The 72089-nt window shown below is 37.5% G+C and overlaps 2 protein-coding genes and 1 long non-coding RNA gene across 11 annotated transcripts; 2 read left to right on the top strand and 1 right to left on the bottom strand.

The window, feature by feature from the left end:
• Positions 1-1256: 1256 nt before the first annotated feature.
• Positions 1257-8142, top strand: FAM217A (family with sequence similarity 217 member A). The gene is made up of 6 exons (XM_059401611.1): positions 1257-1319; positions 3400-3484; positions 3643-3656; positions 4279-4353; positions 4435-4502; positions 6715-8142. The coding sequence occupies exons 1-6, from the start codon at positions 1257-1259 to the stop codon at positions 7931-7933; spliced, it is 1524 nt and encodes a 507-aa protein (XP_059257594.1). The 3' UTR covers positions 7934-8142.
• A 4017-nt stretch (positions 8143-12159) lies between these two features.
• Positions 12160-50417, bottom strand: PRPF4B (pre-mRNA processing factor 4B). Of its 9 annotated transcripts, XR_009404336.1 has the most exons (19): positions 50204-50416; positions 40986-42185; positions 38656-38832; positions 34781-34936; positions 33077-33158; positions 31487-31697; positions 27642-27715; positions 25981-26071; positions 25176-25323; positions 24092-24229; positions 23324-23477; positions 20323-20437; positions 19594-19745; positions 18148-18234; positions 15523-16816; positions 14921-15006; positions 14590-14662; positions 14093-14138; positions 12160-12335 (listed from the first exon to the last, which is right to left on the bottom strand). XR_009404336.1 is itself a non-coding variant. In XM_059399359.1 (15 exons), the coding sequence occupies exons 1-15, from the start codon at positions 50338-50340 to the stop codon at positions 16613-16615; spliced, it is 3126 nt and encodes a 1041-aa protein (XP_059255342.1). In that variant the 5' UTR covers positions 50341-50416; the 3' UTR covers positions 15318-16612. The 9 variants fall into 9 exon arrangements, 2 of the variants coding, with proteins under 2 accessions (XP_059255342.1, XP_059255344.1); XR_009404334.1 differs by having other exon boundaries at positions 12160-14138; XR_009404335.1 differs by lacking the exon at positions 14590-14662.
• A 3-nt stretch (positions 50418-50420) lies between these two features.
• Positions 50421-54579, top strand: LOC132017574 (uncharacterized). Its single transcript, XR_009404340.1, has 2 exons — positions 50421-50498; positions 52892-54579. It is a non-coding gene; the product is annotated as an uncharacterized LOC132017574 (long non-coding RNA).
• Positions 54580-72089: the final 17510 nt, after the last annotated feature.

Raw genomic sequence — 72089 nt, 5'->3', positions numbered from 1 at the left:
GCAGGAAGGCTGAGTCCGAGGGGGCGCCCGTCAAGCCGTTCGCCCCGCACGCGGAGGTGCCCGGGCCTCGGGGCGGCAGCGCCCTCGGAGACGACGCCGAGGACGACACGTGGGCCTGCGGCGCGGTGGGGTAAGAGGCCGGGGCCGGGGCGCGCCCGCGAGCCCCACTTGCTGCCCCTTGCTCTGCGCTCGCGACCGAGCGGCCCTGGCCCGGGGGAGGCGGGGGGGGGGGGGCTTGGTACGAGAGGGAGGGGTTGCTCTCCTGCGGGCTTTGGGCCGCCCACCTGCACCTCCCTGCCCTCCGGCCCCGAGGCTCCTTTCCTGACCCCTGATCACGAAGGCCCCGTGTCCTCGGGCCCCGCCTCCAGGCGCCCGGCGCCCTCCTCCGTGGCACACACGTGGGTGTCCCCACGTAGAGCCACCTGTTCATCATACTCCCTCCTCTTCATTGTCACATCCCAGGCCTAGCATGGAGCAGGGGGAGCAATACTTACTGTATTCTCTGATTCTTCAGGATGCACCTTTCCCTCTAGGAGACAATAAATTGTAAACAATTCGCAAATACACTGATTACTGCGGTGGCTTTAATTTGTGATTCTTTCCGGATAGTCCTACCTTAACCCGGTGGTTGGTTGTTCTCCTGTTACCTGGTAGTTCTCGGATCCTTCTACCTTAAACAGCAGTGGGCTCACATACCGCGGTAGTTGGGCCTGGAGAGTGGTGCTTGGCCCTGTGGGCCTTTTAGGGACCCCGAAACCCACACGGGGTGCCTGTCCTGCCTGTAAGGTTAATCCTGCTTTCAAACGTAGCACCTGTTTTGAATAATTAAAAGCAGAGTTCATGGCCCTGTTATATAAGTTCCAGATAATTCACCATGTTCTTTCTAATTTGTATTTTATCTTTCTGTCTGATAATGTCTCTGTTCTCACCTAAGACCTTAATTTCCTCATCTTCCATCAGTTAGATCTCACAATTTGCTTTTCCCGGTGCCTTTTCTCTTCTTATTATTCTTTCTTTTCTTTTCTTTTCTTTTTTCTTTTTTTTTTTTTTTGGACTGGCTTGCCCCTTGTTTCTGGCTGATTTTGTACTGTTAGCCCTCATGTGCCCTCATTGTCCCATTCTGAATTTGAAGCACTGTTGGACCTCCTTTAGACTGGAACCAAAGCTCAAGGTTTTAAAACAAGCGTTGTGTACCTTACCCATAAATGTGCCTGTCCCACAACCTGTATAGGATTTTAAGGAAACAGAGGAGCAAAATGGGGAGAAGAAATGGTGAGAACAGTGGTACCAACCCGCGTGCAACCAACATCTCCCATGAGGTAAGGCTAATGGTGTTAACCTGAGCCTTTGGGCCCCTCCCCTGGTCAAGATCTCCCTCCCACTGAATCTGACTGCCTACATCCCTGCAGCTTTCTCTCTCTGTGAGCATTTTGCACTGAGTTGTCCTCTTGGCACTTTTTGGAATATCAAATGGGAATTTTTTTCTTTCTTTTAACAAAGGAAAAATTAACCAGCTTCTCTCCGAATTTGGAAACGGTTCTTATTGCACTGAATTTCCTGAAAGATGCTACCTTGCTTCCTCAGGCTGTGCTCACCTTTTTTTATTCTTTCATAGGTATTCTGTAAGAAATGTTGGTAAGGCTGGGGGGATGTCAGAAAGCGTTATCAATTCCCAACCTGTAAGAAGTTTGCAATCCAGCAGACCTCGTGTGTAGTTGATAGCCTCCCTTACCGGTTGACAGATTGGGTTATATTAATCTTATAAAAGATCTCACCTTGCAGTTTTTATCAGCTTCCCTTTTCGTGTCACTATAAGGGTATTTCTGCCACATGTTATTTTGTACATTAGTGAACCAGGATCAGAGAGCTGAAAGAAGTCTAATAATCTGTCAGGATGGTTTTAAAAATATAAATAATTGAGACTTACCTTAATCCTACTGAGTCAGACCTTACAGCAATTTTTTTTCAAGTAGTATCATTTTTTATTTTTTATTTTTTTAAAGAGTTTATCTATTTATTTGACAGATAGAGATCAGAAGTAGGCAGAGCGGCAGGCGGGGGTGGAGGGGGGAGCAGGCTCCCCACTGAGCAGAGAGCCTGATGCTGGGCTCAATCCCAGGACCCTGGGATCATGACCCAGGTAGAAGGCAGAAGCTTTAACCCACTGAGTCACCCAGGCGCCACATCAAGTAGTATCATTTTTTAATGGTGTATTTAATTTAGAGAGCGCAAGCAGGAGAAGGGGCAGAGAGAGCTAGAGCGAGAGAGAGAATCTCAAGCAGACTCCCCACTGCGTGCAGAACCCAACTGGGGTTTGATCCCATGACCCTGAGATCATGACCTGAGATGAAATCAAGAGTCAGATGCTTAACCAACTGAGCCACCCAGGTGCCCCTCAAGTATCATTTTTAAAATGCTCCCCAGGTGATTTTCACAGAGACTAGACCTATTTACGTGTCATCTTGGGGAACAGGGAATTAATCTCCAAAAATAATCTGCAGCCTACCTTCCAAGGTTCAGCTACCTTCTCAGCAGGACATAATTTTCTTGTGGGCCAATTAAATTCTTGTACTATATTTAAGCTGATTCTCCCTGTTCCTGCTTTAGTTTGGGGGTGATACTTAACATTTTATTTGTGTGTTGCTGAGTTTAATTTACAAAGGATTTTCTCCATTGAGATAGAAAACAACTGAGTTTGCTCTTTAAAAATTACTTTAAAAAAATCAATTCCTCATCTCTTCACTTTCCCTATTCTAGGATAAATTGTTATAATCCTCTTCTGCACACACCCTACATTTCCCCCCCACAGCATTCAGCACAATGTCTGGAACATAAATACTGGGACATATTAGTACCATTCCCTATTCAATTTTTCACTTGCTTTTGAATATTTCCTGAGTGTGTTTCAATGTCTGGAGTCTAGAATGAGTAGAAGACTGGTCAGTGTTGAGTACAATTTGAAGATTAGAGAATTTTCTTTGGTGGACGGAAAGATTTTATAGATCTGGTGTTCAGATACAGGAAATTGGGTGAATGTGCCATTGTGTACCAGGGACACACTGAACTAGGTATTTCATTATATTTTTAAAATTTAAAATATAAAATTTTTAAACTTTTAAACTTCTTAAATGAATTTTGAAAACCTGTGTGTCATTATTTTTAACAAAATAAGAATGAACCCATAAATTATTGTAAAAGTCTATCTCCTAATAGGTGTTATCAAGCTGATAATAATTTGCATGCTTCTCAAAAATACTGGTAGTGTCCTTATACAAAGGAGAATGGGTCACAAAATTTTATGCTTTTCTCATATTTTAGCCACAGACATGAAAAATTATGTACTTGAGCTTTTAAAGTGTTCTTAATATTAAGTTTATTCTAAAACAAATATTGTTTTAGAACTTGTCTCATTGGAATTTGGATTCAGAAGTACCTGCTCCTGAAAATAAAAATCTCCCACCTGGAAAGGACAGTGCAGCAGGTGGTAAGAAATCCTAGATGTGTGTATTTATACATACTGCAAATTTATGTTCATTCATATTTATAATATGAATAACCACTCATATTAAAGGGGGTTTGTTTTTCATACAACCAGTTTTATGTAACTATTAATTGTCATTTTTTCCATATACATTCTTTCAGGCAAAATTAACAAGGTAAGGATAAATGTTTGGCTTTAAATAATTCACAAAACACTTTTGAAATTATATGTATGTTCATTAAAAAATTTTCTTTAAAAATTTCAATTTCATTTCTGTAGAGTTCTTCAAACAAGTCAAAGCCTTTTCTGTTCTACAGGGCTGCAAACTGGTCATTAAGTTAATATTTTATTATATATTTTTTCAATATAGTAATGTCAGAAATGGAAATTAACATTGTAGTGACCATAGTGTTTCGTAGTCATTGCCAAAAGAAAAGTAGTCTCAGCTCTTAAGATATGATGAGGCAGTTAAAATGATTAATGTTTTGTTTTGAAGTGGTGAGTCAATTAATCTTTCATCTACTTTTTTTGAGCAAAATATAAAACACTTAACGGTTATTAAAATAAAGATAATCTTAATGATATTCGAGGCTCATTAGTTCACAGTGTTGGTATTTGTAACAGATTATGCTAATTCCTGCTGAAGTCAGTAAAAACAAGTGATATCTGCATGTATAAAAGGGAGTATTATATGACCTTACTATATATTTCTTGGTTAGAACAAGAACTATACATTCTTAGAACAATAACAGGGAATAGAGATGTATTGTGTTTAAAAGTCTTCTGCTGCTTTATAGAACCATTTGGAAATACCAATAGAGCAACTGGTGCTAGACCTAAATTTGTCAGAACATGCTCACAAAAGAACACAGGTGAGATTTATTCATCATACTCAAAGTATTTTTCTTTCAACACGTGCAGTTACTAAAATGTCCATGTTTTTCTGTTATCAGAATAGTAAACAAGGGATATTTCAGTTGTGGAGTTATCCTTTTAACGAAGGAAGTACCATGGAGAACAGGTGAGAGAATATTTATTTCCGTAAGCCCCTAAATTAGTGAGATACATTTAATTACAAGGAGAAAAAACATGTGGCGATTCCGTTTATTGAACACCGGGTCACTTTAACATACAGTGTGTGGTTTAATGGAGAGCCCAAGTTCTGGATCAGAACTAGAATTAGTTCCTCAGTTTTGTCCCTGCTTCTGAGGAGCAGTCTCCCAGAGGACTTTCCTTCCAGGAGGCTCAGGACAAAACTCAGCGTCATGCCAAAATTCGAGGCGTGAATCCAAGAAGTGCTAAAGGGACCACCGTGACTCATGTCCTAAGGGAACGTCAGTGTGAGGGGCATAGGAAAGGCTACTTTGACTAGAACGAACTCTGCTGGGAACAAGGGTTTCAAGGTCAGAGGTCAAATGAAACGAATTGAATGTTACCCTGCTAACACACAGCAAACGGAAACTGAGTCAGTGGAGGGCAGTGGCTAGGATTACCAGCGCGGGGCGCCGCCACTTGGGTTTAAATCCCACCTCCACCCCTTACTGCATGTGTGACCTTAGCCACGCTGTGCCTCAGTTCCCTTTCCCATAAAAGAAAATAATGCTTATCTTGTGGGGTTGTTGTGAGGACTAAACAGAATCCGGTGTTTGTTAGGTATTTGTTATTAATCCTGGGGAAGCCTGAGTATGTTGTTGAGTTGGAAGTCCCGTATCAGTGAAATATTCCCTTACCAAAATGTTTCTCCTCAGTATGCCATCAAGAATAAAATACCTTTCAAAAAAAAAAAAAAGAATAAAATACCTTTCCTTTAGCATTTAACGTTTTTGCAAAGTATGTTCATGTAATTGTTTTGCTTCTCAGACACCCCGAGTTTGGTACTATCATTACCTCTGGCGGCAAAGGGTTTCACACCTATGTCCTCACCCCCAGATTCCATGCTCTTTTCACTAAACAACAGGGATCGTGTCTCTTCTCAATTGTAGATTTAAAGTGACTTTTCTATTGCTTTACAAAGGCAAGTGAGTTTAACTAATATTTACCTGAATCAGTAATTTTTTTAGTATTTTCTATAGAAATAAAAGTGTTTTTCAAAATCCCTCAAGAATACTTTGCTGTCTTTATTGTAAACTGGCATTAAAGGAGCGAGAAGAGGGTGAGACTATATATATGTCAATTAATGCTTCAGCTCTTCCAATGTCGGTATTTCTAATAAGCTTTAAAAAAAAGAACTTGAGGGACGCCTGGGTGGCTCAGTTGGTTAAGCCGCTGCCTTCGGCTCGGGTCATGATCCCAGCGTCCTGGGATCGAGTCCCGCCTCGGGCTCCTTGCTCGGCGGGGAGCCTGCTTCTCCCTCTGCCTCTGCCTGCCATTCTGTCTGCCTGTGCTTGCTCGCGCTCCCTCTCTCTCTCTGATAAATAAATAGAATCTTTAAAAAAAAAAAAAAGAGGAAGGCTCTTAAAAAAAAAAAAAAGAACTCGAAACTCAATATTCTATGGCATCTCTCTTTCACAGTTTCATTCTAATAAACTACCTAGGAGCATTACTCATAAAAGAGCACCATCTAATGAAAATTACTATGAGATAATTTGTAATTGTGTAGTTAGTCTCTTTTCTCTCTCTCTTCCTCTCTCTCTCCCTTCTTTTCCTCCTTCCTCCCTCCTTCCCTTCCATTCTTCCTTCATTCCTTTTTCTACTAAGGGATAATTTTTGGTAAACATTGTTTTGCTTCCTTTTATGTTAGTATAATTTTTTAAAACCACAGTGGCTAAAGTAGACTTTATTGAGTAACCTAATTACATTCTTTGAGTTTCCTTTCATCTAATCCCAGGTCCCTAAATGGTTCACTGTAATTTCAGTTTGAGTTGGAGAGCCCCCGTCTCAGACCTCATCACTGCATGTACAATATATTCATGGGCAAATAGATATAATTACCACTTTTTACCCTAGTGGGCATTCATACAAACAGCTAGCCATTTGTGGGTAGAATGATCTAGTCACCTGGACATGTACAGAGGGTTGTCTAGTTAATATTGTAATCTATACTTTAAAAAACGTATGTAGTTTTATATAATTGAGCATATTTGAAATGAATATATCTCTCACAGATAGATACGCATAGGCCATTAGAAACCAAACATTACCCAGTCTTTGATGATTTTGCTTATTGATTATCATTTTAACAGCATTTGAATTCTAGTCAACAAACCATTCACTATTTAAATCATTTTTTAAAGGGATTTCAAGAAGTCTGCAGTGGAAACTGGCTTTAACGTAACCAATAACCCCATGAGGCTCTTCACACTGAACCACTCACTGACTACTGCTTCAGTAGATAAGCAAGTTGGTTCTTACCCTGGCCTACAGGTGCCATCGGGCCTTTGCTGGCCGTATGCTGATGGAGACTTTTTTAAGGACAGAAATGAGCCTTATATTAATTTATGTTCAGCTGTGGAAAACAATAATGGTGAAACTTTATCTGCCCCAAATTGGAGTTTGAAATACGGAAACAGCAGTATGGAAGAAAACTTAACAGATGAAAGTGATTTATCAGAAAGTGAAAAAGCAAATGATAGTTTGCTCAGCTATTTTAAAAAGATGGATCTGAACTTAAAGCCAGAAACAATAGAAAACGTTGAGGAATCTTTCACAGAGGAACCAACTGAAGTATTTCCATATCCTGATTTTCTCCCTTCTCCTTTCAATAGTCTGGACTTGCACAAATTAGCCCTCTCAAAATCTGAAAATTGGAAAGCATCGGTGGAACCTCCAGAAAGCTCTGTTGAACGTTTGATAACCCGTTTACTGGAAATGGAAAGATTACAACACACGACTATACAAAAAGAAAGGCCCAGACTACAAACTACTTTCTGTGCTCCAGCAGCTACTGAACGACCCTTTTCCTCCAAAGCTGTCCCCAAAATGAGACAGCCAAAACTTTCAGACTCTCTGAGTCTTCAGACAACTTGTGTAGATAAAAGTCGTGAAAAAAGAAAAAGCAGTTCTGGGTCTTGCAAACTTGAACAAAATGCTTCAAAATGGAATTGGAGCAATGCTGGCAACACATGCAAATGGACTTCTAGACCACCACCTCTAAAAAGTTCAGCCACCACCAAACAGTTGATTCCAACTTGTGATGACATTAGGAATCTCAAAAGCTCCATTTTAAATCAATGCCAAGAACTCTCAGCCAAGCCCACTAGTTCCCAAACAAGTCAATCGTTGGTTAAAATGGTCTCAACAAGATGTCTGCCACCAAGGTCTCCAATACCAGTTTCGCCTATACCTCTGTCTTTTCCCGAAAATCAGAGAGAAGACAATAAGGCACCAAGGACCAAAAAGAAACCTTATCAGAAAAACATAGAATTGAACAAACCATTCTATATTCAGAAGTTAAACTGTTTATCACCTTCCTTTGTAGGCAAGGACAAGTGTTCACCCATTGATCAAAAGTAACTTTTCTATATCTCAATGTGAGCAAATCTATTGCCAAGAAGCTTGGCTAAAAAATACGGTTCATCATGCCGAGATACAGGTATTACACACGTGAAGAACTTGCTGTGCTGTGGAGTGGAACTTGTGAAAAGCACTGGTGAGGTGTCTATATATAAATCCAAGAGCTTCCATCCTGACGTATTTGACATTCTTTTGCATGTCGTGTTTCAAAGGAATGTTTCCCTTAGTAAACTATTCAAAAGATTATTCTTTTGTTGTGTTTTCCAGTAGAATTCCATCATCAGTAAATGCTGTAATCGACTGGTGGCTGGTGTATTTCATTTTCCGTTACAGCTTTAAGAGTAAATTACCTCTTAGTGAATTTATTTTTTTAGTTTTTCCCACTCTGATACCTTTTTTTCCTCTCCTTTACTATCTCTAAAAATCTCCTTTGTCTATCATCTTGACCTATCTTTTGGTATTTGCTTGGCCATTAAAAGCTAAACTACTTGTGATTTTGTTGAATTAATATGCAAGGTCCTCTAGATCCTCCAGTGTTTTAAAAATTGTTGCTTTCCCAGGTCACATACATGAAAGCAAGATCCGTTCTCTTGGGGTTAAAAGCTAGTTGTAGGCATGAAACAACCCTCTTCCACTCAGACCTAACAACAGTTTTGGAATGTCAAAGGAAAAATGAGAAAAGGTTGATGTACACAGAGCAGCCGAAATGTCATGTTAATGGAACTTTCCCAAAGTTCTTTGTTCTTGCAAGTCTTACCTGCCCCGCCCCCTGCAAGCAGGGAAAGCATCTTAACTTGTTCAAAAGAAAAGTGTATGTATCGGGGCGCCTGGGTGGCTCAGTGGGTTAAAGCCTCTGCCTTCGGCTCAGGTCATGATCCCAGTGTCCTGGGATCGAGCCCCACATCGGGCTCTCTGCTCTGCGGGGAGCCTGCTTCCTCCTCTCTCTCTGCCTGCCTCTTTGCCTACTTGTGATCTCTGTCAAATAAATAAAAATCTTAAAAGAAAAGTGTATGGGTGTAGGGAGACCATGCGACTGACACACCTTACTGCACCGAATCAGGGAAACACCTAATCTGGGGTTCTCTTACAGCCCCAAGGATGTGGAATCCAGGAGTGGGGCTGGGGAACCTGCACTATAAACAAACATCCCATGCAGGTGGTTCTTGGATCACACTTTGAAAAACATCTTAAAGGAAAAAGTTGATGTAAAATGGATGTTTGGGGGGGGAGGGTGTAGTGTGCTTTGGTTTCAGTGGATGTTTGGTGAATTCGAATGAGTTTGTTTTGTTTTGTTTTGTGAGGAAAGAAATAGTTTTATTAAATGAGACAGAGAAAACTCTCAGGAGTGAGAGGGGTCCCAATAGGGTTGCCCTCAAATGAGTTTTTGGTAAACATTAAAAATAACACGATGAAAACTTCAAGCATTGCCCAAAGGAAAATGAGAAGTAAAAAGCTCTCCCTACTCCCAGCCCACTGCCAAGGCATGGTCAATATTGTGTATCATCTTTGCTGCACCCGCTCGCCCCCCTCAAAACAAGCAAGGTGAAATATTCAAGATTGGGATAGGGGAGATGAACTAAAAGACACTTCAAACACATGTTGAAGAAAGCAACTGTGGTTTCATTTTCCTCTATTCTATTTTTAGTAAAAGAATAAGGTTCAAAGAATTTTCTTAGAAGCAGAGGTCAGAGAGAGTAGGTTTAGTTTTTAGATTAATTTCAAAGAACTTTCTAGAACTGTATCAATACGACAACAGAAAAATAAACTGTTCAAGATAACTTACCATAGAACAGTATTTTACCTAAACCCCATACAGTTGTGTCATTATCCCAAGTGGTAGAACATCCCTTTCCCAGAACAGCATGTAAAAAATGGTCTCGTGCTTTCATACCATCCCAGCTTCCCCTCTCAACCACCTTTCCTCTCATTCTTACAATTCTCACTTGAGTCCCGAGCCTTATTTGGCAGCCTTCGTACCCATTCTCATTTTTACCTTCTTTACCTGCTTGGATCTTATCCCTTCACTTTTAGGGTCATAATAATGTAATTTTTATCCATAAAAGCTTCAGGAAAGGGACATGCCTGTTCGGTTCATCACTCTATCCCAAACAGTCATTGCGTGGTATGTAGATACCCTGGGTTAGGGAAAGGACTCGGCCCAGCCTCGAGAACGGTTTTGTGAGAGCATTCACGAGGGCCTTCTCCACAGCCAGGCTCTGCCATGTGACCGAACTGCACCTCAGGCAGGTTCCTTAACCTCAGTTCTTCACTTTCCTAATGTGTCAGGAAGGTAGTGGATCTTTCAGCGCACATAATCATGTGAGGATTGAATCAAGTGCCTGGCAAATTAAAAAGCAGATCAGAGGAAAGACATGAATGACACGAGGGCAAACTGGATGAAATGGGCCCTCTTGGGACTAAATTAATCGTCACTGGAGTAACAACTCAGGATTATTCACGTCCTGCTTCTTACAAGACATGTGTCCACCATCAGGAACATGCTGTGGAGTGAAGACACAAGCCCTTGTTTCCAGGAAGACCAAGAGTGGGAGTGGACATGGGAGAGAGGAAACAGGAGGTAGGGAGGAGTATTTCAGAGGTAGGGGTAATGGAAGATCACGGTGTCCGCAGTTCCAAGAAATAGATTTCTGCACCGAAGGATTGCTTTGGTGGGGTGGGAGGCTTTGATGTCTTAGAGACAGGCAGGGCAAATCTTACTGGAAACATAACCAAGCTACTTTATTTAGGATGCCATTCGACCTAAAAAAGGAGCTAGTTACTGAAACACTTATCAGAGTTTCCTATTAGTCCCAAATTGTTTTGAATTTAACTATGTAAAAAATGCATTAGCGGCAATGCTGATTTCAATTATAAGTCACAGGTACTTATTTTAATATGATTAGTAAGAATAGTGGAATTTTTTAAGCAGAGTCCCTAAAATGAGGTCAGAAAAGGCACATACATGGGAAGTAGATGTAGCCATCCTAAATTCATCTTGTCAAATGATGGGAGTAAAACAGGCAATATTTGGCTAAGAGAAAAACTTATCATTGGGGGTTGGGAGTACTGTAGTTATCAAAAGACTTGGAAGACTTAGCAATTTTTCAAACCTGTTGGAAGCCAACTTCCACCACTATTTTTGAAGAAACACTTGGAAGCTACTAACAGACACCTAGAAATTGAAGTGATTCTTGTTCAGGAAACTTCAGTTGAATTTGGCTTTCTGGCTGGCTTAAAAATTCCCCGTACTTTGGCTGTCCAGTACTGACACCTTTTCTTGCCTCCTTTTTGGATCTTAACCAAGGCAGATTCTTTTCTCATCAATGAAAGCACAGGGAGAAAAGTCTCTTCCAAGTTTGCCATAACCCCCCACCCACAGCCCCCACCAAACCGAATGCAACCTGCATACTACCTTCCCTAATAAAAAGCAGGATCTCATGACCCTTGTCAGTTGCTTTAGACAGAATATGTAGTTCTTCATCCTCTGCCAGCCCAAGAGGAACTACAGCTGGGGCCTTTGCAAGGCGGCTGTCCAGAGCCATTGCCATTCTGGCCCATTTCTTAGAACAACTAGGACTCGACCATTAGGTAGAGAAGATAGCACCTGCTAGATGGGTGTACCGGACACAGCCAGACACTCTGGCCCTGCCTCCTCCAATCCTGCTTTATATTAAAGATTCGATCTCCTTGTCCCTCTTTTAGGTATTTTACAGTTTTTTTGTTTTAAGCTGAGGACATTTCTTTAGAAGAAAATGAGATGTAGATACTCTTAAGGATATGGTACCTATTTGTCAGGCTTCCCCATGTACAATGAACCAACTGATTTAAATCATTACAGAAAAGGGAGCTACCTCCTTACTTATGATGTTTCTATTTGGCATGTGTTCTGCACTTAGCTGCTAGAAGTATTTTGATGTTTGTAAGGAAGATACTAAATTGGCTGTTGCCATGCAGCAAGTTCTGCCAAGTGGTTTGGTAAACTTCTCTCTACACCGTTCTCCTTCACTGAGGTTCACAATGCATATCAGATATCTTCTGAGAAGTTTTAACATAAATATTTAAATTTAATCTGACAGTTGCCAATCATATTTGGGCAGAGAATACCTTTCAAAGCACATCTATGAACACCAGTGAAATAGCCCATCAGAAACCTTGAGAGAGAATGCTGTTTTAACTTAAAACTAAACGTAAAATAGCAAACCCCAGCAAAGGAAATCAGGAAACAGTATGGTAACAAGAGGCATATTTTATTAAGTTTTCCAATAATTGGAAACATTGCTGCTAAATGCAAGTTACAATTCACATGATACCACAGTAACTGGGATACATGTTATTTTCAGAGACCAGCTTCCATATCTTGATCATTAAACGGAAAGATTCTTCAGAAGAACAGTCCCTTACCCTACATATAGAAGGAGAAAAAAAAAATTAAAGATGCCATGATGATATCTATCAAGTAACTGGAAAACACTTTTAATTAAGTCAATTTAGTGTACATTATTGACATGTAAAAAAATACAAATGAATTTGTAGTGAACATTTCCATAAGGAAGACATCCCATCTAGAAGGATGATAGAACTCATGTTGAAAATATGCTTGAACTAGGGTATGAAAAGGAAAGAAACACTTTTTATGAAGCCCAACTTCCAATGATGTCATCATAATTAATGAAAGGAAATTACTTATTTGAGTATTCATTTTGTTCCCCTATCTCCAACATTTAAAAGGGCATTCTTTAACTATTTGGCTTAAATTTGAAGATATTTGATTCCTCTGTTTCATTCCAGAGATCTTATTTCTACGTAACCAGCTAGCTTTACAAAATGATGATAAAGAACAAGTAGAGCATACATAGTAGGAGGAATGCAAATATCAAATAGATCTGAGACTATTACATTTCTCTGCCTCTACCACATACCCTAAAACATACATTTTTTGTATTGTAGAAATGTCCTGAGTATTTGTTTTGGAGGAAAAAAAGGTGGTTACTATAATGAAAAAAAAAATTAGAGTATCTTAAAAAACTCATTTTGAAAGTAGTAGAGTGGAATGAGTTCTACACTGGGGAATAATAAGGATGCAACTAATAAAGACTAAGAGGAAAACAGGAATACTGGGAAGGTCTTTAAAATTTATGACAAGACACTCCCTTCCTTCAAAACCTCGATGCTCCCACCTGATATCTGATACCTTTAAGAAGGTCCACATAGAGAACGGGGACTACAGCATATCTGGTTTCTGGATCTCTCTTACCCCCTGACTACAGAAAGAACTATGACCTTTTCAAGGGTTATGTCCTAAGACTTAGGAACCCTGACGTCTGACAACCATGTGATATTTTGCTGTGAAGCCTAAAAAAACCCAAATGCTTTATCAGAGATTAACTTATTTAAAAACTATATAGCTACTTTGAAACATGAATGCAGGCTAAAGATAATTCACTAAATTATGACCACCATCTAACAGAGGTCTTAACAAAGTTCCAAATCTCTGCCTCAGCAAAATTTCTAATTCTAAGAAAACCATGTGTATGTATATAAAGAATGTTTGCAGGGTTCCTTTAGAGTAGACAAACCTAGGAATGCTAAATTTGGGAACAAAGATCTACTTCTCTCACTTAAGAAGAAAAACTGACTGGTTCTAAATATTTATCTATCTTAAGACCATGACTGAAGTACTTACAAAAATAGTTACTAAAAGAGAAAGTCAGGGAATAGATTATTAATGGAGTTGGGCAACAGCACTCTTAAAGTTCCACTTTCTATTCTTTTGCATCTGCCAAGGAGATAAGATACCTAAAGCTAAAAACTACTTTTTGATGTATGTGATTGTGGTGGTTTCTACTTTTCTAATAACCCCTAGGAACCAATTTTGATGGCCATGTATTATGTGGAATCTCACATTCAAGAGCCTTTCATAATATTACTACATTTAACCACTGTTTTTATTGGGAGGGAGGGAGGGAAGCGGGAAGTATGATAAAACAAGCACTTTACAGATGAACACCACAATAGCACTACTACTCTAAGTGCCAAACATTAATGAAACCCAAATCATAATGCTGAAAACTAAAAAATTAGACAAAAATTAAATGGAGAATTCCTTTTTTTCTTTTTCTTTCTTTCTTTTTTTTTTTAAATCTTTTATAGGACAGAAACCTTAGCTCATGTCTTCTGGCTGTCATCATCTTCCACTGAACTGCACCTAAAACACAAAGAACAAGTAACAAGCAACTTTGTTTTTTAAGGAATAGGTAATAGTTTTGAAGGCATAAGATGAACTGTTTCTAGTGGAAGTTAACTTACTTATTAAACACTTATATAAAATGAAGCCATGAAAATCACCAGAAGCATCAAAATGTTTACTACTTTTGAGTGAAAATAACTACAAAAGACTTGAATATGCAGCATATTATCACCAAAATAAAGTAAGTCATGGTGGGAAAATCACTACCCATTTTGGTAAAGGTAGACAAGCTGCACCCGTGAGGCCTTATTTAAAAGGCTTCACTCTACCTGAAGATGGAAACCACCTTTTATTTATTTTTAGTAAGTCTAAACCATGAAGAGACGGGGTGTAGATTCAAAGTTGGCTTATTATATCATCTATCACCTTCCTGGCTGTAGTTCATGTCTTTAAATGGAGCAAAACCCACCAGAAGAATGCTGCTATTCTGATTTTCCATTCTTGAATGCACCAAAATGTGCATGCTTGTTGTAATTAGGTGCCTGGGTGAATAAAAAAATCCCATTTACAATTTAAAAATATTATTTAAACCCCCTAAAATCTGGTTATTTTCCACAATGCTCAGGAAGATAAGCATTAATTTTACCACCCAAACAGAAAAGATGTACACACATTTCTGAAAATTCTCTCCTACCATGTTAAAAATACAAATTCCTTTGTGTTGCAAAACCAAGCTGATTTACATGATTTGGTTTTAAATTGTTGCTAAATGTTTATCTACACATGCTGTCAGAAATAACCTTGTTAAGAAGGTGAAGCTGGTGTCTCAGCAAATCAGACCCCTTGGAGAAGGCGGTGAGTGGCCTGTGCCCCGTTTTCCTTTTCTCTTTCCGCACCATCAAAAGGAAAAGTGAGAAAATAGCAGAAACATTAGTTAAATCCTGAATTACACCCCATAACCTACAGGAATTATCTCACTACACTGAAAGCTGACAATATTTGTAGGATTTTTTTTTGATGAAATAGTTAGGATCCTGATTATTAATAAAACAATCAACTTGTGGCTAAGCTTACATTTTTAACAAAAAAATCTTTTAAAGACTTAAAGGAAGAAATGAAAGGTTGCTTTTTAACTATTTATGGTTTACCTGACTTACCAGCACTGAAGACAAAAACTTTTAAAAATGGCTACAAATGCCTTGTTCACAAAAGACTTTATTATCTAGTGATGCATACTGAGAACATACAGAAATCTGCATGGTCCACTTCACATGCAGGAGAACAATCTTCACTTTACAATAAGTGAGTGTCAACTGTTTTATGCAATAGACAACACTTTAAAGTCACATTCTTAAAGAAAAGCTTCATTTACAAAAGAAATAAAAGGTAAAGAAGCAATTACCGCTTTTAAAAAGCAGCTGCTTTGTTCAAGAGTGGAAGGTTTATGCCTGTATTGAAAGACAACATGATCACAAATAATGAAAACAATGAACAAATGAAAAACACTTTTACCATAAAGCAGTACACTTTCAAAATGACATACAAATAGTTAAAAATTTCATTACGTTGTCTAACTTTTAAATATGAGGACTTTCAGAATTAGGCCTCAACATGTGTCATTAGTAAAGGAAAACGATGCCTTGTCTCTACGTCACTACGAACTGTATCTAACAAAATGTATATAAAGTCTATAGCAAGTTGGTCTAAAAAACTGAAAGTCAGTAAGAAACAGTACACTGAAGGCGCTGTGTCCATCAAGCGCACACTCTTCCGATTTTAAATGCGATGAACAGAAAGGAAACTGTAACTACGCCACAGTTGCAATGCCAAAAATAACACAACATCAGCTATCACACATGCAGGGAATTCCGCCACAAAGCTAATATCCCTCATTGTCAACTGTTCCAATAAAATAACATCTTAAAACACCAGTGATGTTGATGGTTTAGCTTACCTTCAGTGTACTGAATGTTGTACACAACCTGCTTTAAAAGAGGAGACCATCCCTGCAGGCAGGCTCAAGAAGGAACAGACCCCTTTCGGCACTGACTACACCAAGGGCATGCTGCTGTGGCCTGCACACACACACCTAGGAAAACGTGAATATAAACAGCATTTATGCTGGCCATTTTATCTGAAGACCAATATGAAGCCAAGTTTGCTAAAAATAAATCAACCACCCAGTATTACTACTCATTTTATAACAGATGCTTTTGTCTTTTATGTGAACTGCAACCATGTACATTAGCACTGTAATTTTGTGCAGTCTTGGCAATTAAAACAGTTCTACAGTGAAATTTCACATAAGACACAAAACAGATTAACTAACATTTCTAAAAGAAATATCACCCTTGGTGTTAATTCAAATATATCATGCTTCCTCAAATTTGCTGGAGAAATATTTATAAGTTTATATACATTAATAAACTGCTGTGAAATTTCTTCAGTCTTTGTATTTAATTACTCAAACCCTTGGAGCTTCTTCATCTCGTTTAAATTTTTTCCTGGATGAATGCATGCTGTAGGGCCTGGTTGATGCTTATTCGTTTAGCGGGGTCCAACATTAGGATCTGGTCCAACAAGTCCTTTAGCTGGTGTACTTTTTTACGTTGGTCTTCAGGAAGCCGCTGGCACCCAATCAAGTCAGCCAACAGGTCCTTGGTTGGATTAATGGTGCTCATGACAGTAACTTTCTCCTAAAAATAATTTTTCAAGATGTGTATGTCTACTTTTATAGAGTTACTGAGCATATGTATCTTAAATCAGACTGATTGGTCTATCGAAAATTTTAATATATGTACATATATATCACCTATACAGATATATAGATGATATATATAATCTATTCATTTAAAACTTCATTTTGACAGACCGCAAGAAAGGGAACACAAGTAGGGGAGGGGGAAAGGGAGAGAAGCAGGCTTCCTGCTGAGCAGGGTGCCCAACGTGGGGCTCTATCCAAGGACCACTGGGTCATGACCCAAGCTGAAGGCAGATGCTTAATGACTGAGCCACCCAGATGCCCCTATTCTCTTTATCTTTGTAAGAACTAATTGAAAAAACTGAATGAAAAAAAAAAACCCAACACCCCCCACCAGAAAAGAAAAAACAACCCCAAGTTAGCTATGAAGATTTTTAAAAAACATACTGTAAGTCTGTAAAAAGATCAAACTGCTAACAGGAAGTCTATGAAAATCCCCCCACTGTTACATAATTAATAATAATTATATGATTAAGAGCAATTAATAGTAATTAGTAATAACAACAGTAAGCACTTCCTGTTTCAACTCTCCTCTCCCTGCCCTGAAGTGGTGACAGACAGACATGGAACTGTGTGCTGGTTAAGTGCTCTGACAAAGTTAGGAACAGACAATATAATGGGGCAAAAAAGCGGAAAAGTCCCTATACTTCAACCTAGAGGGCTTGGAAAAGCTCATATAGAGCATGTATTTCCCCTGACGCTTGAAGCTGGATAAGTTATTTTTAGGGGATGAGGAGTGAGAGGAGGCAAGTAAGGTCAGGATGGTCTGTGAACAAAGGCAGAAGAGAGACATGACATGGCACGCCCTTCAGCTGACTGCCAAGTGTGGGATGGGGGAGGTTACAGAGACCCTGAGGGGGTGGGCAAACTGCTCAAGACCACAGAGTTCATCAGAGAGGAACCCAACAAAAGGATAAGGATTTTAAGCACCGAGAATAACATGATAAGATTTGTTTTTTCAAAAAGATCACTCTGGTAAGCAGTCCAGAAGCTGGATAGGAGGGCAGAGAAAGAAAATGCTCCCAAGAACAGAGGAAGAGGGCCCAAATATGACCTATCATAAAAACAGAGTCATTATACTAGACAAACATTTTTAATTCCCTTCCTCTTTCTCATAACCTCATTGTGTTTTATTCAGGAATTGGCCACCAGCAAAAAGAAATTATTTTTAGTGTTTTAAATATTCACAGCTCCTAGTACCACCCCGTATTCAGCTTGTTTACAAAAAGACAATCATTTAACGTAGCACAGTTAAAAGGGACTTACCCTCTCTGTTACTTTATCAACTTCTATATACATGAAGTTGAGGTTTTGATCAAAATGTTGGTCTTTGAATACGCCTTTCCGAATCATCTGGCAATAAAGCAAAATAAAACTTGGGTTTTGAACTATTACGAAACAGTCTGGCCTACCAACAATTTAATGCATAACAAGTCACAAATAAGACTTATTCAGTCTCTCTGGATTTCTATTCTCATTTAAGGAATCTCTTAGATTCCTTGCTCTGGAGGGTTTAACATATTCGAAAAAGCTAATATAAATGCTGTGCCTGAAACTACTTAATAACCTGAAATTATATTTTCCCAGGCAATGACTTAAACCAATTGTAATATCACATTATGCTTTCACTACTCAAAACAGACTCAAATATGAAATCATTTGTTCTTAGGAAAAATATTACACATTTGGGGCCTTTTCTCTTGGCAGTTTAAGAAACCCGATGACGTTTCACAAATTATGTTCCAAGAGCCCTGAAATGATACAGGTCAGACCTTGTTAAAACAAATACCAACATAACTAATTCCTGTGTAACTTATTCTAAACGAGTCCAACATGAGAGAATTGGGACAGTACCTAAAAAATAAAAAACATAATGGCTTCTGACTTATATGGGGCAAAATCTGTACTCGCTCAGAAATTCAGCAAATAAGCTAAAATTACCAAATTTTAAGATATGGCCCTGGGACAGGTTTATAAATGCCTGAAATTTCTGATTCATTTCTGAAACTAATTATTGTACCTGAAGCATTAAGGGTGAGTTTTATGTTAGAAAGAGGTCAATTTTAGGTGAGTTTTTCTTGGTACCTTTCCCAAATAACTTTCAATCTTTAATAATAAACTGATTGCCATCAAGTTCCTTTTCCAATATTCACCCCGTCATTCTCTGACAACTGAGCCCTTCTTCACATCTGAACTAACCTGACCTGCATCTTTTTTCATTCCACCTCTCAAGCATGTTTGGTGCTGTTACCAATAACGGTGTGCTCCCAAGGCTGCTTCTCTGCCCATCATTAAAGGATAATAAATGGAACAAGGGAAGAACAAAGATATGAAACAGTCATATATATACAAGTATGGTGCTTAACAAATTTATGCTCATCAATCTCTCTTCCTCAACTCCACTTCTACTCTAAACTGTAGGACCCTACCCTCCTGCTTAACAGAGTAAAGAAAAGCAAAGAGACATTAGAGGTGAAGAGGAAAATGGAGTTCTCTTAATCACTTTTGATAGCTCTTGGATGATGAGAACAATTATTTTTAAATAGCAGAAATTTAAAAGAGCTAAGCAATCACAGTAACCATATACCTGCCTTTCTGAAATGGTTTTATAGCCATTAGTGATGAGTAAAGTGGCAGCGATCCACTGGTCTACAGTAAACTATTGCTAAGACCTCAAAAAACAACCAGAAACAGCTCATGTTAATGTCCTACCTTATTTGGCATCTTTCCTTTGAGATCCATGGCGAGCTTCAACATATGGTTATTGGTTTTGCCAGGAAATAAAATTTTTCCAGTGTAGAGTTCATATAAGGTACAACCTACAGACCACATATCTATACCATAATCATAGCTTTTACCTATAACTGAAAACAAAACTGAAGTTTAATACACGATGACAGAAACAATCAACTATTTTCGTTAATAGGGGGTTACTTTAGCTTGGCCTACATAACTGCAATCTTAATACCTCTATTTGGCATTAGCTTCATGTTTTTTCCCCACTAATTCTTAACAGACTCTTAAAAAATGAGGGAATGAGGAAGGAATTTAAGGGGGGGGGCAGAAGGAAATGAATATTTCTTTTCTCATTTCACCTTTGGTGGAGGTGCTAACCAGCCTCAACCAAGGCAACAGGAATAGCAAAAAACAAAGGTCCCATACAATCCATAAATTTGATAATCAGACCTTGAGTAATCAAGAGCAGTCTTCTAAAGCCGAGGATTTTCCACAACTGTTTTGCTACTCTTGCCAGACATGATCAAGACTCCTGTCACAACTACCACCATTCCACCTGAGGAGGATGAACTTGCTACGGTTCCCTTCCTCATCAATGACCTCGTGCAGCTGCTGAAGTGCGATGGAAAACAGTACTTAGACATTAAATATGCTGTTTCCACTGTGTATGATGGCCCAGGTCAAAAAACATTTGAAGAAACTTACTGATTTCAGGAGCACGATAAAATCTACTGACAAGATAAGGTGTTATGTCATTATCCGCAACATGTGAAGCTGACCCAAAATCGCAGAGCTTTAAAATAGTTTTTGATTCATTAACCTGCAAAACATTTTATCATGGAAGTTTAATTCATGCCAGAAATAATTAAGGCAAGTAATCAGATAAAAATAATTGGCTTTGAGAAGTTACTTCCAATACTGAAAACAAAGTTACCCATTTTACAATTCCTTTTCTAATTATCTTATAATTCAATTTCCTAATTATAAAAAATTAAGAGCTATCAAATATTTGAATATAATTAGTAAAAGAACTTTTTTCAGTAATGAAGTATGGGATAATACCAAGTACATTCAATTTTAACCAATGTTACTTTGAGAAGGGGAGTAGTAAGAGAAAAATCTCATTGGAGCATAGCATCTTCTAAAAATGCCCAGAATACCTGTATAAAGTTGAGTTGCTATTTAAAGGAACATGAAGATAATTCATTAATAAACAATCAGACTTAGATTAACTTTCAACTGACTGAAGTTAACTTTCAGTTGCCAGAAAATTTTGATAGCAATAAAAGCAGAGGATGATTCAGATTAAATCTGGACAAAAACAGAATAAAAACATTCTTCATCCGTAGCTGCTAGACCATCCCAAATTTAGCAATCACTTCAAGTCTAAAAAAATATTAAATCCCTTAAATATAAAGAAGGTATTAGTCAAGAAAATGTTAAATACATTTGGCACAACTGATAAATATGAACTCTATATTAGTTATTTGTTTCTTTTTTCCTTTGTAAATACTTCAACATACACAGTAACAGTGACATCTGCTGAGAAAGGCTGGAGTTGCTCCCATGGCTGCTGCCACTCATGAGTCAGAAGCATGTTCAGGATTAACAAGTGAAGATAATTCATATTCCAGAGTCCCTTCCCCCCTTCAAAAGAGACACACACAAATTCCGAGTTGGGACTTGAACTTGGCCTATCGTTCCCACCCCAAAGAAACATAGAACTTTAAATAAATAGCCTTACGCACTTTCTACTGGGATATCATAAAGTTTGGTCAGTGTTACAGATTGGCCCATTACAGATGATACCCACGGAATTAAGCTATTAATGGAAATGATTATTTCTCACTGCCATATCCATAACCATTCTCTTTTCTTGGAGGACCAGGAAAATCGGTATCTTCAAATACAAAAGTACTTTTGAAGCTTTTTGAGGTATAAACTGCATTCAGCTACTTAAGGATGCAGTTTAGAACCCAGAGAAATCCTGGGACAATTTTAAAATTAGAACCTATCAGTAGGGCTCTTGGGCTGGCTAAAATGCCTTTAACAATTGCTGGGTATCCACACTTATACGCACTCCACCAGTTTGGCTAGACAACATCTATCCTCCCTGAGGAACATGGTACTCCTTACCACACTGATGGTTGATTCTGGGCTAAAAGCTTTGAATTTTCATTCACAAACAGCTCCCTCTAGTTTCTGATGTCTACTTTCCCCCTTTCTCAGGAAGGAGACAACATCCAGGGTCTGAAGTCCAGGTGTAAACCTATACTAGCGTAGCATTAACTTAAGGAAAACAAAGTTTTAAAAACAAGAGCTCCTAAGATTCTGGCAAATGTCTTATTCTTTAACTTCTATGGTGGTTACACAGATGTTCACTGTAGTTAGCTACCTTTAAATTTTACATATTGTATACATGCTTTGATACAGATGATATATTTCACAATTTACAAGAGAAATAATATTGAGGTAAAAATTAACTATGAAGCTGACTAGACAAATCTACAATTCATTCATAACATGAAGTCTACAATTGGCTTATTACACTGTAATTATTTAGCTCCTCTACACCCAAGTTATATTAGATGTGTAACAGACTGTGAAGTCAAATAAAATCTATTACAACAGCATGTTTCATAACTAATGTGGTCATCTGGAAGGAAATATTTTAAGGTATTAAAAGAGAAGAAAAATCTGAGTAAGAGCTAAGCTATTGATGAGGTATTCTTAATGAACTTTAATGGGTCATAATCTTTTAAAAGGGTAGAATATGGGGTACCTGGGTGGCTCAAGGCAGTTAAGCATCTGCCTTTGGCTCAGCTCATGATCTCAGGGTCCTGGGATTGAGCCCCGCATTGGGCTCTCTGCTTGGCGGGGAGCCTGCTGCCCCTTCTCTCTCTGCCTGCCTCTCTGCCTACTTGTGATCTCTCTGTCAAATAAATTAAAAAAATCTTAAAAAAAAAAAGTGTGGAATGTTATCAACAGACAAGCTAGGAATTCCCCAAGTTGTGAACATAACCCCAATTCTGAATACCTCAGAACAGGGTTAAAGAAATGGGGCCAGGGAAGGAAGTGGTATGTATGCATTGTGTGCATTCATCATTCCCCTATGAAAATGTATTATTTCTAAATTTAAGAAACACAAACCCCGTGAAAGTTGCGTATTACCACTCCAGAAGTCTTTAGTTAAGAGGTGAAGAATGTGAAAGAACACCTTTCAACTTAACACCTACCTAATCACAACTGAGCTCTTCTGTCTTTGGGCCCTTCCTGGGCACCTATAAAAACACTACTCTATACAACTAGTTAAGAGATAATTCCTTTAAATGTCTCTAAACCTGTGAGACCACAAATCAGAGAACCAAGAGCTGTGAACACTATTTCAAATCAGCAAGATGTGCATTTTTTGTGTTTAGGTACCAGAGGAAGCCCATCATTACTATATTAAGGCCCTCTTGGGATTTATGTGTACTCTAAATCCATCAATCTTAAAAGATAAAACTGAGACAACAGCCTATTTCCTTTCTTTGTACTTTATTATAAAATTTCATGGACTCATTTCTAAAAAAGTAAGGCTAAGTCCTTTGTAACGGGTAGTATGCTGAGTTATTCTTTTAAGACATCATTTCTAGAATAATACAGTGGTTATCACATTCCTCATAACCTATATGGATGTACAAGGCAGCATGATTGTTTAACTTACCAGGATATTGTCTGGCTTGATATCTGCATGTAGAATATTGCATCTTTTAAGGAGTTTTAATGCCAAGAACAACTGTTGACTGTAGGATCTTACAGCTTTAATATGAAGACCAACATCCTTACCATATTTTTTTAACACCTCTCGTAAATTCATACTTTTAGGAGAGAAAAAAACAACAACCCACAAAATTAGGGGTTAAAATGCAAAATGGAAATAAAAAAGGCAAAAACATGTTCAAGCATAAAGTAAAATCAAATCCAAAACATTAATTAAAATGAAAGTATCTGTTCATGAGCCCTCTCAGATGTTTAATAAATTACTCTACACTGAAATGAAAGCACATGAACCTGTGTGTATGTAAGACAATTCTCCAATAAAACTCAATTTTCAAAATAAATGGAAGGGAAGACATATAGTGGCAAAGTTCTGATTGATTTTAGAATGGGTTTACATTTCAAAGTCCAAAACTGAAGCCATAATTTTGAAGATCAAAACTGTATTTCTACTTCACTACTCCCATTTCTTTTTATTACATTGTGATCCTTTCTTGAAGTATTTAACTTTCAGAGAATCTCTTGTTGAGCTGAAGGCTACATTAGGTTAGTGTCTGGCACACAGGTCAATTACTTTCTACATTAATGATTGTCACAAAGCTAGTTCTTAACCAAAAGTAAACAACAAAACCAGCTAACTAGTAAAAATAAACACACAGAAATTTCTCAAGCTGTTTATCTAAATTTTAAGTAATGTACAGGTTTGACAGTGTACCTTAGAGGCTCAAATACGAGACAGAGATGCTGTTTGTGGTAAAAGTGTCTGAAGAGTCGCAAACAATGAAATTTGTCATCAGGATCAGCATCGTTAAGTTTTTTCAGGAATTCTAGTTCTTTTAAGCCAGTTTTTTGCCTGAAAAGAAAAAGAGAATTAATTCAAAACTGAATACAGAAGAAAACTAAATAATATTTACTAGTTCCAATTTGATGTATCATAGATGGTAAGTAGCTCGGATTTTTTAAGTACTAATAGTAATTCTGTTAAGGAATGACAACTTTGTATGTCACTCACACAATATTTTATACTTAGTCAAATACGGTTCCCCTGGAGCTTATTTCCACAATAATTAATAGAAAGAAATACTGCAGGAATAAACCCACCTTGCCTGAAGGATATTCAATCTTGTACATTTTCTTTTTTTTTTTCTTTCTTTCCAGGGAGAGGGGAGGGGGAGAGGGAGAATCCTAAGCAGGTTCCACACCCAGCTCGGAGCCAGATATGGGGCTTGATCTCACAACACTGAGGTCATGACCTGAGCTGAAATCAAGAGTCTGATACTTAAATGACTAAACCACGCAGGTGCCCCAAATCTTACCTATTTTTATTTCAAAGACATCTTGATGTAAATGCTATTTTAACAAAAATGGAACCACACTATATAAGAGTCTAAGAACAGATGTCTTACCAAATACTAGGATTTGGTTTTCCTCTAGAATTTTGGTTATCATTTGTCAAATAGGTCATATTTTTAAAATGGCTTTAAAAATGTTTTCTAAGCCTATGGTAGCCGAAGATGTTTATGTATATCTATAATATAACAGTTCTTTTCAGTGTTTTAAAGCTGATGGCAAGTTGACTTTAACATCAGCTCACTGTGTGGTAGAGACTGTGCTTATTAAAACCTATGGGTTTGACAATTACCTCTATTATACAAAAGAAAAAAGGGCAACAGATTCACTACCAGCCTTCTGTCATTTTAAAACTGCAATACTTTTACAGATTGTGTTACCTTTTTAAAAATGTTCACTTGTGAATACCTGTGTTTTTAAGTTTCATTACATAGGTCTTTTGAACTTACATGAGCTCATTGTTTCTGATGATTTTTACAGCCACTTCTTGGTTGGCTCTTGCATTATCTCTGGCTCGTACAACATTACTGAAGACACCCTGGCCAGTGTAGCCATACACATTGTAACGCTTATCTAGGACTTCACCTATGTTCACACCTAAAAAAGTAAAATTAAAAAATGGGAATTTTGACCATAATAAATACTTAACAAAACTACAAGATATACATAATAAAGTACAAAGAAACACAGTGCAGTCACTTATTAAAAAAAAGTGTCAAATCTCTACTGTGTGCCTGGTTTCCTAGACACCACAGAGAATCAAAGATGAGCCGCCATCAGTCACTCTTTCATAATGTGGTTCAAGCTGCATGCCCACTTCCTATTAACTGCTGAGGATTTTAACATTGAGTAGGGAAGAAATGTGCTCACTGAAGTGTTTCCAACTGTAGTCCTGAATGACAAATACTGCATGACTGGCATCCCAAGTTCCTTGTGTGTCGTTTTTCTTGGTTTCAGATCAAGACGAGGAAGTGACGCTCCCCCTTCCTCCTGGAGGATTATCTCATGGCTGAAAACAACTTTGAATAGATTTAGGTTGCACATCAAGTCTTTACCTCACTTCTATGCATGAAGCTCCTGAGCTGCTTACTGGAATATAACATGGCTTCACGCAGCTATTAGATGTGCCATCCATTTTAAGTGATGGCACTGGGATGTGACTTTCAGAGTTCTTCAATGTGTGACTGCATCAAGCAACATACTTCTAAAAAATGTTGTTAACAAACCTAAAATTAATCAGAACTGTGAACTTACGGTAATAGCCTTCTGCATCTGTCCAGTTATCCCTGAGGTTGGGATTCTCTTTGAAATCCTTTCCAATGCCAGCAGCCCGAAGACGAGCACTCTGAAATGAAGGAGGCAACAAAAGCTATTTACCTACTAATCAGGCAGACACTTAAAGCACTTCCTTTAAAACCAAAATGGGGAAAACCGGCTATAATTTAAGAAAAACATTTTAGCCAAATTAAGTCAACTCTTACCATCAACTACGTAAATGCAATATACCTGGAAACACAATTAGCAAAGTCTCACATCACAATGATGCTCAGGAAAGAAATGAACAAAGTTATCTTCAAAAACTCTTAGGAATATGACTAGGGGATTATAAATGAAAATAAAAACTCAAAAACCAGATATTGTTTTCTACAGCTATTAACAGACAAAGGAGGACAAAAATTACAGATGGGCATTCAGTTAACAGTATTCAACTCTCCTACCAATTTTCACATTTCTTTTATTGCTGATTTCTCTTCACATATATGCTGCACTAACAGTTCATGTGGGAAATTAAGAGTATCTGCACTTCTTTTTTTTTTTTGTATCTGCACTTCTGAAGAGTATGATGCACCATCTTCCATGATACCTGGAAGACCCTTCCAGGTCCAAGCAAATGAGGTGCACGGATACTTTCACTGGCTTAATCATTTCATTCTCTCTTAACCTAAGCTTCATTTTGACGTTCCTGCTGCAAAGTAGAGATACATTACTTAAGCCAATGACCAATGTCTTCAGGGTGATGGACACAGACTGCTTAATCTTACTCTATTCTTAATTTCTCTATTTTACGTCCACTTTCCCTTGCTAAAGCTTCCCTATTTCTCATGTTCTCTTGAATTTATAACGAAAATGGTCTCATACTTTTAAAATATGTTTTTAAGATTTTTTCAAAAAAGTCACTAATAGCTAAAAAACCCAAAATTTCTTAATCACTTCCTTGTAATAACATTCCCAACTCTTCAGTGAATGTACTAGGATCCAAATCCTAAGTTCTCAATCACCCACAGTATCGAAGTCCAAAGGAGACTCTGTTCTAATACAGGCCTGGAAATTACTGACATCACCTTGTTTTCAGCTAACTATGCACCACAACCCTCTCCCCAACCCCAGTTTGTAAAATGAAAAAAAAGTTGTTTCAAAAAAATACACATTTAAGTCATCTGGTGTTTAACTTTCCTGAAGCTCTTGAATTGCTCTACCATACTTGTTTTTAAAATCTTGACCTAATTTTAGACTTAAGAGAAATGTTGCAACACTAGTACAAAGAGTTTCCAGATACCCTTCACTCAGACTGTCCAAATATTAACATTTATTAATTCGCTTTATCCTTTTTTTCTCTTTTTGTACAACACAAACACATACTTATATATACACACATATATACATATATGTTTTTCTTAAAATAAAGATTTATTTGACACAGAGAGAGACGGAGAAAGCAAGCACAAGCAGGGGACACAGCAGGCAGGGGAGAAGCAGGCTCCCCACTGAGCAAGGAGCCTGCTGTGGGGCTTGATTCCAGGACCCAGGGATCACTGACCTGAGCCAAAGGCAGCTGCTTAATCAACTAAGCCACCCAGGTGCCCCTATATATATTTTGTTTAAGAGTTATGTTTTTAGGATTTAAAATTACTTACATCAAAATAGGCGGCAAACATATCATCAGATTCTGTAAACATATCAGGTGCCAAGAGCTTTTTCTGAGATGAACCTTAATGGAAATTGACAGCAATAATTTGAAAAACGAAGAGATACTAATTAAAACACAAATAAGTCATTAATGTAATATCACTAGCAATTCAAACTTGTACATGTTTTTCATTAATACACAACTTAAAGTCACGTCACTTTGTAACACTTAAGATGTATGAAGTTATGCATTTTTTACTAAAAGGATGCATTTCAGAAAGTTGAAAGGCTTAATGATAGTACTTTCTCCACTGTTTTCTCCAATATTTAAATTAATATGCTAATAGCTAAATGATGATTATGTATTAAAATCAAAGTTCCTCTTCAAAAAATTCCATTTCCAAATTGCAACTTAAATCTCAAAAGGTTAACAACCCCACTACAGATCTAGATCTCTATGTATCCCCTAAAGAGTCCAATAACACTGAGAAAAACTGGGCAAAATAAAAGGAACTCCTTAAAAAAAGGAATGTAATGGCTTTAAGTATAAGAACATACATCCAATCTCACTTATAGTAAGGGAAATGCAAAGTAAAATTACAACAAAATACCCTTTCTCTTTTGAGATGGGCTAAAAAACCCGAAAAGCAGGATAATATCCTGGTAACAAGGCCCCGCTAAGCAAGTACTCAGACATTACTTGCAGGGGGCAAAAACTGTGCAAGCCTTACAGAGTAAGGAAACAGAGCACAATTACACTCTTTTGACCCAGCAACCTCACTTCTGGGAAATCACTTCAAAGACACAGTGGTAAGCATTAAAAAAATGAGTGCAATGCCACTATAATTAATGTTCCAATGAATAATCAACAATTGGATACAACCCAAACGTCCACCATTAGAAGACACAGTTCAAATAAACCTTGGCACATTCATCACACTGGAATAGCACGTAACTATAAAAAGGAATGAAGATCTTTTCATACCAGTAAGTGGCATATTAAATTCAGTGTGTGCTTGTGTGGGCAAAATATACACACGTGTGAAAAACATTTTAATAATCAAACAGATGATACTAAAAATCAAAAGCAAATTAAATTAACCTAAATCTATCAAATGTGTGGTATAAGCATACCGAAGTATTTCAAATGACTTTACACCTTAGAATGTACCCCAAGGATAAAAAGAACCATTAAATTTTCAATTTGCATTCACTACATTCAATATTGGTGATTATACTGATAACTATGTAAAAAAAAGCTTCAAAATAACCTAAATAATCATGTTATTAAGGATCACATTTTTCACTATAAGAAAATAAAAAATCAATGTTAAAACTCCTATAATTTCAAGTTTGAAAGGGCAATTTTTCAGTATGAATCTCCCCTTTCCAAAAATGTATGTATGTCCTAGCTTTGCCCACTGAAAAATGCCATGAATAATGAGCACTCCTAAGTGCTTTGTGAAGTCTAAATGGCATTTGCTATTAAATGGAACCACAGTTCCTTGGAGCAATAGCGGTTTCTGTTCTGGAACATGATAATGTGCAAGGTGATCCTGTGATACCTTCCAATGTAGCAGAACGGGAGTTTGCAAACTGGTCCCCTGCTTGTTTTTATAGGGCCCATTTTTACATTTTTAAAGGTTTTTGGGGAAAACAAGAGAATACTTTGTGACATGTGAAAATTATATCAAATTTAAAATTTTGGTGTTCACACAGTTTTCTTGGGAACACAGCCGCTTCTGCATTACAAGAGCAGGGTTCAGTAGTTGGAACACACAAAAAAACACATAAATTACAAAAGCCTAAATACTATCTGACCTTAGTTGCTAACCAGTCCTAGAAAGAAACACATTAATAAATATATTAATACCAATATATCCTGTAGGGTTTGGATCAAAAAGACACTGGAAACCAACTTAAAAAGGCTTCCTCCGTCCCCATCTCAGTTGGAGAGAGAATTTAAGTACATGATACCAAATAATAAAACCTGACAAAAACAACCCCAATCTCACCAGTCATCTCCAGAGGTTGTTAATGTACCAATTCTATTCTATGGTAAGTATTAGTCAATAAAAGAAAACAACCAAGCATTTATCCCGACTTTCCTGTACAAACTGTATTTACTGGGTAACCAAAGGATGGAAATCTCTCTTTTTTTTTACGGAATTACAGCTAATAACTCAAAAAGAAATATGGAAATTAAAGAATCACCACTTTGGAGTGTGTCCACATGCCCTCAACCTTCATGAAAAACAGTGGATCTAAGGAATGATCACCAATGGCTGCTGAAACTGCCAGGTGAACAGCTGAAGGGCAACTTCATGTTGGACAGATGTGATTATTTTACCTAAACACACAATCTCAATCTCAATCAAAACAGGACAAGCACACACCACATACGCCACCTGATGCAATGCAAGTACACACCATTACTTAGGCAGTATTCTTGCCCCAAAAAATTAACTTAAATCTACTCAGGTCTCTAACACTTCTATTAGTTTTCAAGAAACACAGAGGATAGAGGAAACAAGATAAATGAAACAAGAACGTGGTAAAATCAGATTGGAAAAAAAAAAGTTTAAAGGACACATGGCCTCAGTATCATCACAAGAAAATGGAAAGCAGGGAAGGGAAAGATGAGAATAACTATTAAAGACTGAGAGATTAAGAGATATGTGCATTTGGGGTGCCTGGGTGGCTCAGTGGGTTAAAGCCTCTGCGTTTGGCTCAGGTCATGATCCCAGGGTCCTGCGATTGAGCCCCCTATTGGGCGCTCTGGTAAGCAGGGAGCCTGCTTTCCCCGCCCCCACTCTCTGCCTACTTGTGATCTCTGTCAATAAATAAACAAAATCTTAAAAGAGATATGTGCATCTTACTTGGATTTTGATTCAAACCAACCAATTGTAATTAGAAAGACTTAAAAATGACCAATTCTTTAGATATGTTTTTTATTTTTATTTTTTAAAGATTTTGTTTACTTAGAAAGCACGAGCAGGGGGAGGCTGCTCCCCTGAGAGGAAGAAAGAGAAGCTTCAAATAGACTCCATGCAGACCATGGAGCCTGAAATGGGGCTCAGTCCCAGGACCCTGAGATGACTTGAGCCAAAATCATGAGCTGGACAGGTAACAGACTGAGCCACCCAGGTGCCCAAGTAATGCTTTTTTTTTTTTTTTTAAAAGTCCTTATCTAGAAGAGACAGATGCACAATGAAGTATTTACAGATGAAATCAATCAAATCATGGATGGGATTTGCTTTAAATTACTCTAGCAAGCAAAACAGAAGGAAATGACATTTTCTTTTCTTTTCTTTTTTTTTTTAAGTGTGCTCTATGGGGGCACGTGGGTGGCTCAGTGGGTTCAAGCCCCCGCCTTCGGCTCAGGTCATGATCCCGGGGGTCTGGGATCCAGCCCCGCATTGGACTCTCTGCTCAGCAGGGAGCCTGCTTCCTCCTCTCTCTCCTCTCTGCCTACTGGTAATCTCTGTCAAATAAATGAATAAAAGAATCTTAAAAAAATAAAAAAGTATTTAAAGTGAGCTCTATGCCCAACACTGGGCTTGAACTCATAAACCTGAGATCAAGAGTCACATACTCTTTTGACTGAACCAGCCAGGTGGCTCAAACAGAAGGTAATACATGAGATTCAGTATAATACTGTTTACATTACGCAAACCAATTGAAAACATTTATAAAGGACATTTGCTGGGACACATTTAATACTGTATTACTCTAAGAGTTAGCAGGGGCAAAATTTCTAATCCCTTTCACTTTTACCCATCCTGAATCTCTTTCATTATTTACAGAACTAAAAATTCAGTGAAAAACATACCAAAACAAAAATCTAACTTACCATTATTCTGTTCAACAGTCATTAGGTTATGCTTGGCTTTTACTGAGGCCTCAAATGTATCAACATTTTCTCGTTCATACTCTTTCACATCAGCAGCTACCCTTTCCAGAATGTCATCAGGAGAAGGTGACCGTGTACAGGTACTGCTCTGGGGGCTGCTCGGTTCAGATGGCACAGACATATTGCTATCTTCAGCAAGATATTTATATTTCTGTAACAACAATACAACGTATTATTTTCATAAAATCTGACGCGTATCTGCCAAGAAGTATTGCACTCAAAACACTGTCAATGTTAAAAATTTTTAAAAGGTATTGATGTCTTGACTGAATCAGATCCACAATCCCTTACATTTATTTCCAAAATCCACAAAATTCTGAAAAAGTTCTTCTATGTTTGGTGCACATTCGTTAGGTGACAAAACCTCACCTGAACAGATGTGATACTATTTGAGTTATTATTTTTATCTCCCCCAGTGTGAACACAGTATGTCTCACTGTAGAAATACTAATGTGTTTGATAGTGGGGTGCTGTTCTAGACCCCACTGATGGGGCTAAGTAATATACAGAGATGCACCGTATTACCTTTCTAAAATTCAAATAGTTCTGAGTTCTGAAGCACATCTGGCCCCAAGGGCTGGAGATAAGGGATTGTGGACCTGGGCAAGAACAAAAAAAGATTCAACCAAGTCTCTAGGGATATCAGTTTAGTAACAACAATTTCATCACTGCCCCAGAAAAGTTTCTCCTGGAATTCCAGTTTTGCCCTACATCCTCTAGTGATTCAAGTTTTCCTTTGCTCTGACCTACCAGTGCCCGAGTTAGGATTTGCTATGTATGTGTAGGTAAGCTGGCACAAACTATTCTCTCCTTTTGCCTGTTGTCTTCCTGATAGCATCTAAACATTTTTCACTTTTTCCAGAATGTGTTCTCAACTTTATCACTCACCTTCCCATTATCAGGAGAAGGTGTTACACTTCACAGGGATTGCCATCCACAAAGGATCTAGTGGCCATGCCTCTATCTCAGGGTGCCTGAGACATAATGGACAATCTTCCAAGGCAGGTAGTATTATTAAATGACCACACAAAGACCTATGTACAACACCCTCTCCCCACCCCATTTTCTAAATCACTTACTTCTAAACTACATTTAAAATTATTTTTGAGATGTTCCATTTAAGCAATCACATTTACTTAAGAATCTGTATACAATATTTGTTTTTTTTAGACATTAAAATGGTTCTTCTCCCCCCCCCCACAAAGAAACAGTACATAATTTTTTGGTACATGAAATTCCTCCAATTTATTCTATACTCATTTATGAGGGTTTTCTTAAAAAAAAAAAAAAACAACTTCAAATTTTGTTTTAATAAAACGTTTATATCTTAATCCTATATAACAAAAAAGGACAACCATTTAAACTTAAGAAACTATCTTTTCAAATCTCATAAAGATAATTTCACATATACACTTCTTTAAGACTTCCTCAATTGCTACTACCATTGATTCTTTATTAAAGTAAAAACCCTTTTACTTGGAGAGTAATTATTTAAAAAGGATTACTCAACACTTTACTAATATCACATACCTGAACAATTGCCTGCCTCTGTATTCTTCTCTGTTCTATTAGGGCTTCTTCATCTTCTTCTTCTACATCAAAGTCTTCAAGGCTTAAAAAAAATATATATATATATACACATAATTAATTCCAAACATCCCTAATTAGAAAGTCATAACTGTTACACAGTATTAAAATAAAAACTAGAAAACATAGGTCATCCACAAGTTCCAGCGAAAGTTTTAAGCCATCTTACTCTTACTCTATACTCTTTATAAACTCTCTCAGTTGCCTGGTTTAGAATCCTGCCAAGTAATTTAACCCTCTATATCTCGTTTTTCTCCTCACTTTTTTCATGGCACCAAACTAGGAAACAAAAGAAAGACCCTTAAGTTCAAAAAAGTGACCCCTGGCTCTACCATGACCTTGGTATTACTAAAGTCATTTCACCTAGCCAGGCTCAGTTTTAACCCCTAACGGAACAAGAATGAGACACATAAAACTAGTACCTTCTCTGGGTCATAGAAAGCTACAGATCCTTGGAAAGCTATGGATCCTTTTCCTATAAAAAATGCAGATGTAAATATTTGCGTACAATCTGACAGAGAATGTGGCTCTACCTCCAGACACTGGCCCTGACTGGTCCCAATTTCCTCCTGAAGACCTCCAAATCTTTACAATCCCTCCCTACACAGCCTCTTTTATGATTTGCTGAATGTTCACTAGAGACTAGTAAGCAAACTGTACTCTAAAGGTATCAGAACCTATGTTCAATAGGTCCTTAACTTAACTTGCATATCACATAGCTCTGACTAGGCTTTCATGACCTTAGCACTATTGATATTTTGACAATACGTTATGGAAGAAGGTGCTACAGTGCACAGTGCCTGTGCACTGGCAGATGTTGAACAGTATCTCTGGTCTCTAGCTACAAGATGGCAACCAGAAATACCTTTAGATATTGCCAGATATTTCTGTCCTCAGAAAGGCAGATTACTCCCAGCTGAGGATCAATGCTCTAAATTATCTTATTTTTTGAGATGTTCCAACCAGACAACTAAATTCACATTAAAAAATTTTCTCACTAGACACACTGAAATGTTTCTGTATTTTCCACACTGTGATAGGCTTTCCTAACAGCAGACAGCCTCAACTGCAAAGCAGGTTACCATTTTCACAAACTGAAAAGTTTAAAAATTACTTTATCCCTCCAACCTCAACTACTGCAAAACTTGTAATCAAGATTGGTAGGGCTACCTAACAGATCTGTTGTCTCTAGTAAAAATGAAAAAGGGAAGGCTCATATTTACTCCAGCCAAAATTGAAACCTCTAAATTCAGAAAACTGTGATCTCTGCCGCGTTACCTATAGAATATGTACAAAAAAATAAACTTTTAGGGCACTTGGATAGCTCAGTGGGTTAAGCCTCTGCCTTCGTCTCAGGTCATGATCTCAGGGTCCTGGGACTGAGGCCTGCATCAGGCTCTCTGCTCAGTGGGAAGTCTGCTCCTCCCTGCCACCCGCTCTACCTGCCTGCCTGCCTACTTGTGATCTCTCTCTCTGTCAAATAAATAAATAAAATTAAAAAAAAAAAAAAAAACCCAGAAACTTTTAAATTCAGGACCTTATTAACAGAGTCACTTATAATATCCAGGTGGAAATTAAAAGATTTCCAAGTCCAATAGTACTCGTCTAAATTGGAAAAAGGGAAATTATGGGAAATTCCATTCTTACTTATCATCCGATGAAGATTCTTGTTCAACTTTCATTCCTTCAGAAAGACTTCCTTTAAATTTATCTTCCTTTACTTTGCTTCTGCTCCTACGTCTACGACCACCCCGTGATCGAGACCGCCTTCTCAAGCGTGACCGGCTCCTCCGACCTCTGTCCCTATTTTGGGGGTGGGGGGGGAAGGGAGGGAATTATATATACACACATTTTAAAGATCAATTAAACGTAGAGAATCTGTGGGTGTGTTGGGGGCAGTAGTATATAGGAACTTGTACTTTTCAAAAGCTCAAGTTTGCTGTGAACCTAAAACTGCTCTAAAAATGCAATCTTTTAAAAAGAGATTAATTAAAAATTTAAAGCTAAGTGACATTATCAGAAAGATTGGGGTAATCAGCTTAACTGAAGATAACTAAAACACAGCCATTGTTCTTACTGGACTGCAAAGGGGCACAAAAGAACTTTGGGGGCAATGGAAATGTTCTTGATTATGGTGATTATGTGTTTGTCAAAACTCATATAACTTTACACCAAAAAGGGTGATTTTATGTGAATGCTTAAATAAAACCAAATTTAAAAAGAGATCACTGGTAATAAGGTATAGAAAAGATAAATGTGACAAAAATTCCAAGTCTAATTAATATGGCCTTCAGATGTTTTTGTAAGCGCATAAAGGTCTTGCCTCATGTCTAACAAAAACTTGTATCATGGCTCAAGCATTAAAGGTGAAGCTTATGTTGGAAAGATGCTATGGAATTCCAAAGAGAAAAGGTTGCTAAGTCTACAAAGAATTGGCAAACTCCCAGTTAATGTCACATCTGACTACCAAGCTATGTCACATTTCTCAAGAAACCTTACTAAAATAACATGAAAAGAACAACTGAAAAGAAAATCCTCAGGCAAAGAGAATGCGAAGATCTATGACAACAGAAATGATGTATGAACTGGATAAAACAGTAACAAATCAAATTTAAATATTAGTCCAATAGGAACAGACAAGTAAGTAAGAAACCAGTAAATGCATGCCACAAAACCCAAAAAAGCTTCAGGAATTGGAGACAACATATTCTGTTGGATGCAGTGTGAGGTAAAAGCTAAAAGAACTGGTTAAAAGCCTTAGGAACAGCTTGTCTCTGTACAGTCCCATTCCTTACTCAGCAGAAAATGCCAAACATTCCCGTACACGTTCTGGCATAATACTTAACATTTATTTTATAGAGAGGTGTAGGTTGTTATAAAAACTGACCCAAGGTAGCAGGGAGGCACAGTACTGAACATTAAAGGATTAAGGGAAAGTCTATATTATGAAGAACCGCAACTCTCCCAGCAGCCATGTCAATATTCTCCAGAAGATGAGAGAATTCTGGAAAACTGATAGCCCAAAAGAATAGGGCTACAGTCACTGATATTCTAAAGAGATTTAATTACACTGAAGTGATACCCACGAATACACAAATTCTACATTCTCAGAATGGAAGAAAGCTTCCATTCAGCTTTCACAGTGGCTAAGTTTTAAATGAGAATAGGCAACAAGAAGGATCCAGCTGTTTATGTGTAAAGTGCTCAAATGAAAAAGGTAAAGGAACAAAAGAAATATGGGAAGAAACAAAGCATAGGTAAGAAAACTATTAAGAACAGAAATTCCATAAAATAAACTCATTATCACCTTTGACCCAAGAGATGTTACTTCTATAACACATGAGTAAAAGGGCATAAAAAAAAAATTAAACAGCCAACAAGTCTTAGAAATAAAAAATAAATATCATGAGCACAGGGGGAAAAAAAATCAATAGGTAAGAAGGGTGAATGGGAAAATCTCCTAGATTGAACCAAAGGACAAACAGAAAGAGGACTGTGTGTGTGGGGGATATCAATGGAACAATAAAGAAGGTCCAGTGAAGGGGGGTGTAAATGGGCAAGAAAGCAAACCAAAACCAAAACCAAAGAAATAAAATTTCCCAGAATAGGCAGCCATAATATTCTGGCTTTAAAGGGCCTATGTAGTGCCCAACAAAATTAATGGAAAGAAAAGAGCCATGCACCAAGGCACATTATAGTGGAATTCAGGAACACAGGACATTTATTATAAAGAGAGGGAGAGAGAAAAAGCAAGTCCTTTAAGAAATGCCCAGGCATCAGAACAGGACTTCTCACTAGCAGTATTGGAAACTAGAAATCAGTGGAGTAACAATTTCAAAATTCTTAAGAAAAAATTATTTCAATTTACAATTCTACTCCTTGACAAATCAAATCAGCAATGGGGATTTTAAAAAAGGGAGGGCTTCTGAAAAACAAAAATCTCCCAAAATATCCTTTTCATAGAAAGCTACTGGAGATGCATTAACAAAGCAAGGAAGTAAAACCTGATGATGCTGGACACAGGAAAGGGAATCACAAAATAAGACAGAAACAAGGGAATATCCGGAGGACAGAAAATGGAAAACAAATTCTACAGTAATTATATAAACAAGCCCATTAGTCAGCTTGGAGCCAGAAGGTCAGAAGCATTAGGAGCAAGGTCTTTCCTTGTCTCCTTCCCCTGACTACTTGGCTCAACAAAGAGCAATAGGCACAAGAGCATAATAACTGTAACAGCAACATAGAAAAATGTTATACAATTAGGTAGAAGAGAAAGTGTGATGCGTGGAATAAAAAAAAAGGAGATGCTGAGGTGTCTGGGTGGCTCAGTCTGTTAAGTGCCCAACTCAGGATCAGCTCAGGTGTTAATCTCAGATGAGGTTTTGAGTTTAAAACCCCACACTGGGCTCCACGATGACCATGGAGTCCACTTAAAAAGAAAAAACAAACATACATAACTGCCCAAAGTAAGAAATCAATAGATAATATGGCAGTAACTTCAAAAATTTAAATACACACAACCTGCGACAAAGCACTTCTGCTTCAAGAAATCTAGTATACAAAAATACTCGGAGATAATGCAATGATGTATCCACCAAATGGAATATAAGCCTTGGTGTGCTGTCTTTTTAAACTATATTAATGTATTAGTTCAATTAAAAACATTCAAAAAATTGGCAAATGAAAGTCCACTTATGTCTGAGTTAAAATGTTTAAACACAGGACTGCCTAAGTGGCTCAGCTGGTTAAGGTTTTAAGTGGTGGACTTTTGTTTTGGCTCAGGTCCTGATCTCAGGGCTGTGAGATGGAGCCTGAGGCTGGCTCTGCGCTCAGTGGGGAGTCTGCGGGAGATTCTTTCCCTCTGCCCACCCCCCAACTTGCATGCTTTCCCTAAAATAGATACACCTTTAAAATAAATTTAATGCATATATTTTAAAATGATTCCTGCTTTACAAACCAACATTTTGATTAACCAACTCACTACGTGTGCTTCACAAAAAATGATTTCTACTACTGTTGAGTTAAACAAGTGTTTGCCCAAGAGTCTTTCACAACTACTGAGGATAGCATCTTGAGATCATGTTCTAAGAGGACCAAATACAAGTTAATAGAAAAATGGAGAGCCGCAATTACATAAAGACTGGAAACTGGGCTACTTATTTATTACCTTATGATCCATCCTGCTTAAAACAAAACAAAACAAAACAAACCTGTAAGCATAGTTCATGTAGGATTTATCTTTCTCAAGAAGTAAGAAAAAAGTGTCTCCCTTTGAAAAGATTGTTTTTAATGAACCACTGATTTAAATTTGAAAAAAAGATAAAGGAAAATCAGTGTGTGTGAAATATCACAAGGTGGAAAAAAGGAAACCATCTGGTACTGCAGCTACAATTTTTCAGAGAAAAATGGTCTTTAAGAAAAACCTACCACATGAGCTAATATGAACCCACCAAATGAGCTAATATGAGAAGCATACAGAGTTTAAAGAATTAAAAAGGTCAATATACATAACATATCTCTACCTCCTCCGAGGGGACCTGCTTCTTCTCCTGGGTGACCTACTACGTCTGAGTGGTGAACGAGACCGTCTTCTAATGGGAGATCTACTTGCTCTTCTTCGGGTTGGAGACCACCTATTGATCGGGCTGGCATCTTTTGATCTTTCACGTCTACTGAGGATATCATCTCGAGGTCGTGTTCTTAAAGGGACCAAATACAGGTTAATAGAAAAATATATTAATGAATTTGTTTTGCACATAAAAGATATCTTAAGAAAGGCACACTAACCTGAAGACAGTACAGAGATTAACATGTTTTGCAACAAAACTTGAATTCAGAAAATCACAATGACATTTTGGTGTTATGGTATGCACTACAGTAAAAGGTCTACTTCCTCTGGTCTCACAATTTGAAAAATTATAAAGGTTATTCACCTTGTTAAGCCACTGATTCTAATTCCAGAAAAACAATTCAAATAAAAACTTGTCTAAATTTTGACATCTTTATAATATAGAGTCTTATTTTTAATATATTCCATATAACAGCATCTTACACTCACTCTTAACCTTAGAACAAAGAAAATGTAACTGAGGGTTTAGAGAAAGGGACAGTCATCTACTCAAGGAAATACATATTATATAACTTTCCTGGAAAGACATGTGACAATACTTTATAAAATGTAAATGTACATTACCTTAGACTTTGGGATTTCACTTCTATGAATCTATTCTATTAAAAACTTCACACATAAACAATGGACATCTTTGCAAATAATCCTGAAAAACTGGAATCAACCATAATTTTCGTGTTTCAACAAGGAAATGATCAGAAGTGACCCCTGAATCTGGGTTTGAATGGAGTAGGTCCACTCACATGCAGACTGCTTTTACAGTACAGTACTACAAATGTATTTAATCTTCCTTAGGATTTTCTTAACTCTAACTTAATTATAACAATACAGTATACATAATACTAGAGCATACAAAATATGTGTTCAGTTATTGGTAAAGATTCCAGTGAGCAGTAAGCTATTAGTAATTAAGTTTCCAGAGAGTCAAAAGTTATCTGCCCATCTTTGACTGTAAAGAACTGGTGCCCACAACATGTTGTTCAAAGTTCAACTTTGTATATATATACTATGAAATACAGTGTTGCTATATAAAGAGCTAAAAAGAGCTAAATTTTACTGCCACAGAAAAATTTCAGGAAAAAAGTCAGATCACACTTTAACATGTAGGACTCCATTTCTGTAAGAAAGAACATTCATATAATTGTATGTGCATAAAAAAGAACTAGAAGGACATATTCTTATCACTTGTAGTGGAGAGATGAAAAGGGAAAGACTTTACAGGCTTCTGCTTTATCTGAATTTCTCTTTAATTCTGTAATTAAAAAAAAAAAACTTTCAAATATTCTCAACTATAGTCCTTAACAAACTGCTCAGAATTTCCTTTTCAAATTGAAGACAAATTAAAAGAAACAAAGATTTAGAAACACTTTAGAGGACATAATCAGCAATACTGTCTCAATTTAGAAAGCTAAAGGAAGAAGGGGGCCATTTAATTACAATGCCACTTAGAAGAATTAAGAGTATCTAAGATACAGCACTTTGTGCAAACAGTGTTCTTGAAATTTTTCAGAAAACGATTTAAACTTCAAGGTCAGCTTGTATTTATATTCACATACGATATGTGGCCAGGAATTTTTATCTTTACGTAGTATAAGCAAATCTTCTTTTAAGCTAAACCTGGCTGATAATTTCACATATCCAATTATTCAATATAAAGATACTAAAAACATCAGTTTCTAAAGTAGTTTAGACTAGTCTAAATAATCCCCACCCACTCTGCTAAAATCCTTCTTGTGCCTTAAATACCTATTAGTTCTATGATACGAGGTAAACGGAATAATCTCTCAATCTATAAATTTTCTCACTTATAAACTGAATATGAGAGTCATTCCACTTTGTGAGGAGGGATAATCACAAGAAGTTGAGGGAAAAAACTGATGGGCTAAAAATATTATATAAATTCCCCTCACTTCCTATAAATGGGACTACATAAATGGGTATATGTGATTTATCGGCCAAATTACTTGGATTTAAAGGAGCGACCGCAAATCTGATACTAAATTAAGAACTTGAGGGAAAAAAAAACTGATTGTATTTATAAATCTTTAAATCTTTTAGTCAAGCTACTCATTAAAAAAGTACAAATACTAATATGGTTAGTAGACAAGATCTTCTTGAAACCATAAAACTACCATAAGACTACCGTAAGAAACAAGTTCTAGTTTCTCCTTTTTAAAATCTGGTGCATTGGTAAAAAGTATTGACATTTTGAAAACAAGTTACCTTGGAGAAGAAAGTCGTCTCCTTTCTGGTTCTCTTCGTTTTCTTTCCAAGGATCGGCTCTTGGCTCTTCTACCAGGAGACAGAGTTCGGGAAGGTGATTTGCTTTGTTTAGACCTTCTATCATTTACAAGTGGAGATCTACTTCTCCTTGACTTATCCCGTTGTTTTGGAGACAAACTTCTTCTTTTAGGACTTCGACCAGGTCTTCTACTGGGTGACCGATTTTCTTTCCCAGAAGAAGCATCTTTAGAGGGAGATTTAATTGGCTTCTTTTCTTTATCCGTGTCAGACCGTTTTGATTTTCTCTCTTTGGACCGTGATCTTCTGTCTTTGGATTTACCTCTTAAGTCAACTGGGGATCTGGATTTTTTGCCTCGATCACGACTTCTACTTTCATTTATAATTGGGGATTTTTTCCTGTCTTTTGACCGACTTTTATCTTCAATTTTTACTTTGTCATCAGCAGGAGATCTGGCCTTCCCAATTTTCTCTTGAGATCGCCTTCTAAGCGTAGGAGATTTTGATTTCCTTGCTTGATCTTGAGACTTACTTCTCTTGGATGGACTTTTGGACTTTTTCCTCTCCTTTGACTTGCTCCTAGTTGTCTTCTCTTTAACTATTTCAACACCTCCCTTACTTTTCTTTTTATCACTCCTATGTCTAGTCCGTTCTTTGGATCTGCTTTTACTTCGCTTTTTTGTACTATTTTTATTGTCCATTAGCTCAAGTTTCCCCTTTGTACTTGAAGATCTGGTACTAGACCTATTTCCATTTCTTGCTTTTTCATGTATCTCCCCCTCTTCTTCAGAGCCAGACTCATAACCTTGTAATATGAGCCCCATCCCAGATTGGACCTTTCCTTCCATTAACTCATTATCAAGTTCAGCTTTAATCAAGGCTCTCTGTTTTTCCAAGTCTTCCAGCAATGCTAAATCATCAAGTTTAGTTCTTTTTGCTGGAGACAGACCTTCTTTGTCAGAAGCATCAACAGCTTCTTTTCTTTTGTGTTTCTTATGTTTATGCTTATGTTTATGTTTTTTATCCTTGTCTTCTTCTGAGGAATGTTTATGTTTCTTATGTTTACTTCTGTGTTTATGCTTCTTTTTTTTGTGACGACTGTGCTTATTTTGAGATTGGTCTTCTGATACTTCTCCATTTTCTTCATTTACACTCTTTTCGGAATTATCAGCATCTTCTATCCTATAAATGTATCAAACACATTTCAAAATTCTATCATTTATCAAGCATTTAGTCACAACAAAATAATAATAAAATACATCCCAATGTAATACATGAAATTAGTCACTGAAATATTTTTGGAACAGCTTCAGACATTTTACTGCAAAGATATATGGCAAAAACTGACTTAGTGATTTAACTTAATGATTGAACTCAAATACACAGACTACATACATGAGGGAGGTTAAAATAATCACACTTAATAAAAAGAAAGTCCAAAACCAGTATAATAAAATGTTCATATTGATTTACAGTCACTCAGTAACTTGTTTTTAAACCACAATTTCCCACACAGACTTAAAATCAAATCTACACGCCACCCCCCATATCTTTCCCACGTTAAATTGAGAAGTATACTTTTCTTTTTAAAACCAGTATTCAGCTATATCCAAAACAGGCATTCTATCAATGTGCAGTGGTGGCTGATGTTGAATGTAACACACCTTCCAAGGGTTAAAATTTCAGAGTGATCTGACCAGGAGCTTTAAAGCTCAGCCTGAAGTGGTCACTGAGCAGCCATGTGGTATTAGACTGAATCACATCAAAGGATCTCCTGTAGGTCAACAATAGTTCAATATCAGCCAAAGCTTACAGTTCAACCAGTATTTATTCAATGGGCTATTTAATCTCTTTAAATTTCAAATGAAAGATTAGTTTCCCAAAGTATGCTCATACTGATTGGTGCCATGCAAAGATAATGTTAATAAAATTAATTACACCAAAGGGGTAACTTTTGTGCTTAAATGTTTAGACTATGCTGAGTTTGATTCCAAATTATTTTGCTAAATCCTTGCAGTTCATTAACCCCAGGCTAAACACAGAATACAATAGTATTTAACCTTCTCCTTTAAAATCATTTCCTACTAAAACATCACATCCCAGACATTAAATCATCTGGATTCTGATAATCACACTATTTTTGGAGGAAGATATGGATTATTTTGTCTAAGTCCTTCAAGTTATGTACTCCTTACTTCTAGTAAATTTGTGATTTGTGCCAAAGTTAAGAACTAAGGTATTCAATTTTTTTTTTTTTTTCATTTAAGAGAAGGAAGGGGAAAGGGGAGGGAGGAGGAAGAGAGAGATAATCTTAAGCAGGTTCCACACCCAGAACAAAGTCAATCCCGGGCTCAATTTCATGACCCCCACCCCCTTTTAAAAAGATTTTATTAATTTATTTGACAGAGAGAGAGAAAGAGAGAGAGAGATCACAAGTAGCATAGAGGCAGGCAGAGAGAGGGGGAGCAGGTTCCCTGCTGAGCAGAGAGCCTGATGCAGGGCTCAATCCCAGGACCCTGAGATCATGATCTGAGCCAAAGGCAGAGGCTTAACCCACTGAGCCACCCAGGCACCCCAATTTCATGACCCTTTGATCATGATCTGAGCTGAAATCAAGAATCAGACCCTTAACTGATTGAGCCACCAAGGCACCCCGGAATTCAATTTCTTTTAATTTTTTTTAAATTAGTACACTTAATACAGGCATTTAGGGAGGTAGCAGGAAAACAAAGATCTGTAAGACTAGTACCAGCCATCCTCAAGGAAAAGAAAGTCACATGAAACACTGGAAGAATGCAGTGATAAAAGACACAAATAAGGGCATGATGGAACACTGATCACCTAACATCATTCTGAAAAAGATCAAGGAGATCACAGAAAAACCCAAGTTATTTGTTAAGCAGAGACTCTGAAAGGTGAGAAGAAATATTTATTGAGAAGGAATATGGATCAGAAAATAAAGGCTGAGTAATAATGTCCTAAAGAATGAGTAAGAAATTAACAAGGAAAATAATACTTTAGATGGGGCGGGGGGGGGAAGGTGACAAAAGGTATAGTTATAAATAGCAAACTATAAGCAGATCAGTGTTGCCAAGGCATCAAACTTGTAAAGAAACCGGTCTAAATGCTAAAATCTCAAATGCACCAATTCCAGGAGATAAAAAGATATTACAGGAGATTCTTCCTAGAATGGCTGAGATAGAGAGTCAGAGGCTCACTGGGGTCAGAGGCCCAGATCTACAGGGTTAGACTGCTAGACAGTGGTCTGTAAGGACACTGCCATTACAGCAGGAGTCAGAGGGGAGTCTGGTCGGTCCCCCAGCCAGGTCTCAGTCTTCAGTAAACTTGGAAGGCTTGGAGAGGGAGGTGACATACTAGAGGTATGCTTGAAAAGTTCTTAGTTGGTAATAGTGAGGTGGTGTGGAGAACATGAAAAACATACAACTACCACATAGCAAGAACCTTAATTTTTGTCAGACTGCCAATCTCGATTTTGGTACTGTGAACTGTGAGTACTGAAGGGAGCTGCAGAGAAAGCTGGATCTTCTGGATGACAGACTTTAGTATGGACTGACTTCTCTCTAATGGGGAATGAAGATGACAGAATAAATACAGTAAGGTTCTCCGGGATCGTCAAATTTTCTAAGACTTAAACCCAGTATGGTTCTATTATGGCGAGGAGAGAGGGGAGATCACAGATTTAAGTAAAGATACAAAGATTTATTTTTTAAGGTTTATATTTGAGAGAGAGTGCGCAAAGGGGGAGGGAGCAAGAGAATCCTTAAGCAGACTCCCTGCTGAGTATGGGGACCTCCATGGGGCTCGTTCCAAGACCCTGAGATCAAAACCTGAGCTGAAACCAAGAGTCAGATGCTTAACCAACCAAGCCACCCAGGTGCCCCAATACAAAGTCATTTCAGCTTTATTCCTTACAGGCCGTATCCTCATATAAGTAACCACATCCCTTCACCTGAAATCTCCCATCAATCTAGAAAGTGATGGTGTATGTCCCCCCCCCCCAAACTCAACTTGTAGGGGGAAACGTGAGAAAAACTGAATTAGGCTAATTTAAGATATGGAGACAAGTATGGAGAACCTGCTTAAAGGCTGACAATAATTTTCAGGTATATAAAATCTCAGTCTCAAAGTACAAAATTCTAGTCGATAAGCTAAAACTCAAACTATCTCAAGACCCTCTAATGTGTCTTCAGGAACCAGTCTCCAGAGTGAGACTATCTGGGTTCAAATCCTGATTGCAATACTAGCTGTGTGGCCTTGGGCAAATTTCAGTTATCTCTGCTCTGCAGGCACCTCATCTACAAAATGGAGAAAAGAGTACCTACTCAAAGCAAGCTGTCAGGATTGCATTGTTGTTAACAGATGTTATTAAGGCTCATGATAGTGCCTAGCACAAACCAAGTGCCTCAAAAGAGATTACTCTTACTGGATAAATAGATTTTCTCATTACGACATTGCAGAGCTGTCAGGGCTGACACTAAGAATATTATTTTCAGTGAAATGGTCAAAAAGCATGGACTGAGTCAAACTACCTTGTTCAAATGGTGTTTCCAACATGACACACCTAGTGTAACCTAAGGCAAGTTGTTCCTCCATGCCTCAGTTTTCTTAATTGTACACTGGGGAAATAACAGTATTGATAAATCACAGGTTTGTTGTAGCAATAAGTTCATATATAAAAGGCTACCACACAAATTACAGAAGAAATACTGTCTAAGTCTCCAGGACAGAGGAGACTAAGTTTCAAAGAAGTTAAAGGGTCCTGCCTTTGGTCAAACATACATCAATCTAGTGAGAAGGCTAGTATTACAAGTCAGTCAAGAGCTCTTCCATTTTATTGAGGATGCTTTTAAAATGTCAGATCATATCACTGCTCTGTGTGACAGTTGATTATTGCTTCCTATCACAGAGTAAAAACCATAACTGTTTACAAGGCCCCATACTATCTGCCCAACCTCCCCAACACACTGATCTGACTACTTTCCTCCCATACTCACTATGCTTTAGCCACATCGCTCGCCTTAAACAACAGTTAAAACCTATCTCAGGGGGTGCCTGGGTGGCTCAGTGGGTTAAAGCCTCTGCCTTCGGCTCAGGTCATGATCCTAGGGTCCTGGGATCCAGCCCCCGCATCAGGCTCTCTGCTCCCTGGGGAGCCTGCTTCCTCCTCTCTCTCTGCCTGCCTCTCTGCCTACTTGTGATCTCTCTCTGTCAAGTAAATAAATAAAATCTTTAAAAAACAAACAAACAAAAAACCCATCTCAGGGCCTTGGTACTGGTCCTTGCAGGGTTTCTCCACCTAGAATGCTTTTCCCAGACATATACATTACTGGTTCCTTTCCCCAGCCTCAGATCTTTGCTTAAATTACTTTCTCAGTCAAGTTTTCCTCACCAATTCATTTTAATCATTACCCTCACCCTACCACAGACATATCCCCTTGCTCTTATTTTTTTTCTCTGAAGTAACTGCCACCACCTAATTCTTGTTTGCCTCTCTGTATTGTAACATATGCCCTGTGAGAGCAGAATTGTAATTTACTTATTAGTTCACTGTTCTATCCCTAAGGCCTAGTAAACTTCTGAACCTATAGTAACCAGGTACTCAGTAAGTAATTTGTTGTGTCAATGAAATGATTTATATAGATAACACATAAAAATTGTATTCACTAGACTACAGCTTGGCTTACACTGCCTATACTACACTGATCTCTTGACAGGAAACATTTTGGTTTTGCTCAATTATATGTCCACTGCATACACCTATCTGGTGAATGCAGTACCTCAAAATGATTTAAATTTAATTACCTCCCTCCCCAAGAAAAATCTACTCTTTGAATCCTCTTCTAGTGCTTTCTACAATTTACAAGTGTTCGAGGAATTGCAAATCAAAATTCTTAAGAGTTTACCCAAAGAGGAAGTAATTTCCTTCAAAAGAAAATCTAGCTCCTAAAGCTTCTGAGAATTTAGAAGCTATATCGTGATGTCCAGTGTCACTTCAGAGTTACTTATCTGAGTGGCCCTAGTTTCTAAGGTAACTTAATGAATGTTATCTAAAGAAATGATTATATTACTGACAAAGATGCCGAAAAGCACTTAGGGCCCATTAGTTTAACCTTAATAATTCTAGAGTTCTCCTATGCTAGGGTTCGTAGACCTTCACCCTCAAGTTGCTCTCTCAATGCAAATTCCATAGAAAATACCAGCTGAAGTCTGATACATAAATCAGGAAATTGTGAACTCAGTGAATTGATGGCATATTACACCTAACAAGCTTGTGCTAAAGCAGCTAATTTAGGTTCAACATCAACAACTTTCTTCTAAAACTTTACGGAAAGGTACCCTGATAACAAAATGGTCTTCTTGCATAGTTCATATCTGTAATAAACACAGGTATTTAAGTTCCATATATGCGGATTTACATTTTAGCATTTACGTTCTGCAATCTAACACTTTGGCAATTTACACATTTAGAAGGTCTATATTTAAACCAATATGGTCTATAACAAGTTTGCCATAAAACAGTACTTACTGAGAATTGAGTAATATCCTTCAAATCACATTATTTGGAAACGAAGCTGATTTGAAGTGCAGACTATATGCGAATATTAAAAGACTGGTTTTATCATTTACTGTTAAATGCAACGTGTAAGTTTCATCCTTCATTCAAGGTCTCTGAGCATCTGGTACAATGAAACAACTTTAAAATAAAGACTGATTAGGAACCACTACTGTTATTTTAATTTCCTATTTCAAATTTTTAAAAGAGAATACTCTTAATGACATCTTATTTGGGAGGCATTCAATTTATGCTCTGGAAACAGAGAATGGCGAGCAAAGTGAATGCCATTACTTCTTTACAAAGAAAGTAATTAAGCCTGTTTCTCTGACAACTTCAACTACTTTAATACGGAACTAATGTAGATGTAAAAATAAGAATGGATTCAAAAAAACCAACTAGTCTTAAAATGAACTCCTCCACCCGTCCTTTTCCAAATCGGGTGTGGAAAATTAAGCTTCAAAGAATTAGAGCTGTCACATCAAAATAAAATGGACCTTTTCTGGGACACTGTAAGTCAATAAAAAGGATTTCAAACCTTAAAGGCTGTTTTTAAAAGGAGCCACCATGTATAGTGGATGGCTAGACAACAGAATAGTTAGGAGCAGGGCTCTAGAATTTGACTACCTGGATTTAAATCCTGGATCTGTCACTTAATGTGACCTTGGCCAAGTTAACTTAATTTCTCTGTGCTTTAGTTTAATCATTTGTAAAACAGCAACTACATCCAAAGGGTTGTTATAAGGATATTTTGAACAGTGCTTTGACCAGTATTTGGTACTCGGTAAGTGCAAATAAGTGAATGCAGATAAAAATTTAAATGTTTAAAACCATCAAAGAGGCTGAGCTAAAGAGATGGACAAACGTAAAAGCCACTAAAAGGCCTTGAACTACTTAAAATTTTTTATTTCTTCCCAAATGTTCCACTTCGAACAGAGTTCATGCAATTGTAAACTACTTGGTGTCCTCTAAAAGAACTGTTTAGACACTACATTCCAGCATTCACTATAAGAAGCACACACAGTACTTGCTTTCATACAAAATTTATTTTATTTGTTAAACATTTCCAACTAAGTGGGACACTTACAGACCAAATACTCCAGTTATAACAAGAGTTCTGTGGGGGAGGTGAGGTGGAATTAAGGACCATTTATTTCAGGGGCACTCATACTGCAGAGGCATAAATAAATGCTAATTATTAAGTCTAGAGTTTGAATATGCATATAAAATATGACTCAAGCACTCCTCAAAATTAATCTGAACAGTCCCTGAAATCAAATAAATGGACATAATACTATAGAACTTTGAAGACGTTACTAGAAAGAAACAGCTGCATAACATCTGTACTGTATTGGCATAAATACTGGAACGTGCCACACTGTGGACTCAATGAGAAACAAAAAGGTGAAGTTTTATTAAAACTTGAAAATCCATCTGCTCTCTTCTAAGTCAATTTGTGAAGATAATAGAGCAATCTTCAAAAGCCCTTAATGAAAAACAGTATAATTCTCTGAGTAAAGCAAATGATTGAGGAGTCTAGAACAGAATGTATAGCAATGAAATGCTGGGGCGCCTGGTAGTAAAAATTTCTCTTCCCAGTCCCTAACTGCTGGGAGTCTATATCTACCTCTTTCCTAAAATGGATTAAAAAAAAAAAATCAGATAATGCTAATGCATAAAACGACCACTCTATGAATTGTTTTAAAATCCACTCTGTTTTCGGTTCTTGAGTTTTCCCAACATGAGCAGAACAAAATACTACTTTTAAGCAATGATTAGACTTTGTAGCATATACAAGTTATGTTTTCACTTGGCCACGTCGATTCTTACGTTAGCTTAATTACAGACATAAAAACTGGGTTTGGAAGCAGCTACTCCTTCTTCCTCTTGTACTCCCAAAGCCCTACAAACTCAGGCCAAAAATGTCAGGCCTCAAAACCAAGAACTTGATCTTACTTTGCCTCAAGTTTGGAAGTTGGCAAATAAGCTGCCAATACGCAAAGGAGGGAAAAAAAATTAACGAATGATGCTGGAGTAAAAGCACAGGGGAAGTATCCCGCTAGCGACAAACTATTACATAGCTCTAGGAGGGTCAAAGAGGGTGGCCCTAGCATCCCTTTTTCCTGTTTTCAAGTCCTTTAGGACACAAGCAGCGGGAGGACGGCAGGACGTCTTAAGACTTGCAAAGTCTTGTGGATTGCCCCTCTCCCTTCACTGCTCCTCGGGTGCCCAACTCCGATGCCACTGAGTCTGCAGCCAGGGAGCTCCGCTCGGTCCCGGAGGAAGGAATACTAAGGCGCGACCGCACAGTCGTGGCAGCCGCCTCGCGCACGGGACCTGTAGAGGCCGCTCGCGCGTACGCCTCCCAGGGCAACGACGCGCGGCAGGCCGCGGCCGCCTTCGACCCAACAGCCGCGGCCTCCGGGAACGCGAAGCTGGAAGGCCGTCCGCCCGCCCGCCCCCCACGCCTCCCGCCCAACAACGTATCGCGCGGGGAAGGGCAAAGTTTGGCTCTCGCCGTTAGGCCTTAACTTTCCTTCCCGCCCGCCCGTGCAGGTCTCCGCGGTTTCCCACTCGGCAGTCTCCCGGGCGCCGGCCTTCCGCACCGCTCGCGGAGACTACTTACTCTGGCTGTTCCCGCAGCGACAGAGTCTCCGCGGCGGCCATCTTGAACTTCCTGACTCCTCGGCGGCGGTGGCGGCGGCTTCCCGGACGGTAGAAGCTAGTGGAAGTGGAGGAAGAGGGAGCACAGCCCTCGCGCATGTGCTAACCGCGTAGGGAACCTCGGAGCTCTGATTCCGCTCTAAGAATCCGGATATAGAAGTGCATCCGGGGACATGGCGCACGAGCGCCATGACGCAACTTCCGGGACGGGGGTTGGGCGTGAGGAGGTATAGGCGGCACCTGCTAAGGGTTTAGGGGTGAGTGCTTTTGGCTTACCCGTTTGTCAGTCTTGGCACTGGACATTTGGTTCTGATAACTTGCTATATAAGGGAGAGAGGGAGTCGGATATCGGTATTTCGTGTGCGGTTTCGAGAGCAAGTTTCATTGAGGGGCCTACGAGTTGAGTTAATTTTCAAAAGAGCGAGGGCAAACAGTGATTTTGCTGCTGGGTTGCATGGGGACATAGTAAATGTCTTACTGGCTAGATAATCCAATCTGAAATGGCATTAAGGGAAAGTTTGTAGAAATACATTTTGAGAATTCTGGGAGGTTAGGACTGTATCTAGAACGTAAATGTCTTTTTAATATGGAATTATTATTAATACATTTACTTGAATCTTTTGCATTTCCTTTCAGCTTTTGCTTAATTTGGGGGTAGCAATTCGAGAGTCGTTAGGTTTGCTGGTTCAGTAGTATTTTTGATCCAAATCAATGTCATTTTTTTCTATAATGAGTTCTACAGTAATCCATTAAATGAAACATTTTATGAGAAAGTATTTACTAGCTCTTGGAGAGCTTTTAACACCACGTTGATTACTATATTTGTTCTCTTTCAAAAATCTTTCTTTATACTCTGGAACCCAAAATCAGGGTGACGATCGCTTTTGAAACCAAACTGAGTTTGGTTTCACCATGGAAATTTGACCTCAGAATATCTGTGCTTGTTATATATCTTGGTTTTCAGAAGGGAAGATTTACAAATGTTTGTACAAAATGAGTCCCTCATTGGCTTACACCTAAACGTGTTCAAAATGTTAGACCTTTTACCTTCGTGGACTCTCTAAATATGGGACATTAATCCTTGGATAACTACTGATTTTTGTGGATTCCTTCTCCTGCCTGACTCCACTGTAGCATTTCTTTATATGGTCCTTAATTATATTGCTTTCTTTGGGAAGGATTTTTCTTTCTCCTTAACGATGAGACTCAGGTATAACTTGGAAGACATTCTTCATAGGAAAAAGTTTTCAGAAATAGGTGGAAGATGGTTTATATATTCAACCATATATCTATTTATGTACTAATAGTGTGTGGGTTGGGATTTCAGAGTTCTGGTTGTTTTCTGCCTCTAAATTCTTATCCCTATATTTCTTTTCAAAAGTAGCTTGAATTCAGTCTTATATTTATGGTTTATTATATTCTCTGCCCTAGCCCCCATGAAGGCAAGGCCATGTGACATTGTATCCAGATTGGCTCAGATTTTATTAAAATAACAAAAAAATTATTTAAAAATAAATTTTAAAATTAAAATAGATGAACATAGTGTATGTAGGTGCAAACCCATTTCAGATTTATTCTTGGAAGTAAGTGCAAATCTGTAAGAGATCTCATCTTGGATATAAAGTAGAATATACCTTAAGGCAAAAGAAGCCTAGAGCACTGGTACCAGGAGGTAAGGTAACTTATGGTGACTTAGTTCCCAAGTGTGAAGCTAGGATATGAAGTGAAATCTAATTCCAGTCGTTCCCATCTCTTACCCTGCTGCTTCCCACAGAAATGTCATTTGTTTAGCATCTACTTGTTGAGCACCACCTCCCCCAACACACACAGCTCTTTAATACTCAAATTTTTTTTTTTGAGTTAAAAGTAATGGAAAGAGCACTGGATGGGCATCCGGATATTTTGTTGTCCCTGGGTTCCAAGGCTGTAGCGTCTTCCTTATTGCTGAGTAGCTTATTACTGAGAGCTCATAGGCAAATCTCAATTTCCTCAACCACAGTATTATCTGCTTTGTCACCTCTGCTGTATGATTCTTTAAAAAAAAAAAAACTTTTTATTAATTATTTTTATTAACATTATAATGTATTACTTGCCCCAGAGGTACGGGTCTGTGAATCGTCAGGTTTACACATTGCACTCACCATCTAAAAAATTTCTTAATGTAAGTGTAACTGACATGCAATGTTTTATTAGTTTCAAATGTGTAACAGAGTGATCCGACAATGCTCACCATGCTGTACGAGTGTGGGTAAGGGAGAACAGGTGGGGAGAATAGACGCCAAGCTGTTCAGGTTTGAAGCCACGTTGACTGGTTCAAACTCAGATTTGGACAAACCCTTCAAATTTTTAAAAAAGAGCGTAGTAAAAGCAAAAACAAAACACTTCAGAAAATGATGCTGGCAAGTTTCCTTTAGAATTTTCTCGCCCATTCGCTTTCCCTTACACGGTTACTAACAGTTAGTAGGTTACTACCGCACTAAGAGGGATTTGTCAAGAGTGCACCCGAAACTGTTGGTTTTGGAAGAATGGGGTTTAGGCAGGACGGAGTTAAAATTAAGGCAAACAGCACTTACTACTTTAGTAAGTCAGCAAACGTTTATTAAGAGACAATGTTAAGTCCAAGTTTTCACTCTTGTGCTTTTCCTCCCAGAGTTCGGGAACCGCCGCACCGGAAACGTGCAGACACAGCGAGACCCAGCCCGCGCTGGAGGGACAGCGTAGCGGCCGAACCCGCCGGCCGGAAGTCCCTGAAGAGGCACGGGTTCGGCGAGCTCGCGCTTCCTGACCGTGGGCACTCCGTCCGCGCGCCCAGGGAAGAGCGCGCGTGCGTGTGTACGTGTGTGCGTGCGTGCGTGCGTGCGTCTGGCGAAAGGGGTGGGCGTGCCTGAGGGCGGCAGTGGCTCGCGCGGTCCCTTGTACTCCCCGCCCCGGGTGCAGGGCTCTACTTTCTCGGATCAGTACGTTTTCGTCGCGACTGGAGAAACCGCCCAACCTCTGCGGCGTTTCCTTCCTCGGGCCCTGAGCCTGCGCTCTTTTGCCCTCGTCGGCCTCGCCGCTCTTGGTACCTTTCCAGCCAGGGCGGTTTTCCGGAGCTACGGGGCCAATCCGACTGGTTGTGAGTAGGTCCGAAAGCCGCGGTTTAGGGCCCAGGGGACCCAGCACGCTTTGCTGACCCCCGCGAAGGCCGAACTCAAAAAAGCGGACGTTGACTGTGTTTTGCAGACGGGGAGCGTAAAACCCACAACGCTTGGATCCCCGCTACCAAACAGTACCACAAAGTGTTCTGCCCCAGAGACAAGGTTTTGGGAACAAGCATGTACTCTTGACTTTTTTTTCCTTACCATCTTTGGTTCCTTTTAAGTATTATTATTTTCGTTCAAGATACACACTCCAGGGGTAGTTTGAAAGTGCTTTTGAATTCTGTTCCTCCCATGGCAAGAGATTATTACGTTTGGACCGCCTTAGCTGCACAGTCATCAATCCTGATAAGCTCTTAACTGGATCCTCTTAGCGTAAGCTACCAACAAAATGAAAAGTGTATCATAAAATCCTTTGAAGAAAACTCCTGCTCCGAGGAGAGTTCTCAGATGTCAGTTAAAAGAATGTAGATCCCCTTTTAGATAATACTTAAGATTTTATCTAGTTTAGATCTAGACTCGGAATCCGTAACTGGGAAGACACTGGAGGCTGAATTTTTTTTTTTTTTTTATTACTAAACAAAAACTTTTACTCTTGTTCCATGAAATTTAGTTTTTTGTTTTGTTTTAAAAACAGTTCTGATGCATTCACGAAAAATCTGGAAAATACAAAAAGCAAAACAAAACAAAACCACCCAGAGTTCTATTGTCGAAACTGAACCAACATTAACATATTGGCTTATTTTGGCCAATTCCCATATGAAAATACCAAGTTTAATTGTACTCATGAGTAGAATGCTATAGTTCGCTTTTTCATGTAACACCCATTTATTTTTACATAATTCTAGTTTCAGTAAACATTTTTATAACTAGGTGACGTCTCTTTTCCTTTGTTGGTGGATGTGTATGTCATTTCAGTTTTGCGCTATTGTATATGACCATGATGAAACGCTATTTAGAATTGTATGTAGAACATGACCATTCAAGGGGAGTTGACCTGGGCTTCACCACTCTGCCACTTAAAACATTTTATTTAACCTTTCTGAGCCTCATTTTACACATCAGTAGCATGAGAATAATGGTTCTCATCACAATTGGTTTTTATGGGAATTAACTGAAACAATGAATGTGAACGCCTGGATCATATATTAGTAAACACTATTTCTACAAATAAAGTTTTTTCGATTTTTGTATTTTTAAATTTCTTTTGTTACGATTTTTTTGGTGACATGCATGGTTTATTCCCACATTTGGTATATAGTTAAATACTATCACCACATTGCGCCTAAGGGTTTTTCTACATAGACTTTTTATATACTTTACTACATAAATTATTCATGGAAACTTAAGAAATTTTTTTGCAATAAAAGTTATATTTGACTATAATTTATAAATAATTATTCACATTTTATGGTACTGCCTATTCTTTCTCACCTTTTATACATACATACGTACATTGTTATTTTTAAGAATTGCATTATAAACAAAGTGTTCAGTGTGAAGAAAGTGAAGTCATTAAGGAATAGGAAAAAAGCCGGAAGGGGAAGTAGTAGAATTTAAATTTCATTTCAAATGTATAGAATAAGTTTAGGGCTGAGGAATGACCTGATTTAATTTATTTTGGAGGGTCCATTTGGCTGCTGTGTGGAGATAGACAGCAGGGCACCAGAAAAGGAAAGATGGAATCCAATTAGGAGTGTAATTCAGTAATCCTCCTGAGTGATGGTGGTGGTTTCAAGTAGGGTGGAAATGGAAAAAGTGGCTGGATTCTGGGTATATTTTGGAAGGACAAGCTATAGAATTCAGTGATTCTTTGGATGTGGGGCTCAAGAGAGTCTAAGTCACTGGACTTAGAGGTGTGTGGCTTGAGCAATTGGATGGATGCAGTTACTGCTTCCAGAGAGAGAGACTGAAGGCGGAACAGATTTTAAGTGGGAAATAAGGGTTCTGTTTTAGTCAGATCACACTTTGGAGTCTTAGTGTCTTATTGGAAGTGAGGTCTTAAAAACTTCAATTACTGTTGAGTTGTTTCTCCTTTCACTTCTCTTTTTAGGTGCATTCATGTTTACAAATCTTTTCCATTTAGATTGACACTTTTATCATTACAAAATGTCCCTTTTGTGATTGCTGCTGGCATGATAGATCACTGTTGTAGTGTCTCCTATTGACCGCACATAGTTGTATCTTTTATATCTCGTCTAATAACCTCTGCCTCTTGATTAGAATGATTAATTCATTTGCATTCAATGTTATTGATAAAGTTGGATTATGTCTGCCATGTTACTTTCTTCCCTCTATATCTAATGTGTTTTTTTGTTCCTCTGTCCCTCTTTTACTGCTTTATTTTGCATCAGGTGAATATTTCCTAATGGAGCAGTTACTCTAATGATATTTGTTCACTTTGTCTCCTTTTTTTTTAAAAAAAAAATTTAAGTATAATTAACATACTGGCAACCACCAAAACTGGCAACCACCAGTTTTTCTCTGTATTTAAGGATCTATTTTTTTCTTTGTCTCTTTTTTTATTTGTTTTGTTTCTTAAATTTGCATATGAATGAAATCATACAGTATTTTTCTAATTTCACTCAGCATTTTACTCTTTAGGTCCATTCATGTTGTTGCAAAGGGCAAGATCTCATCCTTTTATATGGCTGAATGGTATTCCATTTTATATATGTGTGTGTGTGTGTATATATATATATATATATATATCACAACCTCTTTCTCTATTCATCTATGGATAGACACTTGTATTGCTTCCATATCTTGGCTATTGTAAATAATGTGTAGGGATGCATGTATCTTTTTTTTTTAAGATGTATTTATTTCAGAAAGAGAGAGAAAAAAAAACATACGTGTGGGGGGAGAGGGAGGAGGAGAAAGTATCATTCGGGTACCCTGCTGAATGTATAGCCTGATGCTAGGTTGATCTCACCACCAGTGAGATCATGATCTGAGCCAAAACCAAGAGTTGGATGCTTAATTGACTGAGCCACCCAGGTGCCCCTGCATATATCTTTTTAAATTAGTGTTTTAATTTTCTTTGGGTAATTACTCAGTAGTGGAATTGCTGGATCATTCTATTTGTAATTTTTAATCTTTGAGGAAGCTCCGTAATGTTTTCTACAGTGGCCACAACAATATGTATCCTCACCAGCAGTGTACAAAGGTTTCATTTTCTCCACATCCTTGCCAACACTTATTATTTCTTGTCTTTTTGATTCTAGCCATTCTAACAGGTGTAAGGGGATATCTCATTGCAGTTTTGATTTGCATTTTCCTAGTGATTGGTAATGTTGAGTATCTTTTCATGTGTCTATTGGCCATTTGTGTTTCTTTTTTGGAAAAATATCTATTCAGATATTCTGTGCATTTTTAATCAGATTATTTGTCTTGTTTGGTTTTGGTGTTGAGCTATATGAGTTCTCTATATATTATGGATATTAACTCCTTACCAGACATATCATTTGCAAATATCTTCTTCCATTCACTAGGTTGCCTTGTCATTTTGTTGGTGGTTTCCTTTGAGGTGCAAAAGTTGTGTGTGTGTGTGTGTGTGTGTGTGTGTAGTCTCAATAGTTTATTTTTACTTTTGTTTTTGTTGCTTAAAGACACATATTTAGCAAATTTTGTGGTGGCTGATGTCAAAGAAATACTCCCTATGTTTTCTTCTAGGAGTTTTATGGCTTTGTGTCTCACATTTAGGTCTTTAATCCATTTTGAGTTTATTTTTGTGTAGGGTGTAAGATAGTCATCCAGCCTCACTCTTTTTCATGTCCAGTTTCCCCAGCCCATTTGTTAAAGAGACTTTCTTTTTTCCATTGTATATTCTCACCTCCTCTGCCATAGCTTAATTTATGATATAAGCCTGTGTTTATTTCTGGGCTATTTTGTTTTATTGATCTATGTGTCTGTTTTTGTGATAGTACCATGCTGTTTTGATTACATAGCTTTGTAGTATAACTTGAGATTCTGGACTTACGATACCTTTAGCTTTGTTCGTTCTCAGGTTGCTCTGGCTATTTGGGATCATTTGTGTTTCCACACGGGTGTTAGTATTATTTGTTCTAGTTCTGTGAAAAATGCTATTGGTATTTTCAGAGGAATTGTATTGAGTTTGCTTTGGATCATATGAACATTTTAACTATATTGGTTCTTATAATCCATGAGGACAGAAGACCTTTCTTTTTATTTATGTCATCTTTAATTTCTTTCATCAATGTATTTTAGTTTTCAGAGTACAAATCTTGCACCTCCTTGGTTAAGTTTATTCATAGGTTTTTTTGTTTTTGTTTTTGTTTTTTTTTTACTCTTTTTAAAAGCATTTTTTTAGTGGTTGCTCTACGGCTTACCATAAACATCTTAATTTACTAGACTCAGCTTTAGATTCGTGCTAACTTAATTCCTATGAGATTAAAAACCTGGCTCTAAATTAATTTTATTCCGTATCTCCCTCTTTTTTGTGGCATAATTGTTATACATACTGTATATATTGTTGTGACAAACCCAACAATACAAAGAAGCAGTAAGAGAGCAAGTACATATTTATAGCTTTTATTATATTGACCTTGACTTTTTTTAAAAAAAGATTTTATTTTGGGGTGCCTGGGTGGCTCAGTGGGTTAAGCCTCTGCCTTCGGCTCAGGTCATGATCCCAGGGTCCTGGGATCGAGCCCCGCATTGGGCTCTCTGCTCAGCAGAGAGCCTGTTTCCCTTCCCCTCTCTCTGCCTGCCTCTCTGCCTACTTGTGATCTCTGTCTGTCAAATAAATAAATAAAATCTTTAAAAAAAAAAAAAAAAGATTTTATTTTTAAGTTACCTCTACCAATGTGGGGCTCAACTTACAACCCCAGGATCAAGAGTCACATGCTCTATCAACTGAACCAGTCGGGCACCCCTAACCTTGACCTTCTTATTTACGATTTCTGGTTCTTTTCATTTCTTGTCCTTGTGGGTTCATGTTACCATTTGAAATAATTTCTTTAGCCCAATACAGCTTTGCTCCTACCCACGTCCTTAGCAAATATGTTACATTTCCATGTGTTATAGGCTCAATAATATATTGTGATTTAATTTTCATTAAATTTATTTCATTCATTAAATTTCATTTCACTAAAATTTTTAAAATTCTATAAATCTGCCTAGAATTTAAGGCACTTTATATTTAAAATTTTTTTTTTATTTGCAGCAATTTCCTAAATAGACATCTGTATGTACTGTATGCAGTAGTCTTCAGTAGACTATGTTCTTCTTTGGCTATGTTTTTAAATGGATAAACAAACTGGTACAATGGAATACCATTCAGTGATAGAAAGATATGAACTATCAAGCTATGAAAAGACATGGAGGAATATTACAAGCACATTGCTAAGTGAAAGAAATCTTAGTATGTAAAAGAAGTCATAGCATAGTATGATACTATAATGATGTATACATGTCATTATACATTTGTCCATACCTATAAGATGTACAACACTGAGAGTGAAGCCTAATGGAAACTAGGGACTTTAGTTAATAATAATTCATTATTGAATTGAATCAATATTGGTTCATTAATTGTGAAGACTGTACCACACCAATGCAAGATGTTAATAATAGGGGAAACAGGGTGGGGTGGGAGAGAGAGTACAGTAGTCCTCCCTGCCCCCGATTCATGGTTTCACTTTCTATAGTTTCAGTTATTTATGGTCAACCATGGTTCAGAAACAGATGATCTCCTTCAGCTGTATCTTCAGAAGGTCAATAGTAGCCTAGCACTACATCAGTGCCTGCATCATTCATCTCACTTCCTCTCATCACATAGATGTTTTATCATCTTATATCATCACAAGAAGAAGGGAGTCCAGTGCAATAAAATATTTTGAGAGAGAGACCACATACATATAGCTTTTATTACAGTGTATTATTATTGTTAATTTCATACTGTGTTAATTTATGAATTAAATTTTATCATAGGTATGTTTGTATAGGAAAAAACAGTATATACATGGTTCAGTACTATCAGGTTACAGGCATTCCCTGTTGGTCTTGGAACATATTCTTTGCAGGTAAAGAGAGACTACTGTATATGGTGATACTGTACTTTCTGTTAAGTTTTTCTGTAATGCTAAAGTGCTCTAAAAAAATGAATCTATTAAAAAAGCCCTCAGCTAGCAAATTTATGAGGTAGACCTGTATATAAGTGTATCATTGTGTTAGTGGGTGGAATTACAGATGACTAGATGTCTTTTTAGCAACATTATTCCCTCCACATTCATAATAGATAATTTTTAGAAGAATTTATTTATTTATTTATTTATGAGAGTGAGAGAGGGCATGCAAGGAGCGGAAGGGCAGAGGGAGGAGGAGAGAATCTCAAGCAGACTCTGCATGGAGCACGAAGCCTAACAGAGGTCTCAGTCTCATGACTCTGAGATCATGACCTGAGCTGAAATCAAGAGTCGGACGCTTAACTGACTGAGCCACCCAGGCACCTCACACAATAGATTATTTTTTAAATTTTATGCCTTGTAGTCTCTACCACATTTAACATTAGCCCCTTTGTATGTTAATTGTATCTCAATAAAACTGTGAGAACAAGAGAATTTAATACCAGTCTTAAAATGCCTTATCATACATTCTTTTCTCTGTTTTTTTTTTCCTTCTATTTGTAGGTCTGTGTTGTCAATGAGTTCAAATTTAAATTCTAGTAAATTTCATGAGATCCTGACAATTATCAGAGGAAATCATAATGCCCAACCCTTTTTCTTCCCTGGGGAAGGACTTGAAGCTCAAGTTGCAACTGGTTGAAATACTTTCATTAAATATATAGGTGCAAGCTTTGCCAGTTTACCAGAGCACAAAGAAAAACCTCAAGAACTACATTTTAATTTTCTTCTAAAACATAGGTGGCATTACGGTTTTGAACTAGAAATAAATTTTGACTCAGACAACACATCAACAATTTTAGAATGAAGGTTATTCAGAAAACAAGACAAAAAATATAAAAAACTTAAGAAAGATGCCTTTTCTGTTATCAATGTAGAGTACTCCCAAAAAATGCTATGTGCAGACTCTAACTCCAGGTGGTCAAAACAATAGTCCTCATGTACCCCAGACACATGAAGCAAGAACATTGTTTGAAGAAGCTGGACAATTCCTGCTGAGGGGCTTTTCTCTCTTGTGGCTAATATCCTCTGAGCTAAATTCAGGTTGGAAAAATAAAAGACCTACTCAGAGTGCTTTACTACTGTTGGTTTATAATGAGTTTATAGTATACAATCTTAAAATCTTGGTATAATCAAAGTGTCCAAAGTCGTTTCAAAACAGAGAATTGATAAAAGGCAGAAAAGAAGGAAGAAATGACATGAGTTCACCTGTTAAAATGTTATGATGAGAGAAGCCGTCTATGTAGCATGGTATCTTAGACCAAAGTTGTTACACTGTGAATGCCAAAAGAGACTTTTTGGATTTATATGTTTCTATTGTAGTTGACACATGACTTATTAGAACTCGAAGGGAGGACACTTAAAATTTCAAATGCTAGTAAGAGTGCTTGATATGGAAAAAGTTTTCTTGAAACTAAATGATTGGTGGGAGTGCATAAGAATCAGTCACCAAGAAAAGGAATCAGTCATTTTTAGTGTATTTTTTTAGTGTTCATAATGTTTAGCTTTCTGTGAAGCTGAACGTGGAAGTAATCTCAGGAGACTTATCATTATGATGACTTATTTAAATCTGCTCAGTAATTTCACTCATAAGTTTAGAACATTTCTTTTTGTTGTTGCTGTTTTTACTCATTCATCTTCAGTGATATTCTGGAAATTGTATTTTAGACATGAACAGTCATGGCACCTGCGCATCTTAGTGCAACTGTATGATTAACCTCTTGTCGTTTGCATAATTTCAGGCAGTTTGATACAATTTGGTATAATCAAAGCACATGGAAGTGGAAAATGATTTTCTAGTGTATGAATTACATTGTCTCCTTTTAATCTATGTCTGTCTATATGTCCCTAATTTTGTAAAGTTAAAGATACATCTCAATAGACTTACTGTCTGTTTACTGTGAATTAAAACCATGAAGAATACAAGAATTGCTTGTACAGTTTGATGCCACTGCCTTTGGTGTACTAAGGTGCCAGTGGTTTTACCACCTCTGATTTTGTGCCATCAGTACAATATCAGCACAGCCAAAAGCAAATAGCATCTTGGTATTACAGGTGTCCCTTGTTTTTTTGGAAGTTTGCATTTTGCCATCTTGGATTTATGAAAGACCTATGTCATAGACTTTCCTTACTAACTAAATGAAAGCCTTAGAGGATTTCCACTTTTCTGTAAGATGGAAATAGTTGTGAGCATCTGTTTTGCAGTGGGCAGTTACAGCGGCTATGCCCCCCAAATAGGGAGGACAGCACTGCCAAGCTCTTTCCCCAGGAACTATACTCACCATCTCAGTGCGGAATCACTATAACTTTGAACTGTGTCTGTGAGCATCTGTGCTTTAGCTCAACTTACTTAATGCATCCATTAGCAAGATGAGTTGCAGGGTATAAGAATAGCCTAAGGGGGTTTTATGGGGTCTGGAAACACTTAAAACATTTAAAAAAAAATAAATTAATGATAATCACTTCTTCGCTTTACCCCATTTTGCCTAATGGAAGGTTTCACAGGAATGCTCTGCTTTCAGATAATGAGGGAAACCTGTATTATGAAAGTAGTTTTGACATTGTCAACCCCACAGAAAAGTTTTGGGGACCCCTAATCATTCATGGACCATACTTAGAGAACTACAATGGTAGTTAGAAAAGTTAATCAAATAGACAAAATAGGGAGGGATTACTTTAGCCATTCCTGTTAAGTCGAACCCTGGGTACCGGTTACCCATGTCCAGAGAAGACTCCAACTATATGGAGGACAGAATAGCTTCTCATTATGCTAGCACCAGGAATAGAAGTCCAGACACTTCTGCCTGCTGTGTCTTGGTATCATAGTCGCCAAGGAAAATACAACACAGTCAAGTACTGAATGGAGCAGTGCTTTTACTTATGTACGGAAGAGGCAGAACAAGATCAGCTCTAATAGTGTGCTTTGGTCCCCCATGGCCAGTGGGTCCCCTAACAGCCAATGCAGGACAAATAGCCTGACACCCCCGCCCTGTGGAGACTGAAATACTGAATGCTAGGGGCAGGCCTCTGAGGCACTCATTTCAGCAGGACAAAGGAGCACACACTGAGCACACACAAAGGAGCACAGGGATTTATCTACCTACACAAGGTGATAAGATCAACACAGGTTGTGTGGACTCTTTGCCTCGGTAAGGAAGTGTTCTTGCCCAAGGCCTGTTCTTATATGGCTGAGTGGGATGGAAGGACTGTGGGCACGAGACTGCTTTCCCAATGGTTATGTCTTCCCTGCTGCTTCTCTTGGGCTAGCCTATGCTGTGTGTTTTACTCTCTTTTCTGTTAAATCATCTGGTTTTAATGTATTCTGTAATGTTTTCTTGTTGAAATTGTTATAAAATATAATTATATAGATGTTTGCTTTTGAACTTTTTAAATTAGTAGGGAGCTAGGCACAATTTAAAATGTATAACCTAATAGCCACAAATCTAAAGTAGTGAAGAAATGCTAGATAGCTATGTACTACGAACGTCCTTGGGACCAAAGAAAACATAAAATCAAAGCTTCCAGGGCATATGCCATTTTTATACCCTGGGGAAACATGTTGTCAGTATCTGTCACTGCTTCCTCAAGTTATTTTCTGTCTATTTATAGCCTTCTGCCATTTCAACAAACTATTCGGAATAGATACTGCTTCCTTTTGGTGTTTATTAAACTGATGACTGACTTCCTGTTGTAGATTATTAGTAGAGAATCTGATTCTTACTAGGAGAGAATCTGACAAGAGATTATCCGTGAGGAGATCTGCTACAGAATTTTTTTTTTTCCCTCATTTGGGTTGTTTTCATTTGTTACCAATTTTTTTTCATTTTATTTTATTTTATTTCTTTTCAGTGTTCCACAATTTATTGTTTATGCACCATACCCAGTGCTCCATGCAATATGTGCCCTCCATAATACCCACCACCAGGCTCACCCAGCTCCGACTCTCCTCCCCTCCAAAACCCTTGGTTTGTTTCTCAGAGTTCACAGTCTCTCATGGTTTGTCTCCCCCTCCAATTTCCCTCAACTCCCTTCTCCTCTCCATCTCCTAGTTGTCCTCCATGTTATTCCTTGTGCTCCACAAGTAAGTGAAACCATATGATAATTGACTCTCTCTGCTTGACTTATTTCACTCAGCACAATCTCTTCCAGTCCTGTCCATGTTGATACAAAAGTTGGGTATTCAACCTTTCTGAAGGAGGCATAATACTCTGTTATATATGTGGACCATATCTTCTTTATCCATTTGAAATGAATAAAAGACCTCAATGTGAGGCAGGAATCTATCAAAATCCTAGAGGAGAACATAGGCAGTAACCTCTTTGACATCGGCCATGGCAACTTCTTTCAAGACAAGTCTCCAAAGGCAAAGGAAACAAAAGTGAAAATGAACTTTTGGGACTTCATCAAGATCAAAAGTTTCTGCACAGCAAAGGAAACAGCAAAACAAAGAAGCAACCCACAGAATGGGAGAAGATATTCGCAAATGACATTATAGACAAATGGCTGATATCCAAGATCCATAAAGAACTCCTCAAACTCAACACACACACAAAACAAATAATCATGTCAAAAAATGGGCAGAAGACATGAACAGACACTTCTCCAAAGAAGACATACAAAAGGCTGACAGAATTAGATTATTTCTATAAGAGAACCATTTCTTTACTTTCATTATATCTTGAAGAAGATACTGGCTACCGGACTCTCTCTTTTCATTTGAGAGCTCTTTCCTCTTTTGGTAGCAACTTTGGTTTTCTTCATGGAAGTAAGTCCACTGTTTCCTTTGGTTGGTTAGTTGGCACTGCCCCAAGTTTTAAGTCCTAGGTAGTATTTTAGGGAAAATTGAAATCGCTTTGTATTAAATGTCCTAATGTGTTCAAAAATTAACTATTGGGACTACACCAAAATAAAAAGTTTTTGCATAGCAAAGGAAACTGTCAACAAAACGAAAAGGCATCCTACTGAATAAGAGAAGATACTTGCAAATGATATATTCAATAAGAGGTTAATATTCAAAATATATAAATAACTCCTACAACTCAACATCAAGTAATCCCATTAAAAGTAGTCAGAGGACATGGATAGAAATTTTTCCAAAGAAGACATACAGATGGTTAACAGATACATGAAAAGATGCTCAACACCTCTATAATCATCAAGGAATTGTAAATCAAAACCACAATGAGATATCGCCTTGCATCAGTCAAAATAGGTATTATATAAAAAAAAAAAGTGTTGGCAAAGATGTGGAAATAAAGGAACACTTGTGCACTGTGGGAGTATAAATTGGTGCATCCACTGTGGAAAACAATATGAAGCTTCCTAAAAAAATAAAAATAGAAATATTACATGATCTCATAATTCCCCACCACTGGATATTTACTCCCCCCAAACCCCACTAATTCTAAAAGATGTATGCACCCTTATTTACAATAGCCAAGGTATGGAAGCAACCCAAATGTCCATTAGTAGATGAATGTCTAAAGGTGGTATGGTATGTACTCAATGGAATATTAGTCAACCATAAAAAATGAGATCTTGCTATTGTGGCAATGTGGGTAGACCTAGAGAGTATTATGCAAATGAAATAAGTCAGAGAAAAACAAACACCATATCATTTCCCTTATATGTGGCATCTAAAAAACAAATGAACGAACACATAGAAATAGATTTATTAATTCAGAGAACAAACTGGTAGTTGCCAGAGGCGAGGGGTCTGGAAGAAAGGGCGATATAGGTAAAGGGGATCAAGAGGTACAAACTTCCAGTTATAAATGACAGAAATGAAAAGTACAGCATAGGAAATACAGTCAATGTTATTGTAATAACATTGTATGGTGACAGATGGTGACTACACTTATTCTGGTGAGCATCGTGTAATATATAGAAGTGTTGAATCACCATGATGTGCACCTGAAATTAACATTGTATGTCAACTATACTTCAATACTAAGAACTTTATAGAATGCATCCAGAATATAGGAATGGCTTGTAAACTCTAAAATGAAGGTGCCAGTGAGATGGCTTCTAATTTTTAGGTACACATAAGTTCATTCATTTTTCCAGGAACAAAAATCTATAAATGCCAGGTTATAATATTACTGCTACAAGAAATTATAGGCATGCTATTTGAAATACTTTAGACAACTCTACTACATTACCGGGTTTGTTTCAATATTCTGAGTGGTTCCCCTTAATTACACAATATATGTGAAAAGTACACTGTAGTCTATAAGGTTATATACAAATACTAGTTACTGAAAGTTACCAAAGAGATGAGAGCAGGGGTAAAACACTTGGAGGAAGAGAAGGCTACCTTAAACAAATATGAGGCCAGTATGAATATGCAAGGATGATTTTTATATTTGAGACAGTATTTCCATCCTTTAGCGTTGTACTCTTTTATAAATTGTAACTTCATTCTTGTGCTTTTTTCATCTATAGGGTTTAGTTTGATATATTGATCTTATGATCATCAATGTATATTGATCTGTAAATATAGAGGTGAAGGTTTAAAATAATACCTGTAGTAACTAAAGTTCATAGAATTAAAATAATATTTCAGATTGGTCTTCACAATCATTTTGAAGATTATAGATTATCTGCATATTGCTGCGCTTTTTTTTAGATAAAATTTTTCCTGGGATTCCTAAGCATTTCAGTGCTCATGCCTACAATTCTTATTCATATTTGCACACTGAATGTGAAGGAAAGAAAACAACAACCACAAAGTTGCATCAGTTTGTAAGTGGCTTGCTATTAGGAGAAAAGCTAGGAAATATGGAACACCATAAAGTGAAAAATAGGTTATATTTCTCCCACCAAGAAATTATCCTACTAACATTTGGTACATTTCTTCCCAGTTTCAAATTTTTGAGGTTTTCCTTATTTTTTTTCTTTTTTAGACCTAAAATGATGCTTTCATAGATTATTTTTAGTCATTTAAAATTTAGGCAGAACCTGGTGCCTGAGTGGCTCAGTCAGTTAAGCATCTGACTCTTGATTTTGGCTCAGGTCATGATCTCAGAGTCATGAGATCAAACCCCATGTCCAGCTCTGGGCTCAGCAGGGTATCTGCTTGAGATTTTCTTTCCTTCTCCCTCTGCCCCTTCCTCCACTTGCACACCCACACAGACTCTCTCTCTAAAACAAATAAATCTTCATTTATTTTTAAAGATGTATTTATTTTAGAGGGAGAGAGAGAACATGAGTGAGGGGAGGGGCAAAGCAGACTCCCCACTGAGCGCAGAGCCAACATGGGGCAAGATCTCATGACCCATAAGATGGGTCCAACCAGGGACGCCTGGGTGGCTCAGTTGGTTAAGCAGCTGCCTTCGGCTCAGGTCATGATCCCAGCGTCCTGGGATCGAGTCCCACATCGGGCTCCTTGCTCAGCAGGGAGCCTGCTTCTCCCTCTGCCTCTGCCTGCCATTCTGTCTGCCTGTGCTCACTCTCTCCCCCTCTCTCTCTCTGATAAATAAATAAAATCTTTAAAAAAAAAAAAAAAAGATGGGTCCAACCAAATGAGCCATCCAGGAACCCCTAAAATAAATAAATCTAAAACAAACAAACAAACAAACAAACAAAAACTTAGGATCAGTGAAGGAGGGCAAAACTTGGATGAAATTTAGGAAATTTTTTTAAATTAAAATATTCTGTACTACTATTTTAATAATGGAGTTTGGATTTGGAAATAGTATAGAGCCCCTCCTCAAATATATATTCTTTTGCCTTTTGATCAATATATTTTATGAATAATTTGATAATCCTGAGATCTGTGAAAATGAAGAATTAATTTTTGTTTGGATTAGTTCTTCTCTCTATGGAAACCCACGCATAGAAGCATAGACCCCATTCAGAATTTAATTATGAGATTGATGATACCACAAATATACTAAGCAAATATACTAAGCAAGTACTATGCACACAGTGAGGCTTTCTGGCGAGAGCACAGCTGCCTCCTAACCTGGTTAGAAAATGGCTTTAGAGAGCAGGGAAAGGAGACAGACTTGGGGTTATCGTGGCTAAGGGGTGAAGTTCTCATGCCTGAGTCCAGGCTGGTGTGGTTTGATTTTACACCAAAATAGGGGACATTTGGACTTTATCATCTTGCTCAGAAGTGGAACAAGGAGGATAGGGGAATGTCGGGCTTGAAAGCTATTAATTGTCAAACATTAAAATCAGCATCAGACTTTATATGCTGAATTGATCTTCCTAACCACTTCTTGTAAATAATTTTGAAAAATCTGTTTTTCCTAGCATTTTCCATAATGATAATATTATAATGATGATGACAGCAAACACTTGTGCCTGCTATGTACTAGACACTGTATTGGGTGTTTTAAACATATTAGTTCATTTAACCTTCATAATAAATCTATGTAGTAGGCAGTATTATCTTCATTCTACAGATGAAAAATCTGCAGAACAGAGAGGTTAGGTAATTTTTCCAAGTCACATAGCCATTAAGTTGTCAGAGACAGGATTTAAAAACAGATTGTTTAAGACATATTGCCTTTAATTCTCTTTTCTTTCTGCTCCTTTGCAGTGGCTCCTGATAGTCCATGGTAATTAAAAGGGTTTTGAGAATAATGAGTTGTTTTGTTTCACTTCCAGTTTTTCTGTATGAGTTAGAGCAACTTTTGGGTCCTAGGAAATGCTCTTCCATGGGAGCCTATTATTGTACTCTGTAACTGAAAAACTTAGCAGTGTACCATTCCTATTGAGTGGTCTAGCACAGCTTTAATTTTGTCACTTCTCCACTGTGCGTTAGGATTTGATACACATCTCTGTTAATTTTGAGCCACGTGTCTCGCTCCAGGCTCAGCACAGAGTCTGCTTGGAACTCTCTCTTCCTCTCCCTCTGCCCCTCCTTCCTTCTCTCTCTAATAAATAAACAAATCTTTAAAAAAGAAACATGGAAAAAGAATACAACTACCCACTTCTTTAATTAATTTGTACTATCCTTGAGTTGGTAATTTATGGAAGAAAAAAACTGGTATGATCATTTATCTTCTTAGTTACATGGTTTTCTTACTAATCCTCTTTCTTTTCTCTTACATGTTTGGCTAACTGCTGTCCAACTATCACTCTTTGGAAGTTTGTTACTTTTAGCTCTGTGATTTAAGACATAATATTTTGTAAGAAAAGTGGCTGATAATAGATAGCTTTAGGTAAGTATCTAACAGAGGCTTTTAAAGCAATAACTTCTCTAAACTTGTTATAAAAATAAGTCTAATTATGAAGTGCTTTGAGAACTTAAAAAGCATTATTGAAAACAGTTGACTGCTTTAGGGGAGTATTTTATTTTAACTTTTTGGGTTGCCTTGAAATAGTTTTTGTTTCAATGCTCTTCTAAAGTCATATTAACTATATGTTACTAATTCCATTTTTTAAATTGAATCTGTTGCAACACATACAGTTTCTTATGCAAGAAATCTATTTTCAGTAAAGGAAACTGTTTTTTTCTTTGATGTTTTGTCTTAGACATTGTGTAATTTTAGCTTGTCCAGGTAATTTTTTTGTTATAGTGTGAGATAAGATTCTTTTAATTTTTTTTCTCTTATGACTATCCAATTGTTTCAACACTATTAAATTACCTTGGTCCTTGTGCTGAGAAATCAAATGGATATATATGTATGAGTATGTTTTTGGACTAACCATTCTGTTCCAGTGATCAGTATGTCTGTTATTATACCAGTACTACACAATCTTAATTACTGTAGCCTTATAGCAAGTTTTTTTTTTTAAAGATGTATTTTTATTTATTTTAGAGATGGGGTGGGAGAGGGACAGAGAGTGTGGGGAGAGATCATGACCTGAGCTGAAACCAGGAATCAGAGCTTAACCGACTGTGCTATCAGGACCCCCACTTTAATAGCAAGTTTTGAAATCAGGTAGTATAAGTCCTTCAACTTTGTATTTTTTCCAAATTGCTTGACTATTCTGGGTCCTTTCCATTTCCATATGAATTTTAGAATTTGTCAGTTAATTAGTTTTCTGGGTAACTATTTCCCTTTATTTTTAACATTTTTTTAAATTGTAAAATATATATACCATGATATTTATCATTTTAACCATTTGTAAATGTACAACTCAGTGGCATTAATTACATTCACAGTGCTGTGTACTCATCACTACTATTTATACACAAAAGCTTTTTATCATCTCCAACTTTTTATTGTCAACATAAACTACATTCCCATTAAACAATAACTCTTCCTTTTCTCCTTCCCCATGCCCTAGTGTAAACTTTATTCTGTTTGTCTTTATGATTTGCTTATTCTAGCTACCTCATATAAGCAGAATCATACAATATTTGTCCTTCTGTGTCTTATTCATTTTAGTTAGCATAATGTCTTCAAGTTCCATCCATGTTTTCATTCACCTTTATGGCTGAAGAGTATTCCTTTGTGTGTATATATGCCACAGTTTATTTATCCATTTATTCATTGATGGATGCTTGGGCTGCTTCCATAATTTGACTACTGTAAATAATGTTGCAATAAACATAGAGATGCATATATCCTTTCAAATTCATATTCTTTGTATTCTTTGAGTAATTATCCAGTACTGAAATTACTGGATCATGTGGTAGTTCTATTTTTTAAATCTTTAAAAAATTAAATTTATTTTTTATTTTTTAATTTTTTAAGGAACCTCCATAATGTCTTCCACAGTGACTTCCTCCAAAAGTGCATGAGGGTCCCTTTTTTCTCTACATCCACACCAACACTGGTTCCTTGTGTTTCTGATTTTAGCCATTCTGACAGGTGTGAGATGATATCTCATTGTGGTTTTCACTTGCGTTTTCCTGATGAACAGTGATGTTGAACATCTTTTCATATGTCAGCCATCTGGATAGCTTCGTTTGGAGAAATGTCTGTTCATGTCTTCTACCCATTTTTTTTTTTAAAGATTTATTTATTTGACAGAGAGAGAGAGAGGTCACAAGTAGGCAGAGAGGCAGGCAGGGGGGTGGGGAAAGCAGGCTCCCTGCTGAGCAGAAAGCCTGATGTGGGGCTTGATCCCAGAACTCTGAGACCATGACCTGAACTGAAGGCAGAGACTTAACCCACTGAACCTCCCTGGCGCCCCATATTCTGCCCATTTTTAAACTGGATTGTGTGTGTGTGTGTGTGTGTGTGTTAAGCTATTTAAGTTCTTTGTATATTTGGACACTAACTCTTTCTCGGTATGTCATTTGCAAATATCTTCTCTCATTCAGAGTGTTGTCTTTTTGTTTAGTTGATGGCCCCCTTTGCTGTATAGGAGCTTTTTACTTTGATGTAGTTCCAATGTTTTATTTTTGTTTTTGTTTCCCTTGCCTTGGGAGACATATCTAGAAAGATGTTATGGCCAATGCCAGAGAAATTACTGCGTTCTCCTTGAGGATTTTTATGACTTCAGGTCTGACATTTAGGTCTTTAAATCCATTTTGAGTTTATTTCTGTGTTTGGTGTAAGAAAGTGGTCCAATTTGATTCTTTTGCATGTAGTTGTCCAGTTTTCCCAACGCCATTTGTTGAAGAGACTTTTTCCCACTATATATTCCTGCCTTCTTTGTCAAAGATTAACTGACCACTTAATTGTGGATTTGTTTCTAGGCTTTTTATTCTGTTCCATTGAATTATGTGTCATTTTTTGTTATAGTACAATACTGCTATGATTACTACAGTTTTGTAAAATGACTTAAAACCTGGAGTGGTGATTCCTCTAGTTTTGGTCTTTTTTAAGATTGCTTTGACTATGAGGGATCTTCTGTAGTTCCATACAAATTTTAGATTATTTGTTCTTGTTCTGTGAAAAATATTGTTAGTATTTTGATAGAGATTGCATTAAATGTGTAGATTACTTTGAGCAGTATGGACCAATGGGTAGTGTTTGTTGTTTCAATCCATGAGTATGGCATATCTTTCCATTTGCTGTCTTCAGTATCTTCATCAGTGTTTTATAGCCTTCAGAACACAACTGTTTCACCTTATTGGTTAAGTTTATTCCTAGGTATTTGATTATTTTTGTTGCAATTGTAAATAGGATTGTTTTCTTAATTTCTCTTTCTTCTGCTTTGTAGTGTATAGAAATGCAACAGCTTTCTGCACAGTGATTTTGTATCATGCAACCTTAATGAATTCATTTGTTAGTTCTTCTAGTAATGTTTTTGGTGGAGTTTTTCTGGTTTTCTATATATGGAATCATCTCATCTGCAAATAGTGAGTCTTCTGATTACTGTGGCTAGAACTTCCAGTACTATATTGAATAAAAGGTGAGAGTGGACATCCCTGTCTCATTCCTAACCTTAGGATAAAAGTTCTTAGTTTTTCACCATTGATTATGATGTTAGCTGTCCAATGGAGCATTTTCGATCTCATTGGGATACCTAAATGCATTTTTTCTTTCATATTTTCTTTTCTTTTTACTCTTCTCTCTGCCTAGCGTAGATTCCATGTTACATTATTTTCACTTATTCTTTCTTGATTATGTGCTTAATTCCTTTTTCTATCTGCCTTTCAAAAATTCTGCCTCCTAAAATCCTCATCCTGAGTAAACTCTGCTACTTATCTTCC

Source organism: Mustela nigripes, chromosome 5 (assembly GCF_022355385.1).
Source record: "Mustela nigripes isolate SB6536 chromosome 5, MUSNIG.SB6536, whole genome shotgun sequence".
In the NCBI taxonomy this organism is placed as follows: domain Eukaryota; kingdom Metazoa; phylum Chordata; class Mammalia; order Carnivora; family Mustelidae; genus Mustela; species Mustela nigripes.
Note: the sequence above shows the minus strand (reverse complement) of the source record. Positions and strands in the feature narration are given on the sequence as shown.

Coding starts and splice junctions, on each gene's coding strand:
- PRPF4B (XM_059399359.1), bottom strand. CDS start 50,340: ATGCGCGAGGGCTGTGCTCCCTCTTCCTCCACTTCCACTAGCTTCTAC. Junction 27,716..31,486: donor GACTGTTGAACAGAATAATG/GTAAGTTAGATT, acceptor ATTTCCATTAAG/GTTCATCTCAGAAAAAGCTC. Junction 23,478..24,091: donor CTCGTATTTGAGCCTCTAAG/GTACACTGTCAA, acceptor CTCTCCTAAAAG/TATGAATTTACGAGAGGTGT.
- FAM217A (XM_059401611.1), top strand. CDS start 1,257: ATGGGGAGAAGAAATGGTGAGAACAGTGGTACCAACCCGCGTGCAACC. Junction 4,354..4,434: donor ATGCTCACAAAAGAACACAG/GTGAGATTTATT, acceptor TTCTGTTATCAG/AATAGTAAACAAGGGATATT. Junction 4,503..6,714: donor GGAAGTACCATGGAGAACAG/GTGAGAGAATAT, acceptor CATTTTTTAAAG/GGATTTCAAGAAGTCTGCAG.